At 41.3% G+C, this 69751-nt stretch overlaps 1 protein-coding gene and 2 long non-coding RNA genes across 3 annotated transcripts in view; 2 read left to right on the top strand and 1 right to left on the bottom strand.

Annotated features, from left to right (window-relative positions):
* The first annotated feature begins 33172 nt into the window (after positions 1-33172).
* LOC307022718 lies at positions 33173-33883 on the top strand. The gene is made up of 2 exons (XR_013803483.1): positions 33173-33312; positions 33750-33883. It is a non-coding gene; the product is annotated as an uncharacterized lncRNA (long non-coding RNA).
* A 963-nt stretch (positions 33884-34846) lies between these two features.
* Positions 34847-37991, top strand: LOC307022719. The gene is made up of 2 exons (XR_013803484.1): positions 34847-34971; positions 35458-37991. It is a non-coding gene; the product is annotated as an uncharacterized lncRNA (long non-coding RNA).
* A 5054-nt stretch (positions 37992-43045) lies between these two features.
* Positions 43046-69751, bottom strand: part of LOC307022715 (carbonic anhydrase-related protein 10) — a 365049-nt gene continuing 338343 nt past the window's right edge. The window contains exons 5-10 of the mRNA XM_079655602.1: positions 64977-65072; positions 51645-51717; positions 46481-46635; positions 45697-45871; positions 43307-43997; positions 43046-43261 (exon numbers count right to left, since the gene is read on the bottom strand). Coding sequence (XP_079511728.1) covers positions 43975-43997; positions 45697-45871; positions 46481-46635; positions 51645-51717; positions 64977-65072 — 522 coding nt within the window. The 3' untranslated portion in view covers positions 43046-43261; positions 43307-43974. The remainder of the gene's footprint in view (positions 43262-43306; positions 43998-45696; positions 45872-46480; positions 46636-51644; positions 51718-64976; positions 65073-69751) is intronic.

Raw genomic sequence — 69751 nt, 5'->3', positions numbered from 1 at the left:
GAGAGAGAGAGAGAGAGAAAGTGATGGAAGTCAGGGAGGAACTGCAGGTACAGTCACACAAAAGAATGTAGGCTTAATAACCCCATCTATTTATCTATCTATCCATCTATCTATCCATCTATCCATCCATCCATCTATCTATCCATCTATCTCTCCATCTATCTATCTATCTATCCATCCATATATCTATAACAATAGTCTTCATTTACAATAAGCATAATTGTAAAACAACATACATCTATTGCAGTTATGATGTCATAATAACATACAATTGTATAAAACACAATTTGCTTACATCTTTTTTCTCTTTTGATAATCAAACAAAACAGATTTAAATAAAACATAAAATGCAAACAAACAAGTGAAATGAACTAAATTGCTAAATTGCTTTTAATTCACTGGCAGGAGCGATAAGTGAGAAGGAGCAAAAAGTAAAAAACGAAGGAGAGATTGAACAAAGAGAAAGAGTAGAGGATAGAGAGAGTAATGAACAGGAAGAAGACAGAGAGACTAAAGAAGATGGAAGAGAGGGTGCAGGTTATGGAAAGGAGAGAGACGTGGACAATGAATGTTGACAATGTTTTCTGTTCATTTTAGCCTCTTCTGCATGTCCTGATCATTAATAGTAACAATCAACTGATTCTTATGCATTACATTTTCAAAAATAATTGATGCTGACATTGTCAGCCCACTGACATGGTTTGAAATCAATATATTATCCAATGTTTGACCCCCCACAGGACTTACAGATGTAGCACTGAATTTCGGACTCCAGCTTACAGCTTCCTGCCTACTACCTGCCAAATACCAGTATAGAGGAATGTTAAGCCTCCCACTATTTTCCAAGAGGGCGTTGCCAGATTTTCAATTTCAGGTTTTAACCAGGAGATGGCGCTTCATTCACAAATACAGAAAGACAAGTTTCATGGACTTTCAGTTGTGTTTTGAAGAGCATTTGAACACATCAATATTTTAGATCAACTAAAGTATATCTAATCTTGTAATTCAATAATATATAGTCTTTATATATTAAATAATCATAATGTAAATGTTTACATTACACTTCTTTATTTGTTATGCTCATACTTTAACCTTTACAATCGTTTGCTTTAATATGCAGTATATTTTTGTGTTTAATTCCTCCTGCTCCCTTTCGGACACATACTGTATGATTTATTATTAATATGAAGATATTATTAAGATAAGATAAGATGTTACTTTATTGATTGAACATTTTAGTTTAGAATTCGCTGTCCCACGGTAATTCAGAAGGCTCACAGGTCACATTCCGACCATTATTTAAAACAATAGGTGCTTTCACACCGTCTACAGTTTGATTTGTATAGAGGGAGCTCTGTCAGTTTTCGAATTATCCATTTGCTTTCGGGGAGCCCTATTTTTCAGAGCACATCCTGCTACTAAATATGTCACACGCACGCTCTGTTGACTGGCGCAGCAGCGCGGATGCGATCAATTGCTATAAAAACACTCTTCTACTAATACAGATGGTGTCACTATGCCGGCGGATGTGGCCGTTGTTGAAGCCTCTTCAGGCTCCGCATCGGCAGGCCTCTCCCTCGGTTTGGAGCTGTCAAGCTCGACCCTAACGCCGCTTACAGCCGGCCAACTAAAAGTTGTTTTCCGTTCACGTTGTCATTTTTAGACTCCTTCGCTTCTTTGCTTGTGAATCCAAAAGCTGTGACGCTTGGCTGTTTTCGTTTTGCCATATTTTTTTATTACACAGCCAGAGTTAAAAAAATATCAATATGAACATTTCAAATATCGCGCCGGCATCACCGCCATAACCATAGCAACGTAAGTAAGAATGCAGCGCCGCCACGTACAGATGGCAACACCCAGACATATTCACAAATATAAAAAAAATATTCAGAAACTGTAATGAACAATAACTATTATTTATTTCAAGAACTGTTATTTACAGAAACTCAACATTTCTAATCTGTGTGACACAAATATGCACGATTGTTTTGGGCTCCCCCTATTTATCTCAAAGTCAACCTTTAGGAGCTCCCTCCCTCTTCGGGGGAGCCAAGCTCCCCTAGCTCCCCCCCATTTCGAACAGTGTCTGTGGCTGAATGGGCAGCGATTAGGTGCGGCGCATTTATCATAGGTGATCAGAGCTAACTGCCTGCCGTCAGATTTCATTTAAAAAACAGATCTGATTTTAAGACTATTTCTGCGCTCATAAAGAATGATAAGAATAAGAATAATGCGTATTGAACTGGTTTCATTAATTAGTGAGTTTATTTAACACTAGAACCGCCAATCGGGTCAATTTGTGCGATGTGTGTTGTGTGTGTGCAATGTAACTTTTTGTCAATCAAATATTAAAGTCTCCCAGTCCGTGACTTTTCCTGAAAGTGTGTAATGTAGCACCCTATGTTGTTAAAAATTGCATTCTAATAGCGGGATTTGACGGGTTTAGGTAGGCCTATACAAAAACCTCTGGCGGTTCTAGTGTTAAGGTAATTAAGTACAGTAGAAGCCCTTTTTTATCAGTAACGAATTTAGCAGTTGAACATAAAAGTCAACTAACTGAGGGTCACTTGCAATTACAGTGTTGTGTCTAACTGTAAGCTTGTCACTCAGAGTAACCTACCGTTAATTTAGCTGCTGGAGAAGAAAGATCAAGGGGGGAGGGGGGGAGAGAGCTGTGGTTGATGGGCCATTAGTTGTGTAAATACACAGCTGAGAGCTGCCGTTTCATTCAGACTGTTTAAAAAACTGTAACAACGGACTATTTTTCTTAGCGGATGCATGTCAATTTAAATCAATACATACAACTATTTTTTAAATCAATACATACAACTATTTTTTAAATCAATAAAAACATTTTCTAAATTCATAAAAGCATTTCAATTAATATTGGGAGTCATGTCGTTACTTTGTTGAGAATGTGGCCGTGTAATAAGCGGGATAATTTGCAGCGACTTGTTCCTTATGGGGAAAATAACACCCGTCATGTGTGTGTAGAGGTGTGTGTGGTTAAAACACTTTCATGAAGTGAAGGAATTTCCTTCTATAAAAAAGCTGTGGGCAGCAGTGAGTGTCACGGACATGAATTCATAGATCAAGGCAGACTGGTGCACACACTCTCCTGTCCTGCCAGGCGACACGCCCGTTCTAAGCCGTGTCCCTCACTCACATCCCAAGCATCCCCGAAAAGTGTAATATGTTGTTACATCTCAGATGTTATGTTTCAGTTGTGCTCTGTCTATGTTCAGTGATGCAAACTTAAAATAAAATAAGTTGTTTGTGTGATTCATGTAGATCTGCAATACAAATATTTTTGGGGTATGGGGGGGGCTGGGACGCGGAGTAATCTGCGGCCGTGAGCTGTTATGTGCCATCATGACACGCATGGTGTTCTTTTTTTATATATTATAATGAAGTACGAGCTGTGTGCTCGAGTCTTCCTGCCTGTCGGCTCTGCTCATGGATGTATAATAAGGCTCTGCTGCTCCGAGATGATGGTCTAGCTTCAGCAGCTATATTACCTACGGGTGCGTTCGTTAATATTAACTGTGCGTCAGTGCTTAATTTGTAAATCATAAGGTGCCGGAACGCAAAGTACATATGACAGCTCAGGGATGACGAGACGCGTACAGGTCCCGGAACGTATACAGAAAAGGTGCTGAAAACAACATGAAAATGTCCACTTGCAACGCTGTGGGACTTACAAGCCTCAATTTCAAATAGTATCCATGGTATAAATGTTATGACGATCATTTATAATTTGTTAGGCTAGTACGCACAACATAGGCCCACATCACCACAGGTGGGACTTCAGTATACAGCCAGCAATTAATTTCTCAACAGGTTTAACGTGTAAAAAATATATTTATTAGGCCTATTCAAAGATTGGCACGGCGGCCTATTAATAGACAGTATGTTTGCTCACCATATTTAGTTGTTTAAAACACCCCACATCACGAGCATGTCCGGATTGTCCTCTATCTCTTTTTTTCTGCTTTTACTGCGTGTGTCTGTGGCAGTTCTGTGTCCTTTGGCCACCCAGGACCTCACGTACGGGACTGGATTGAATTTAGCCAGGGGGGGTGAAACAAGATTTAGGAAGAGTAAATATGACATGGTAGATGTGAGCAAAGAGCTACGGTTGGGAGTGCAAATCAAGTTCATTTGAGAAAATCCGCGCTCACATTCAGCACTTGCAATGGGAATGCTGTTGACAGCAACAAGTAACTCCATCAGCTCATCGGGGGTGTCTTTACTATCTGAGTCTCTGTACGTTCTGTAGGCCCGTATGACTGCGCGCGGGTTGGCAATATTGAAGCGCTGACACAGTGACTCGACCTCAGTCTCTCCATACAGCGCACCTGCGTCCTCGGGCCAGTATTGTGCGAAAAGCACCTTCAACTCCTCAATGAACTTGTTATATCCAGTTTTATCTGGCATCCGGCCTCCTTGAGATAACATACGGTCCTCCAAGTTCTTGGCCACAGTTAGAAAAAACTGACCTGTCGCTGGACGTCCCACACTCTTCTACGCTCAATGCGCTCTCCTCTCCTACTGAATCTTCCTGCTGTAAGCCAGCTGATGTCGCGGTTCCGCTCGACTCTTGCTCCGGCTGTTGTACCGGGCTAGTTGATGCCAGGGTACCCACCCTTTGCTGTTGGTGGTCCACCTGGCTGACGGTAGCTGGCTCCTGTTCCGGCTGGCGGTGAACCTGACCCGCTGCCCGGGCTTGGCTAGCTGTCAGTTAGCTAGCTGGCTAGCTGTTGCGGCGCTAACCTCTTCCTGGTTTTGACCATCAACATGACCGCTGCAGCTGCCCTCGTCGCTGCTTGTGGAGGCTTTTCTGACTCGTTTTGAAGTGTCTATTACCTCTTCCTTCTTTTTGAAGAAAGACAGTAAATGTAACTGTCTTTTTGACATGCTTGCATTGAATCACCGTTTCTTCCTCTCTGCGACGTGCTCCTCATGTGGCGAATTTCAAAAGTGAAAGACGTTTGTCCGTTGGTCCAGCTTTTCAGTGCGTCAACACAGATCTCCGACTCTTTCAAATCTTAATCTTAATAAACGACATGAAATTCTTGGGATTTTTTCTGTAAATTAATATCTGCATATTTTATTTCATTTTAACCATTTTTATTTTTTATTTTTTGTGAGAGGTACCGGATCAGCCCAAATAGGTGCCGGAACACAGGGTGGCCAAAATGAAGAGGTGCCGGATCCTGTTCCGGCAGGATCCGGCTCAAATTAACCACTGCTGTGCGTCCGGAGTCACTGTGGCATAGACTGGACCGCTGGCGAACAGCTTTTAGAACGGGCCGTTCAGGTGTTCAGAGCAGAGCTCCCTGTCGGAGCGGCAGAGCGTGATGTGAACTGAAAAGTTTTTCTGTGGCAATATTATTTAAGGAATCGTTGATATTTTACTTGAGTAAAAGTAGAAGTACTCAGATCTTGTACTTGAGTAAAAGTAGAAGTACTCAGGTCTTGTACTTGAGTAAAAGTAGAAGTACGGCTCACTGTCTGTTTCTACACGGACCACTATTGAGGTAAGCATGTTGTAACTTCCGGTTGTTGTTGTCATCTCCGGGTATCCCGTGTGCCTGTTCTGTTGCTGATAGCTTATTATCTTAACTTAATCGATCGTTTTAAAACTCTTGATCACGGCAACTGCCTGACGTTGTAATCACACGTTACTACAGCTTAAGCACTCACAAACTCTCCTTCTCTTAGCGAATGTAACTCCACAGTTGCCTACACTCTTTTCGGGTTTGCTAACGGTAGCTACTTTAGCTTGATAGCTAGCCATGGCTCTTTCCCCACCCTCGGGTGCTATTTCCTGCTCTAACTGTCTCATGTTTGGTTACTCCCCTACCTCCTTTACTGGTACCGATACATGTGTTAAATGTAGTATAGTTGTTAGGTTGGAGGCGGGAATCATAGCCATAGAAGCCCGGCTCCGCATCTTAGAAAATAACTCAGCTACAGTAAAGCCCATGTTAGCTGGTGCGGACCGGCAAAAGGTAGCTCCTCTTAGCCGTCCCCCGGCAACTCCCGAGCAGCAGGGAGAATGGGTGACTGTTCAGAAGGGGCATAACGCGAAACCCGCAGGTCCCCACCAACCCGTTCACGTATCTAACAGATATTCCCCACTCAGCGAGACACCCGCTGAGAAGCCAACTCTGGTTATTGGTAGCTCTATTATGAGACACGTGAATTTAGAGACCGAAGCGTCCACAGTCACATGCATTCCGGGGGCCAGAGCGGGCGACGTTGAGGCGCATCTTAGACTGCTGGCTAAAAATAAACGTAAATACAGTAGGATTGTTATTCACGTCGGTGGTAATGATGTTCGTTTACGCCAATCAGAATGCACCAAACTTAATGTGGCGTCGGTGTGTAGTTATGCTAAAACAATGTCGGACACCGTAATCTTCTCTGGTCCCCTCCCCAATCTGATCAATGATGACATGTATAGCCGCATGTCATCATTTCAGCGCTGGTTGTCTTGGTGGTGCCCAGCAAACAATGTGGGCTTCGTGAATAATTGGACAGCCTTCTGGGGAAAACCTGGTCTGATTAAGAGAGACGGCATTCATCCTACTTTGGAAGATGCAAATCTCATTTCGGCAAACATTTCAGGGCTCTGTGGACTTAATCCATGACAAACTGGAGTTGAGACCAGGAGGCAGAGTCGCAGTCTTACACGCTTCTCTGCGCTCTCTCCTAGGCAGTCATCCATAGGAATCCCGACCCCAATAAAATACCCAATATTAACGGTGTGTGTGTCTGGCCAAGGACAATTTAAGGTAAAACCTAATAGAGGTGTCATACATAATAACCTTATAAAAGTAAATGTAACAACTACTACAGTGCAACAAAACAGGAAGATTAAATGTGGTCTCTTAAACATAAGATCTCTAGCATCTAAATCAATACTGGTAAATGATTTAATATCAGATTATAATATTGATATATGCTGTCTCACTGAAACTTGGTTGAGACATGAAGAATATGTCAGCATAAATGAGGCCACTCCACCCAGCCATATCAATACTCATATTGCCCGAGGCACGGGCCGAGGAGGTGGAGTTGCAGCAATCTTTGACTCAAGTTTACTTATCAATACTAAACAAAAATTAAATTATACCTCCTTTGAAAGCCTCATTTTCAGTCTTACGCATCCGACCTGGAAAACTTTGCAGCCAATCTTATTTGTTACAGTGTACTGTGCACCAGGTCCTTATTCAGAATTCTTATCAGAATTCTCTGAGTTGTTATCAGCTTTGGTACTTAAAACAGATAAAGTAATTATCGTAGGTGACTTTAATATTCATGTTGACGATGATAAAAATAGCCTTACTGTTGCATTTAACTCTATATTAGATTCTGTTGGTTTCTGTCAGAGTGTAAATAAACCAACCCACTGCTATAATCACACTCTTGACCTTGTTCTGACTTATGGTATTGAAATAGAGCAACTATTAGTCGAACCGCATAGTCCTGCTTTATCCGACCATTTCTTAGTAACTTTTGAAGTACTGGTACTAGACTACAAAGCATTAGCCAAAAGCTCCTGCAGCAGAAACTTATCTGTTAGTGCTATAGCCAAATTTAAGGAAGAGATTCCACCAATACTTAACTCGATAGCATGTCTGCATGTAGGGGAGGAAACTTATACAAAATGTACACCACCCCAAATTGATCATGTTGTTGATAGTGCTACAGATGCGCTGCGAATAAAATTAGACTCTGTTGCTCCTTTGAAAAAGAAGAAAATAAAACAACATAGATTAGCTCCATGGCATAATGCCGAAACCCGCAAAATAAAGCAAAAGTCGAGACAATTTGAAAGGATATGGCGTTCCACTAAACTTGAAGAATCTCGTCTAATTTGGCATATTACTCTCAATGAATATAAGAAAGCACTGCGTAAAGCGAGAGCAGCATACTACTCTTCATTAATAGATGAGAATAAGAATGATGCAAGATTTATTTTCAGTACTGTAGCCAGGCTGACAGAGAGCCACAGCTCGACTGAGCCTTCTATTCCCATAGCACTCAGCAGTAATGATTTTATGTGCTTTTTTAACGATAAAATTGTTACTCTTAGAAACAAAATCAATGACCTCTTGCCTTTGACCAGTATAGTATTATCAAAAGCTCCCGGAAACGTAAGTTCTAATATTACACTAGATAGTAAACTAGAATGCTTTTCAGCCATAAACCTTGAACAATTAAATTCAATGATTCTCTCTTCTAAACCATCAACGTGTATCTTAGACCCTATTCCAACTAAGCTGTTAAAAGAAGTTTTCCCATTAATTAGCACTTCTTTATTAAATATTATGAATATGTCTTTATTATCAGGCTATGTTCCACAATCATTCAAAGTAGTAGTGATAAAACCGCTTCTTAAAAAGCACAACCTCGATCCAGAGGTTTTAGCCAACTATAGACCTATTTCTAATCTTCCGTTCCTCTCAAAAATTCTTGAGAAAGCAGTCGCAAAACAGCTGTGTGATTGCTTAAAAAACTATGATTTATTTGAAGATTTTCAGTCTGGCTTTAGAACACAACATAGCACAGAGACAGCTCTGGTTAAAGTCACAAATGACATTCTAATAGCCTCTGACAAGGGACTTGTCTCTATTCTTGTCTTGCTCGATCTTAGTGCTGCATTTGATACTATCGACCATGATATCCTATTGCAAAGACTAGAGCACTTAGTTGGCATACAGGGAACTGCTTTAGGCTGGTTTAGGTCCTATCTATCTGAACGCTCTCAGTTTGTACGTGTCAACGATGAATCTTCCATGCAAACCAAAGTTAGCCATGGAGTGCCACAGGGCTCAGTGCTTGGACCTATTTTGTTCACCCTATATATGCTTCCGTTAGGCAATATTATAAGGAATCATTCTGTAAACTTTCATTGTTATGCGGATGATACTCAACTATATTTATCAATCAAGCCTGATGAAATTAATCATCTAAATAAAATTCAAGACTGCCTCAAGGACTTAAAAACTTGGATGACCTTACATTTTTTGATGTTAAACATGACCAAAACTGAAGTTATTGTACTTGGCCCGAAGAATCTACGAAACAAATTATCTAAAGATATATTAACTATGGATGGCATTAATTTGGCCTCCAGTGAGACTGTAAGGAATCTTGGTGTTATATTTGATCAGGATTTATCCTTTAACACCCACATAAAATCAATTTCAAGGACCGCCTACTTCCATCTACGTAACATTGCAAAAATCAGGCATATCTTGCCTCAAAACGATGCAGAGAAACTAGTCCATGCATTTGTTACTTCAAGGCTGGATTATTGTAACTCCTTATTATCAGGGTGTACCAAGAAGTCAGTCAAGTTGCTTCAGCTGATTCAAAATGCTGCAGCTCGTGTACTAACCAGAGTTAGGAAAAGGGACCACATTACTCCTGTTCTGGCTGCCTTACACTGGCTCCCTATAGAACACAGGATAGAATTTAAAATTCTTCTTCTCGCCTACAAAGCCCTTAATGGGCAGGCGCCATCTTACCTTAAAGAACTCATTATACCCTATTGTCCTACTAGGGCATTGCGTTCCAAGAATGCAGGGTTGTTGGTTGTTCCTAGAGTCTCTAAAAGTACAATGGGAGCCAGAGCCTTTTCTTATCAAGCTCCACTTTTGTGGAATCAGCTTCCAGTTTGTGTTCGGACGGCAGACACCCTATCCGTTTTTAAGAGTGCGCTTAAGACCTTCCTTTTTGATAAAGCTTATAGTTAGGGCTGATTAGATTCAGCCCCTAGTTTTGCTGATATAGGCTTAGTTTGTCGGGGGACATCTTACTTCTTCCTTCTCTCTGTCTATACCTGTGTACTCTCATGTTCCGATTAACCCAGCTTCCCCAAATGTCTTTCTTTTTGGTGTCTATATACGCCGGGATCCGGAGTCATGGATGATCCTGCGGTCCTGTGTCATGGATTGCGAGTCCTGGATCTTGAGTCGTGGCTGTGGTCCTGGATCATAAGTCCTGGATGGATATCCTCGTGGATTCATCTTCTTATTATACACACATGCATTTCCAAACATTTGGACTACCTATGTTGCAAATGTATTATCTTTTCAATTTATACACGGCATCTATTGCACGTCTGTCCGTCCTGGGAGAGGGATCCCTCCTCTGTTGCTCTCCCTGAGGTTTCTCCCATTTTTCCCTTTAAACTGTGGGGTTTTCTCTGGAGGTTTTTCCTTGTACGATGTGAGGGTCTAAGGACAGAGGGTGTCATATTGTCATACTGATATTCTGTACAAACTGTGAAGTCCACTGAGACAAATGTAACATTTGTGATATTGGGCTATATAAATAAACATTGATTGATTGATTGATTGATACTCAGATCTTGTACTTGAGTAAAAGTAGAAGCACACAGATCTTGTACTAGAGTAAAAGTAGAAGTACTCAAATCTTGTACTTGAGTAAAAGTAGAAGCACACAGATCTTGTACTAGAGTAAAAGTAGAAGTACTCAAATCTTGTACTTGAGTAAAAGTAGAAGCACACAGATCTTGTAGAGTAAAAGTAGAAGTACTCAGGTCTTGTACTTGAGTAATAGTAGAAGTACTCAGATCTTGTAATTGAGTAAAAGTAATAGTCCCAGAGTGTAGGAATACTCTGTTACAGTAAAAGTCCTGCATTCAAAATGTTCCTCAAGTAAAACTAGAAAAGTATTATCATCAAAATATAGTGAAAGTAGCGACAGTAAAAGTAGTTATTGTGCAGATTGGTCCATTTCAGAATAATATATATGATATGTTTTATAATGATTGATCATGAAAGTGTTCTCAAAGCTGGTAAAGGTGCAGCTAGTTTGAATGACTTTGTATACTGCAGGGTAGCTTGTGGATTTACTCCAGGTGGAACTAAAGTCTGATTTAACACTTGATTATATTTCACTTAATTAATCCAGATCTGTGAAGTAACTAAAGGTATTAAATACATGTAGTGGAGTCAAAGTACACCATGTACCTCTGAACTGTAGTGGAGTAGAAGAACAAAGTAGCAAAACATTGAAATACTTAAATAAAGTACAAGTATCTCAAAATTGTGCCCAAGTATAGTACTTGTTGAGTTTATGAACTTAGTTACTTTACACCATGTGGCTATAAAGATACAAATACTCAAGCCTTGCACAGAGGCACGAAAATACATTTTCAAAATGCTCAACAGTGCTGCCAAAATTATAAACTGACTGCTACACAATTTAAAATAAATGCTTTTATATATTTCTATTAGATGTGACTCTTTGGCGTTTCTGTTATTATTAACACTGCTGCTTTAGTTGTTCTGACTGCTAAAATCCTCTGTCATTCCGTGGGGTGGGGGAGCCGGGGGCTCGGATCCTTGTCACCTTTTTCATACCTGATGAGTTTGCATCCCTGTATGTTAAAAAGCCTCAGTCACCTTAATTCATGTAATAAAAACATCTCAGGTCAGTAACACTCAAAGCTAAATGTGCAATACCATGTTCAGCTATGTTACTATTTATAATGTTATTGTTGTTACATCAGAAGATGTACATATTGGAATGATTTCTTAACTTACAGTAGGCTATTTTTTACAATGTGTGTTGGAAGGATTTATTAAATTACAATGAATATTGTCATTGTTGAAGGCTTTTAGAGAAGGGTGAACTATAAGCCTGAATTACATAACATTTTATACCTAAAAACATAAAAGCCACAATAAATAAATCACAATTATTCTAGTTATTTTTACCTCCCGTATTGCTTTCAACCCACCAGCTTTTATGGTGTTGTTACGTCACTAACTGTAAACTTGTCACATACAGTCTATGGTCACTCAGAGTAACCTACTGTTAATTTAGCTGCTGGAGAAGAAAGATCAGGGGGGGAGGGGGGGAGAGAGCTGTGGTTGATGGGCCATTTGTTGTGTAAATACACAGCTGAGAGCTGCCATCTCATTCAGACTGTTTAAAAAACGGTAACAACGGACTATTTTTCTTAGCGGATGCATGTCAATTTAAATCAATACATACAACTATTTTTTAAATCAATAAAAACATTTTCTAAATCCATAAAAGCATTTAAATTAATATTGGGAGTCATGTCGTTATTTTGTTGAGAATGTGGCCATGTAATAAGCGGGATAATTTACAGCGACTTGTTCCTTATGGGGAAAATAACACCCTTCATCCAGATGAGGATCCCTCCGCTACACTTTGGGATCCTGATCGACCGACGAAGCTCCATTAAAATATACATATTTTTGGTGAATTACTGAGTTTAGGCACGTTAATAACGTTTTAATGAAGTTGAATACAGTATATTCATATGTGTCAGTGATTTCATGTCAATTCGGCGAACATAAACATAAATGATCGTGGTGAAGATGATGATTAGGATTAAAAATCGAGAGCCGGGCTGCATTTCTTCCCGTGCGTGTTTTTCGAATAACAAAATTATTTTGTTAAATAACAACATTGTGATGTTTTGTAAATGATTACATGTCTCTTATTTAGCACAGTAGTATGATATCCGTGACATATGGATCTTAACAAAGTTCCGCTGTACATCCAGCATACTGTATCTCACTTTATTTCACATGAGCTCCAGTGTGGAACCCCACTGCACCCCCTGGTGGATCAATGATCCATTGCAGCTGGCTTCATTATAATTACATTTATCTATCACGGGGGCGGTCTCAAGTCAAGCTGGAGGTTTTCCCTTGAGCGAGGGCAGATCACGTACCAATCATGGCCCTCGCGTTTCAAACTGTCTGAAATGAATCGCTACATCTGTAAAAAGCACCTAACTAGATGAAAATCCCCAAAATCTCGGGGGGTATCCCCCGAACCCCCCTAGCATGTTTGGACCTTGGTATTTAGGAAATCCTGGATACGGCCCTGCTCTCAACACCCAGATGAAACAGAACTGTAAACAGATTTACTTTTTCTTTATGGATATTTTACAAATCACCCTTTTAAACTTTGTTATTTTTGTACTGTCATATAGTATTTCCTACCTGTTTTTCATTTATTCTCTTATTTTTAACTATAATGATCATATAAACGTGTGCCTCGGAAATAATTGTTTACATTAATCGTGACCAAAACGTTTGAGACCCGGCCACTGAGATAACTTAGACTAAAGTTAACTATCTAAAAGCTCCTTATATCCATTAGCGTAGCTCGCTAGCACCAGAAGCTAACAACAACGATCTACGGTACCGGTGCGCTCTCTCTCTCTCTCTCTCTCTCTCGCTCGCGCACACAAAATGGCTTGTTCCACACACACAGAGCCGAGCTTTAATGAAACACAGAGACCCAGGCGTACTTGTACTGTACTGTATCATATTATTTTCGAATCAATAATCTTTCAAATTATGAATTTTTTTAAAACAAATGTTCTCCACTTCTAATAACAGAACCAATAATGAACATATAATATCCAGTCGCCTTATATGACTAATCAAGCAGACTGTCTGAGTTTACAGCTGCAAGCAAAGGTGTGTGTGTGTGGTGGGGGTGAATCCCTGAGAGGTCTGTCCGATGAGAGCCATGTAACACATCTGGTCTGTCTGCTGCTCCACCGTCTTTAATATTCACAGGAACTCCGTAAAAAACCTGCAATGAATAATTGATGTACTGTATGTGGTGTCACGTGGCTCCTTCCTTATGTTAATGCATATCAAGAAATCAAGAACAAAATTAAACTGAGAAAAAGCATATTAAAGGATTTCAAGAGATCATTTCCATTTTACTCGCAGGGTTGTTAGAGTACTATCAGTATGGGCTAATTAATATTAAATCACATTTTTCATCTCCTTAAAGTGCTGCTGTCCACCGGCTGGACTCTAGAGTCTCCCTCACATCACTGCTGGATGTTCTGAGGCCTTCTCCGTCAACACACACACACACACACTTTGTTGTCATGAGATCACTTTGCAGAATTGTCCATTAAAATCATGGGTTCACCAGAATTGGCTCCTTCTTATAACAAAAGAGAAAGTTCACACAAAAGCAGAAATTAGATTTAGTCAAGTTCTGTACTGAAGTACACTTTTGAAGAATTTGTACTTTTCTTGAGTACTCCTATGTTTTGCTACTTTGTACAACTACTATTCAGTGTAATAGTACTCAGCTGCATTTATTTATTACCTTTAGTTACTTTACAGATGTGGAATTATGTGAAATATAACCAAGTGTTAAATCAGACTTTAGTTCCACCTGGAGTAAATTCACAAGCTACCCTGCAGTATACAAAGTCATTCAAACTAGCTGCACCTTTACCAGCTTTGAGAACACTTTCATGATCAATCATTATAAAACACATCATATATATTATTCTGAAATGGACCAACCTGCACAATGACTACTTTTACTGTTGGTATACTTTAAGTACATTTTGATGATAATACTTTTCTACTTTTAATTTAGTAACATTTTGAATGCAGGACTTTTAGAGTATTCCTACACTTCTACTTTTACTCAAGTACAAGATCTGAGTACTTCTGCCACCTTTGCTTACAATAAGTGTATTCAAACATGAAAAAACAAATTAAAAGATGAGAATCCTGCAGGTTAGCTTTCTATGTACGTACAGACGTTAAAGGTCCAGCACAAGTCAAACAAACAGACTCAGAAACCGTTTTTACTCCAGAGCAATAAGAGATCTGAGTCTAAGCTGTCACCACAACGCATTACAGACCCATTGCAACTGCCCTACACTGACTACTTTTACTTTTGGTACTTTAAAGGCTGCCCCTGGCAAAGGCGTTTTGTAACTTATGTGTCGCAAGCGTTGACGTTCTGATGATAATACCTTTCTGCTTTTACTCGAGCAACATTATGAAAGCGGGTCTTTTACTTGTAACAGAGTATTCCTACACTCTGGTACTTCTGCTTTTACTTAAGTAGCCTACAATATCTGAGTACTTTTTCAACCTCTGTACGACAGTCACCGTAATATTATTCAAATGGCCAAACTGAAGACTCCACATAAACCTAAAAAACTACTGTACAATTGGCAAGCTGCAGTTTCCCTGGAGTGTGGCATGGGAGCAAAGGGTCTGTAGCCCTGTTGAATGCAGGTGATACAGGTGATATAGGTGATACACATGATACAAGTGATACAGGTGATACAGGAGATCAGAATCAGAATACCTTTATTAGTCCCACAGAGGGGAAATGTAACATAGTTACAGCAGAAAAAGAGCCACAGACAGCTTAATGTTACATTACATGCATTAAGTTAATCACAAATATAATACAAAAATTAAAAAGTTACATAATTTTCAAAATACACATCCTGTAACAGTTGTTAGGATTTAGTAGCCAGGTGTATATTACACAGTTATTAACGTCATATATATATATATATATATATATATATATATATTGCACATATAGCACATATTGCACATAGTTTGATGAGTATTTAACAGCAGCAAGTTACACAATTTACAAAATACACATCTTGTAACAGTTCTAAGGATTTTAGCAGCCAGGTATATATTACACACTTATTAACGGCATATATATATATATATATATATATATATATATATATATATATATATATATTGCACATGTAGCACATATTGCACGTAGTCGGTTGGTATTTAACAGCAAGGGGTGTTATAGTCTGTGTTGTTGTGTGTGTGTGTGTGTGTGTGTGTGTGTGTGTGTGTGTGTGTGTGTGTGTGTGGGGGGTCTACTAAGGGCTGTGCTGGTTGTATAGTCTGACTGCTGCAGGTGATACAGGTGATACAGGTGATACAGGTGGTACAGGAGATAAAGCTGATACAGGTGATACAGGAGGTACAGGAGATACAGGTGATACAGGTGATACAGGAGGTACAGGAGATAAAGCTGATACAGGTGATACAGGAGGTACAGGAGATACAGGTGATACAGGTGATACAGGTCATACAGGTGATACAGGAGATAAAGCTGATACAGGTGATAAAGATCATACAGGAGATACAGGTGATACAGGTGATACAGGAGATACAGGTGATACAGGAGATACAGGTGATACAGGTGATACAGGAGATACAGGAGATACAGGTCATACAGGAGATACAGGTGATACAGGTCATACAGGTGATACAGATCATACAGGAGATACAGGTGATACAGGAGATACAGGTCATACAGGTGATACAGGAGATACAGGTCATACAGGAGATACAGGTCATACAGGAGATACAAGTGATACAGGTCATACAGGTGATACAGGTCATACAGGAGATACAGGTGATACAGGTGATACAGGTCATACAGGTGATACAGGTGATACAGGTCATACAGGTGATACAGGTCATACAGGAGATACAGGTCATACAGGAGATACAGGTGATACAGGTGATACAGGTCATACAGGTGATACAGGTCATACAGGTGATACAGGTGATTTGACAGAATGCAAACACTGGGGTACCTGAGGATCCTTCTAACATCACGTGTCACAAAAACGTAATTGGTGAACCCATACACATGATCTTCCAAATTCTGTTCAATCTGATGCTCAACTGCACTCCCAAACCAATGAGAGCAGTAAACACTTATAGAGCCAAACCACCTTCATGTTAGCAGCCACACTTTGACACCAGCCTGAGTCCTGCAGGCGTCATGAACCCTTCAACTCTCAGCTGAGCTGTTACAGCAAACACCACACAGGAGAGGAGCGTTTCCTGGGTACAGTAGCTGCAGGCTCCAGCCATTCAAATAGAAAAGAGAAGGCAGCATCTGCTGATGAAAACAGGTTACAGGGAGGGAGAGAGAGAGAGGTCATAATGTAGGCAGCCCTCCTTCATGTTTCACTGCCCCACTGCAGCCTTTATGCCTCTGGTTAGCAGCAGCAACGACACTCGCTAAGCTGTTAAAACTGCTACTCACATTGGAGGAAATGTATGGCATGCAACAAAAGACCAGGCTTGTTCTGGAGATCTAAAGGCTTTTATCTGTGTGTGTGAGAGGCACAGAGGCAGAGTGATCAGGCTATCAGTGTGTAATCAGTGACAACGTTTAGTAAACCATTAATTGTGTTTCATATAGATTTGAAGAATAAATCACATATCATTAGTTTGGGCTGTTTTTTCCACTATAGGCTGATCTGCTGTGGTGCAACGCGGAACATGCCAGTACCATCTGTGGAGGCAAGAGAAGATGACATAAAACAATAAGCTCAAATATCTCAATGGGCTGAATTAACTTCTACCCAAATGACATGTATGTTTATGTGGCTGTAATGTATGGAGAGTGTTTGGCTGCCTATAAATCCTTCATGTCAGCTCCTCATATGAATCAGATATGGTGTGTATGTGCTATCTATTACATATTAAGCTCTGAAGTGAGCTGTTATCAGCGGGCCCATGTGGTGTGTTTACTGCCAGACTTCAATCTGAATTCACTCACACAAGTTCATTTTGAGGAAAAAATGCTTTTTATATTACAAACTGTAAATATAATTGGAAATTCATCCATATTCACATCATGTGGCAACAATAATTGCTTGTAGTAAAACAGTGATTTGGAGTTCATTTTGTGATATTTGCTTTGACCTACTTAACTTATTTCAGATAGTAAGATGAGGAGATGGTTCTAATTTCTGTGTGTTATGCTGTGTTCATATCTTATATTGTACACCCTTTTACAAGAAGTCAACGAAAGGTGGGGTAAAAGGTGGATTGGCAAATAGTATGTCTCTGGTGTATTAATACATACTGAATATAGCACATCGTAGTCTGGATTAGTAATTGTACATACAGTACAACAACAAGACAATCCTCCCAGCAAATCTTTTTTGTCTTTTCAATCTCATTCTTTTTTTAAGAGAGGGAGATGTAAATGCATTTTTTTTTAAAGAATATTTTGATTGCAGACATTTCTTGTACAAACCACATTAGTATACAAAGCAATCCTATTTTCCATTTTCAATAACAACAAAACAGCGGATTCAGAACATACTAGTACAATTAGACTATTGGCGGTTTTAAAACATATCCATGGGCGAGATAATACAAAATGCAATATTCATGCTAGAAAGAAGAGGGCAATCCAACAGAGCACATCAGGAAAAAGAAAAAATGTATATAGCAAATTGAAAAAAAATAAAATAAAAAATGGTTACAGGTTTAACATTATTGATCATTCATCCCAAACCTTCATCCTCACCCAGACCTCTTAAGTGTCTCAACACTGGAGCCCAGGCCTTATCAAACACTCTCCCCCTTCCTGCATTCTTGAATCTAAGTTTATCCAGGTAGAGGATCTAACCCAACTCTCTCAGCCACATCTCAAATGTAGGCACAGCATCAGACTTCCATAATCTCAAAATAAGTTTTTTATCAGTGTCACTGGATGGCCACAAGGGGATCAGGCTTCAATTGCTTGTCAAATGCTTTTGAATAAAAATCTAATACAGAAGTCCAGAATGAGTGGAGGTTGGGGCATGTCCAGAATTGGTGTGTAAGGGTGCCAGGTTGATTCTTACATTTGCTACAATTCTGTCTCCCACTCAGTTCTATACTTTTCTGTGCTGATTACTTCCTGACTAAGAAGTGTCTGGTTGGCACTGCTACTCTACATCCTGGTCTAACATTAATTATCTCTTCAAGTGCCCGATGCTGTGGTATATCTGCAAATGTAGCTATATGAGACCTCATAAAGCTCTGGATCTGTAGATATCGAAAAAAGTGTGAGGCCTGGAGATCGTGTTCCTCAAATGTTCGAAGGACATCAAGTGGCCCCCCTGGTACAAGTTCTTCAAGCACTCCACTCCCTTCTCCTTCCAGCGAGCAAACGTGGAATCCACGCTGGCCGGTTTAAAGGCGTGGTTGCCACTGATTGGGCTGTCTATGTACACATTTGGGGCTTTAAAGTATGTTTTAATTTGTTTCCATATTTTAAGAGAATTGTGTACCAGAAAGTTCCCTGCATTTAGCAATGTATTAGTCTTCAGAAGGGCTGGGAGAGAAGTTCAGAGACAGGCCGCCCATTCCATAGAAAGCCAGGCCGGAGTGTCCTCCTCAGTGCCCTCAGTGAGGATACCACTTCTCCAGAAAGCCAGAATGTTTATGTGCTGCCCAGTAGTAACATCTAACATTTGGTAGAGCAAACGCTCTCTCATATTTAGCTTTACAAAGGTGTTTCTTGTCGATACGCATCGCTTTATATTGCCAGATGAAGGCGGTTAGTGTGGAGTCTATTTTTATACAACATTACTAGAGGGATTCTTATTATTACATTATATGCATTATTGTGCTCATGAGATGTTGTTATGACTATAAAGGGTTGGATACGAAACGATGAGTTACTGAGGCTCTGACCTTGGCCGTGTGGGTGAGCTTCGCTCCCAAGCATCGCTGGGAATCAGTATAACCAGGATTTCACTTTTTCTGTAGAAACTTTAGCAAAAACAAATGACTAGGATAGCGACAGAGTAGGGAGGAACTTTCACAGGCCGGTCGAATGCTGATTGGAAGATCGTGTTGCCAAGAGACTTTTGTCTAAGTCTGCGCACCAACCAGGGAAGCCAAAGTCTAAACCACGGCCCTCCCCAACTAGTCTCAACCAATCATAAATGTATGGGCAACGCCCTGTGTAATAAAATGTATTGACGCACGAGGTTCGAGGCTTTTTTATGGAAATAGTGGTTACAGATTAAAGCTTTGCTGCCTGGTATTTCTATGACCTGATGGAGTCCTTGGCCAAATAATATATATTTTGCTCTCTTATAATAAATAGTTAAACTTTAGAAGTTGTTTGTCTTTCCTGGAATTTGTTAACACAACATTAGAATAGAGTCTAATTTCTTAAAATAGCTTTGTGGTATACATGATGAGATTGGCTGGAAGAGATATGTAAATAATGGGAGAACCACCATCTTAACTGTGTTTACTCTCCCAACCAGTGATAGAGGGAGGGTTTTCCAGAAATCTATATGTTCTGCTACAGCTGGGTTATTCTCAGTTTCCAGTTCTCCTCAAGTAACCGTTCGGGTTTTCTGATTACTGTCACCCCTAGGTAAGTGAACCTGTCCTTGGCTATCTTAAAGGGCACAGATTTCAGTGTGGAGCTGTTCTGGTCAAGTGCACTGGCATTAATTCACTCTTATCCCAGTTTATTTGAAACCCTGAGAAGGACCCCTTTTTCAAGATCAATGAAATATTTGCATTATAGAGTGTTTGAGGCAGTCTGCCTTTTGACGCTGCATGTTTAAACATACGAAGCAGCAGTAGGGATAGTTCCTTAGAGAAGCACTTGTACAATTCTATAGTGAATCCGTAAGGGCCAGGTGCCTTATTATTTGGAGATTTACTAATTGCTTTTATTATCTCTTCCATAGAGATGTCTTTGTCTAGATCCGCTATTGCTTCACCGTGGAGATCAGGCAAGTTCAGCTCAGAGAGAAATGACTTAATTTCATCTGTATCCTGATTACCATTGGACTTATACAGATTTGAATAGATTTCCAGGAAACGTGCATTTATGTCTTTAGAGTCAGTGCCCATGTCCGATTTTATTCTCAGAATTGCCCGGGAGGCTTGTGCCTGTCGGGCTGTCGTGCCAGCAATCTCTGAAGTTTGTCTCCTAATTCCTAATTGCGTCTGCTTAATTCTGTTCATCTGCTTACTAACCTGAGCGGATACAATTGTGTTATATTCATCTCTTTGGGAAACTATAGAGTTCAATGTGTCGGGGTATCCGGAGGAAGTACATGGAATAAAGACCTTTTTCTCTGTGCTGAGGGTGCACACAGACACCGCCTGTTTTTGCACCAGAGCCTGAATCTCTGCTGAGAGGAAACCCATCTCCTCCTGGGATGACAGATTTACCTCTTGCATGCCTTTGAATGGAGATGGGATGCTGCAAAACTGGAGTGAATAACCTTGTTTCAGCGTCCTGTCCATCCACTTTGTTAACACACAGCTGAGTTTCCATTCCCCATAACATTGTGTTAGGGGCAATGGTGTAGTGAGCGTTGGACGCGGGGGTACGCCGTACCCCAACTTATTTGGAGCATGACCTTTTTTTCAATAGTCTAATAAATATAAAATCATTGCCAGTGTTATCAGTTGCAAGTGTGTATTTGTTGTAATAATGACAAAAACATAATACATTTCACAGTAATTATAATAAAAAATAAAAACGATTTCCTTAAAAAATTATGATTCGTCATCACGCTCGCCGCCCGCCGATTTTGTGGGAGCTCTTTCCCTCAAGAACGAAAAAGCTCTATAATGGCAGGCAAATATTTTTTACTTGACTTCTTTTCTAAAAAAAATATCATTCACAAGAAGAAAAAGGCTAGCAGCACCGAAGCTACAAGTGAAGCTGCTACTAGTACTACATCATCAGATATGCACTTTCAAGGAGCGCGCTGTCCTTCCCTTGCTTCTCCAGCTCAGAGGCAATGTTTTGGAAGTTGGCCAAATCTTTGCACTGCAGCTTTGAACACAGCAGATGAGCAAATAACCTTTACATCACAAAAAAATATTCTTCCTCCCATTCTGGGTGGAAGTGGTATGTTTTTTGCTTTTTGCTCGGTCCCGCAGTCATTTTGTTGTTGGTCTCTTGTTTGTCTGTTTACATTAATTTGAGTTTTCCCGGCACTTGACTGATTTTGTATCGCTTTGCATTCTGGGTTAACAGACTGGAAAGCGATAGGTCGCTTTTTCTGTCAATCAAGTAAACTCCTGAATTAAGTGGCAGAGAGGCCAAGGGAGGAGGGATCAAAACCTCTGCTGGACCCTCCTGGCCGCCGGACCATACTTGCCAACCCTCCCGATTTTCGTGGGAGACTCCCGATTTCACTGCCCTCTCCCGGTTTCCTTCCAGGGTCATATTTCTCCCGCATTTCTCCTGATTTCTGACAAATCAGATTTACTCAGGACTATTTCCACTCGGACTTTAATACAGCTACACCATTGTTTGGTTTCCATGGTAGCGCGTCTCTTTAGTTACGCGCGCAACTGAAAGTCTGAGAGGGTGAGGCAGATAGTCACAGAAAACTGAACAAGAATCGACAACTCTACCCTCTGCTCACTCCTTTCCTGTAAAATACAGGTCCAGCCCACAAATACAGTATGCTCCATCAAGGATGGTGCTACAGGCCGCAAGGCAGTGCACTTACAACTACAATAAGCATGTTAATGTTAATCTAATAAAGCTCCGGCGATCCACTAGCACCCACCCCCCCCACCCCCCCCGGTTTTGAAGTGCACCCGATTTCTGGGGTCTCAAGGTTGGCAAGTATGCGCCGGACCCGAGAGTACCAGAAAACGAGGTGTCCTCGTCGTCTTCCTCCTCCGTGACCGTGGCCACCCGGCCCCTCGGGATGTCGAACACGAATGGCACCTCGTCATCCTGTTCTCCCATCTCCACCACCTTGAGGTCCTGATCCTCCGCCTCCTCCGACGGGCCGAACTTCACCCGGAAAAGATCCCCACGATGTCAGCGGTTTAGCCGAGGGATCATCCGGCAGGCGTTGCAGGCGTTGCAGGCCATAGACTAAGGCCGTCTTTGGCGTGGTCCGGCCCCAGGCACTGGAAGAACAGGTGGTGCAGATCAGCCCCCGCGATCAGGCCAGGGCATGTCGGGCAGGTCCGGGGCTCAAGGAGTGGTGAGTCTACTTTTCCTCCCTTTCTCTATTCACGTCTTTGCTTGGTGTTCACTTCCGCTTGCTGAAGAGAAAGGAATGACAGTCAGGAGGCGAGGCCTCCTTTTATACGGTGAGATGCGCGCGCATTCAGCTAGGCCCGCCCCGGGGCCGGCTACGTCTATAGAAGTCTCAGTAGGTGAATGCTTGCATGATACGGTAGTACCCGTAGAGTCCAGTAGAGGGCGGAGCCTGTGAGGTTCACTTGTAAATATATAAAGAGAGACTCTGCGTCTATAATCAGGAAATAAAAAAGGCACGACAATCGTTCCTCATAGTGAAGTCTGAGTACGAAATATATCTCAAATAATGTATGCATTGTCATTTCCCCCCGTAAACATAACAGTCTGCAATGAAATGGTTGTCTCCTGTGCGCTCCACTTCGTCCTTGGCGCACCGGTAACTTTCTAAGAAAAATTTTAAAAAGTTAGGATAACGGGTTAGTATCTCGTGCCCACGAGAAAGTTTCTGGGGCTCACGAGAAAGTATCTTGTGTGCACAAGTTAGTATCTCGTGCGCTCGAGATACTAACCCGTTATCCTGACTTTTTTTTTCTCTCCTTCGTTTTTTTTCCATTTTTTTCATGTCCCTTTAGGGGCTCCGTAGAATGCTGTAAACAGCATTCGCACTAATATTATAATTCAGTGTTTCCCTAAGGCATGTCTAAGTCAGGAATTTTGCCATGAGGGTCTCAAGGAGGCTTATGCACTCTCTGTTTATGATTTATGTTTCTATTGGAAAATAGCAAAAAAACTCAATTGATTGGCTGAGATACTTGTGGCTATTACTGGTTGTTGTGTTTTGGTGCAGCACTGTCCAAATGCTGCCACAGGGATTAATACAAAGACAGGCGGAGCATGTCCCCTGCTGGCTTTGTATCTTGCTTTGTGTGTTTTTCAAAAGAACCCACTGCCATTACTCTATACTCTTATTGTTGCAATCTACAGACAAAGGGAAAACCAAGCTGAAGGATCAGTCAATAGGAGAGAGCACTGCAACCTCCAAACAGCTGTTTCTCCCCTTCCCAGGATGATTTGGCAGTGAATTTTTAATTAAATTCAAAATATATTAAGTACTTATGTGATATAAAAATATTGTCTTGGAGGATAAATAGAGGGAATAGCAATGAGCTACAGAGGGAGTGAGAATAAATGAAAAGTGAAATGAGCGAGCCTCCTCTGAGACGTGATCTTAGTCCAGGTGAGGGGTCCAGCTGTAACGGTACGTCCACACAGCGGCTTTGGAAAAAGCTTGCCGGCGGGCATGTCTGAAGCTCGACCAACAACCAATCACATGAATCTCCCGCCCCTGACACACAACCATCGGTTTGATTGGCTAAAGCTTGTACTGGCATATGATTTGATTGGCTGACGCTTCCACCGAAAGCTTCAGAAGATTCAAAAGTTGAACATTGCTCAACTTTTGAATCCTGAGATGCCTGGAAATCTCCGCTTTGCTTCCCACAATGCAGTTCGGCGAAAAGTGAGGCAAAGTGACGTCACCCCATTCAAAGTGAATGGGCATAAGCGTTGGAAGATTTTTTTTAATGCTGCTGCGTGGACGTATCGTCAGAGGTCTGGAGGCTTCAGAAGACGCTGGTGATTATGAGATACAGATCATATACTGCTTATCTGCACTCATCAATTTCTCAATAGAGAAAATGCATGCATCATAACGGTGGGTTATTGTAACCCTAGTTATATAAGCACAGGCGGAGCCCTCTACTGGATTTTATGGGTACTACCTCTCAACCATACTATGCGAGCATTCATCAACTGAGATATCTATAACCATAGCTGGCCCCCCGGGGCGGGCCTACCTGAATGCGCGCACAAGCCCACCGTATACAAGGCGGCCTCGCCTCCTGGCTGTCATCCTACACTTTTCTTCAGCGAGTAGCATAGGACAGACAGGGCCCCGAGTAGAGGGCTCCGCGTGTGCTTATATAACTAGGGTTACAATACGTAAGGGTTATATCTCACACTCCACCCTCTACTGGACTCTATGAGTTATTCATCTGGCCCACGCAGCGGTCCGAATAATCACCCCCGTCCGGAGGCGGGGATGTCCTGCTGAGGGGTGATCAGCGAGACACCCAACACGCCAAGATTATTGGCCGCTGCTGCCATCTGCGCCCCGAGCCTGAACATCTTATCCAGATGTTCCAGGATTTCACGGTCACACGGCAGCGGGGGCAAAGGCTAATTCCCCTCTGCCCACCTGGCTGCCTGCGGAAGCAGATGGGCCGCCAGGCTCTCATCAAGGGGGGGCACACTGAGACACTCCGTGTCCCAGCGGCCCTGCACCCTGAGAATACCAGCCCACGTTGCCACTGGAGCCTTCGTTCTAAGTGGCTGTCGCCACGTCGCCTCCACACACTGCCAGATGTCTGGCAAGGGGGGCGAAACGAAGGCCGGCGAAACGAAGGCCGGCGAAACGAAGGCTGGCGGCGGCGGACGAGCCGGGCCGTAGAAGCTCTGACGGAGACGGCTCACCGGCCTCGGTGGCAGCGTGGGGGGAGCGGTAAGCTTACACGCTCCGCCGCCATAGTCATCACCACCGAGAAGTCCTGCCGCGCAGACCTGTGCTGTGGACCCTCCTGGAGGCCGGGCCCAGAAGCATCAGACAACTAGGTGTCCACTGGCATGGCGAACACGAAGGGCACCCCGATATCCTGTTCCTCCATCTCCACCACCTCCAGGTCCCGGTCCTCCGCCTCTTCCGGCGAGACATACTGCGCCTGGAAGTGCTCCAGACGCCGGCGGCGGCGCAGGACCTGGGGCCTGACCATGCGGCGGCCGGCCTGATCCAGTCCCCAGCCTGCAACGTCTGCCGCCATGTGGTCAGGCCCCAGGCACTCGAAGCAGTGGCGGTGGAGATTGGCACCTGCAATTAAGCCCGGGCACGAATGGCAGGGTCGTTGCTCCAACAGTGGTGAGTCTATGATCTCAAACTTCTTCTTTCTGTCTTTTCTCATCTTAGCTCAGTTGTTTCCTTGCTCGCTGAAGAGAAAAGGATGACAGCCAGGAGGCGAGGCCGCCTTATATACGGTGGGCTTGCGCACGCATTCAGGTAGGCCCGCCCCAGGGGGCTGGCTATGGTTATAGATATCTCAGTTGATGAATGCTCGCATAGTATGGTTGAGAGGTAATACCCATAAAGTCCAGTAGAGGGCGGAGCCTGTGTGAGATATAACTGGAATATCATCTTCTCGTTTACTGTTTCTAAACAACAGTGCCGTTTCAACAAGCCTGATAGAAATGTGGTTCTACCAGCACAGAGTATATCACCTTGCTCTTATTAAGTGTTGCTCTTTCATAGCACTCATGCATTTTGTAAAAGGACTAAAACATTTGCTTTTAAATTATGTTTACACTGAACCCAATCAATGTATCCATTTGTATTCTTTATCTGTTAATCCTGTTACTATGGTTAGGCTCCTTTGTTTCCACCCAGAATAGATGATGCTGATCAGTTATTGACATTTTTATGAAGTATGAGGACTGAGAGCCTTTGGTTGTACTGGTGAATGAGGGTTAGACAAAATTCAGTGTAATGGATATAAGCCCCAACACAACACTTCCAGGTATGGACTCCAGCATTCTCATGATTAAATCCAAGAGGAAGTTTGACTCTGCAGCAGGGCGACTGAGAGCTCTGCTGAGACACATCTGGACAGGTGTCTCCAGAGTCCACACACACACACAAATTTGCACATTTTCGATTTGGCTCAGCAGCTGTTCAGCTCTACTCAACTCCCAGCGTACCATTGGTGTATCACGCCTTTTATGAGTATAATATCATTAAGTGTGCTGAACATCTGAGAGCAGCGTTTCATCCACACCTCATAACAACCATTCCCTTTGGCAGGGCCAGGGAGGGACCGAGCCCGGAGGGATCTACAGCAGAGTCACAGTGGCCAAACTGATTATTTGTCGGGGTGAGATGATCAGTGGAGTAGGTGGTTGGGGAGGGAGCATTGAATCATTTGTCGTTTATTTGTTCATCCACTAGCTACGGCACAATCCTGCCTCTCCTACTTCAGGTAGATTAATGGCCTCCATAACCTTGGGCGCTGTAAACCCTCCCTTCAGCTCAACCTCTTTGCTATCTTTTCAATACAGATTGGTAGAAAAAAAGGGCACAGATCAAATAGTAAACTGAAAACTTGAATGTGAACTCCCCCATGCTTTCATGCCGTATTTTTCTCAAAAGCAAAGCGAAGAGGCGTCCTGAATTCATTGGGAGATGAAGGAGTGCAGGAAGCGAGGGGTCGATCTGCCGAGCCAACACACAAGGCCAGACTGTGTACAAATCCATCAAGGTCTGGATGAATAGAGAGTTTGGTTAGGCTTAACCGATGTAGTGAGCATTTTAATACAAGAAAGGCCACAAAGTCCAATAACTACTTCAGTATTTTCTCCTCTTACTGGGTCCATCCTATCAAAAATACATTTACTGTACCATCTTGTAATGATAAACTTTTCCAATCAAAAACAGAACGTGAAGGGGCATTAAGCAGACCCTTATTATATGGAGGTTATTTGGCAGGTTAATTAGCTCCCAGCCATTTACAAATATTTTATACTTTATATTTTATTCCTGTAATACAAAATATTGCAATAGTAAAGTCACAACCAATGCATTTCTAGGCAATACAAAAACACCTCTAGATACATCAGCTCCTTTGCACTATAACATTTAAGTATACTACTTATAGTTTTAGTGTTAGCCAGGGTAACTTATCTTAAATCAAAAACGCCCACATTCATTTTTGGATGACTGTAACATTGAAATGGACCTCCAAACGTCACACCATCATCACCACAGTGCAGTGGCGAGCCGTGAATTTTATCCCTAAGCCTTCTGACCCCAAGTGTCAGAAAAAACAACCCTCTCTATTTTCCTCCATACCCAAATCTCTTAAAAGGGGCTGCAACGGACCTGATACAGACTGATCCAGATTTGAACACTTCTCTGACGTCACAGAAGTGGCGCTACGGCTATTGGGCCAACTCCACCAATCAGGAGGAGACAGCCACGGACATTGCCGTTCGAAAGCGCTGGAGACGCTGTAGTACATATGCCAGGCCTGTAGATGGTGCTGTTCTCACAGAATCAGCCCATGCAAAGACACTGTTAAATTTAGCGAAATGAGGAATGGCTAAAATGAATGATTTGTTTGGTATTTTGAAAAATAAAAAGTGTAAATATGCCTTATTTGGTATGGTCCTACACTATATTATTCAAATATAGCATGATAGGTCCACTTTAATTTAACCCTTCACATTCAAACAGAAACTGAACAGGCATATTCGAAGGATTTATTTCTTTGGAAATGTTATTTTAAATACAATTAAATCAAGTTATTTTTGGTAAAACTAATGAAAAATATAACTAAAAATATATATTTAAATATTATTTTGTAGAATATCTTAGGCCCTGCCACAGTGTGTTTTGGAATTTCCCTGCAAGGATTTGCTCCCATTCAGTTGTAAGATGGTTATTGAGGCCAGTGATGCTGGGCGAATAAGTATTCAGTATGTTTAAAAGGAAGTGTCTGAACAACTTTCTGAAAGTCAGACCAACGTGATGCAGCAATTTGCCACGTGTGCAGAGGGCCGAAAGTGTGGAGCTACTACTTTATCACTACGGACGTTGAGGGAGGCAGAAAGTTTGATATAGTGTATTTCTGGTATATTCATTTTAATGTCACCTCATATATTCGTGTGTGTTAAATTTGAAGGGACAAAGTACATTTTTCCTCTTTTAAATATAGCGCAATAGTCTTTTCTTCCACTTTTATGTGTAATCAAAATGGTAGTTTTTTGGCTATCTGTGGTTAGGCATAATACAAATGACCTTTGACATCTGCTTTGCAGTTCCCAGACCTCTGAAGAGGCCCTGAGTCTCTGGCTTCCTCTGTTAATTGCTAAAACTATTATTGATTAAGCCAAAGGGGGTTTTCCTCAAATATAATGCAGTTAAAGTCTTGTTAAATAAATGATTTATCTCCTACAGACCCCAACAGAGGCCTTGAGAATTGAGTCACACAGTTAAACGAGACCATAGTCCTTTGTTCTCATTTTTAAATGTATTAATTCCAGAGAGCTGACTTGAGGTGAAAGGAAGTTCACAGAAGCCATTAAGCCACAAGAACAATTAATTTAAGTTGGTTGACTGATTCTGTGGCCGTCATGGGACGATGGCGTTTGGATATTTACAAATATGGCTTTCATAAAGAAAAACAGGTGACTGTTGTGTGATAAGATACATGATAGGATGTGTGTGTGTTGAAGATGTTTAGGGGGAGTATGTGTCCTGTCAAAGAGTCCTCTGTCATGACTCCAAATCATTGATTTGGGGACTGCCTGAGGGCAGAGGGACAGAAACACACACACACACACACACACACACACACACACACACACACACACACACACACACACACACACACACACACACACACACACACACACACACACACACACACACACACACACACACACACACACACACACACACACACACACACACACACACACACACACACAGGAGCGAAACAGATGGAATCAACAAACTGCTGACTCACTACCTGGGGTCCCGCCCAGAAGTGAAACCGACCAATGGAACACTGCCAACTCACTGGCTAGCTCGCTCAGAAGTGAACCCGCCAATAAACAAATAGCTAGGGAGGAGCAAGCGATACAACTCCTCCCCACCTGTGTATAAATGTTGTGATCATTTTGAAGATTGACGCTCTTGTTTCTGACTGGCTGTCGTGGTACGTATATCACACGGTGGTAGAACCTGAGCCCGGAGTACTCTGCTGAGTGCTTCGTGATTAGGTGATTAGGTGATTAGGTGATGTATTGTATGTTCCACCATTAAAACAGATTATTGTTTAACCCTTATCCTGGCTGCTTTGAATTTTTCCTTCTTTTGAGAACCCGCTCATATAGGAACGGCGCGGAGCAGAGGTTCTGCCCCAACAACGTGTAATTAGCAAAAGTTTTATTGTTTATTGATATCAGACAATGATAGTACAGATTATTCAATTATTAATTAAATATTTCGTTTTGTTATTGCATTCATTTGTATAGTACTGTATCATGTCTTTATCATCTTTTGTTTCATTTGTATTTTCTTTGGTTTTACGAGCTCGACAAAAATAAATAAACTAAACTAAACTAAACTATTTCTGAGTTAATAATGGAAATAATAATGGTTCTTATAAAAAGCATTCAACCACCAAAACATGGGGTGGCCATGATGCTATATTATGAAGCAGTTACAGTGAATGCAATATATTTATCACAACTGACATGTTCTTTCTTAGGTGTTTACCGCTCGAACAGTGCCATTATATGTATTATATATATATATATATATATATATAAGTTGTTATATATATATATATATATATATATATAACAACTTTACTCTAAGCCTCCAGCAGACATCCTGCTGAATAGAGAGGCAAAGTCCCTCCCTTTCCAATGGAACTCCATGGGACCTTATTTCGTAAAAATTATGTATGAAGTTAATGGCGAGACAAAAGTTATCATTCGATCCCATTTGAATTGTGCCATGAATTACACATATGATGTTTGTCAATCTTAAAAAATAATTTCCAAGCAAAAAAAGACACAGTTTGTCGTAAAAATGTAAAGTTAGACTTATTTGTGTGTGAAATCGCTCAATTAACTACGTATCTGGTCTCGCACAATACAAGTCAGTATTAACAGTATTAAATGAGGTGGAAATCATTACAGTCTGGGCATGTTGAGAACTGCTATTACACAAAAGGGGAGTTAGTCGGTTCCGTAAGAGCCAGCATGCGGGACCGGCTGTACAAGGTTTTCTGTGAGTTATTAGCTAACACGGTACACTCCTGTGTTTTGTTTTAGCAATTCGTTTTCTATTTACCTTATCCTTGCCAACACTACTGTTATCCACAGCATACACAGCGATCACGCAGTTCTTAACGAGAAAACTAGTTGCTAAAACAAAACACGAGAGTGTACCTTGTTAGCTAATGTTAGCTAGCTGACATTAACGTTACACATTACACTAATTTAACACTCACCTCGGCTGTTACTCCCCTTTTGTATATATACAGCTCTCAACACTCCCAGACTTGTAGTGATTTTCTCCTCGTTTAATACTTTTCGCCTCATTGTGAAAGAAAGAGGTGAAACGGGCTAACGTGACGGCCGTCTTGGTCTTGGTGACGTGTATTTTGCGAGATCAGATATGTAGTTCATTGAGCTGCGGTTTCACACACAAAAATTGTGTTACGACACATTTGGAATTTTTTGACTTGCAAAATTATCTTTTAAATTGACAAACATCATATGTGTAATTCATGGCACAATTCAAACGGGATCGAAAGATAATTTTTCTCTCGCCATTGACTTCAATAAATAAAGTAAAAAAGAAATGTTTGTCGTAAAACTGCGAAGTAACACTTTCTTTTGTGTGAAACCGCTCAATGAACTACATCTCTGGTCTCAACCATAGACTGTATATATAAATGGACGTAGGGTCCGTGACGTCACCCATAGGATTCTGCAGAGTTGCCGAGAAGCCCTTAGTAGGCGGAGTCGGCCACTAACGGCTCGACAGTGACGTCAGAGTTCAACTCCCGCCTTCTCCAGCCTGCTCCAAATAAGGGCAAAGAGGCGGAGCCGAGGTGGAGCCGAGGCGGGACCTGCTGCCACCCAGCGCCGTATAGACTGAGAGTTACGTCATCTCCGTTCACTCCAATGGACCACTTTTTTACAGCAATGGCGGATCGTGGAGCCTCTCAATCGTTCCCCGGAAGTTAGCGCCAAGGCTAGCAGAGCTGTAGAGTTGCAGAATAATAGACCGTTCGTGACGGACTTTTAAAGGTAAGAAGAAGTTTAAAGATTTATATTGCGGATCTTATCAGTACATCTGATTCAAATCAACATGTGTATTAAAGGATGTCAGTGGATTATCCCTAAATTAGTAGATTTAGGGAACGTTTACAGATAACAGATAAAGCTAGGATACCGGATCAAGTTAGCAACACACGTTGAACAGCCTTTTAATTGTAAATTCCGTTCTCTTAATGTCATTTCGTCCAACGTTGTTGAATTAGAGAAGAGGGGCTTCTAAACGGGATTGTATGCGGGGGTGGAGGGAGTTAAATATTAGATCAATATAACTTTGGTGCGTGTAAGAGTGAGTGTTTTTAGCAGAGCCATATTGTGTCCTTATTATGTTGATTATTACCTGTCTGTATAATGTTGCAGCTCAGCTGATTTTGGATTGATGGCAAAGGGAGAGGGACTTAAGTGAGAGTGAAAACACAAGGTAAGTTTAATACTACTGTTTTATATAAGTAAGCATACTAAACATGTATTCTATCACTGTATTATATAAGTAATCTTGTTAGTAACCTACTGTATGGCAGGTGGAGGGGCAGTGATGTTACAGGTGGAGGAGCAAAACTGCAAGACTGCAAACTCACAAGACAGAGAAATCAAAGTTTGTTCTCCAGAGAAGAGGTTGATTTCACTTCATTTATTTCATATTTTCTAAAGATGTGGAAATGGCAAAAAAAACAACTTGAGAGCTGTAACCAAGACAACTGTAACAACATGAGTAGAGAGCCACCAAGGTTTTTCAAGTCCTTCTCTTACTCCATTTTGCCAACCCAAACTTCCAGGTACATGACGGGACACCTTGCTTGTTTTTGTTGTTTGCGCTCCTCTGGCAGGTGGAGGGCAGTGATGTTGGCAGGTGGAGGGGCAGTGATGTTACGGGTGGAGGGGCAGTGATGTTAGCTGTTACACACCAGGCTCAAACTTAACACATTGCATCCTTCTTTGCAGTGTCCTTATTCCTGGAAGGGGAATCTGCAATTCCTGCAGAGTTTTGTAACCCGTTGGTCCGCACGCAAAGCGAATTTTTAAAGCCTTCTTAATTGTCTCATTGCTCCATTTCATCCCCTTTGTGGTGAGTCTGCCTAATGCCTTAAGTTGGTCTTTTGAAAACGTTTTCTTATATTTGTTGTCCCTAATTTTCATTGTTTTCTTGAGAGCTGCATTTTCCTTCCTGATTTTTCTTAGTGCAGACTTTGCTTTTTTGGTGATTCCTTCTTGGCTCTTTAATTTTCTCTTACATTTTTTTAATAGATCTTTTTGACTGGCTGCTGGTTCCCTCGTATGCTGACTGGCTGCTGGTTCCCTCGTATGCTGACTGGCTGCTGGTTCCCTCGTATGCTGACTGGCTGCTGGTTCCCTCGTATGCTGACTGGCTGCTGGCTGAGTGGGTGGTGTCCACCCTCCCTGTCTCTCCTCACTAGCCATGTCCTCTCTTTATTCACCCTCACTTTCCTTTCTCTCAGTCTCCTCATCCCTTCTTCCCTCAATCTTTGAGACTAATGTAAGTAGAAGACATGGCACTGTAGATTTTCGAACATTTAAAATATTATACCACTTAAAAATAAGAAATATGACTTTTGTTACTAAGAGTTCATACTTATTATACCTGTGTCACCTTTCACACTATAGCTGTGATCATGAGCTATGGGCTTTGTAGATACAGGTCCCGGGGTGAATCGTGGTGCAGGGGCCCTTCTCTTTTTGACCACAGGGCGATGCACAAAGATGGTGGGTATAGCCTCTGCTCTCAGCCTAGTCTTGCCCTTTTTTGTCTTGACAAACTGGTCTGCATCAAAATGTGCCTGCGGAGTGACTTGAGGTTACTTCACACACAGAACAACTCCGTTTTGTCTGCCCACATACATATTCCATAGTGGTTGAATACACGGTATTAGGAAACACTTTATACTTACTGGACATGTTATACTCATTACATACTGTATATAAAATATGACCAAGAATGTGCGACAACTTTATAGAAATTCATATCACATCTGTTACTGATGCCATTTGTCATACTTTCTTAAACTCACAAATAATAAAGTTCAATAACTTCAGTTGGGCACAAAGACCACACCTTATCTCCCCAAGGCAATTTCCCATCCAATAGGTGTGCTATATAGGTGTGTATAACCCTTTCTCCTGTCTGTTACTCCCTCTTTCAGCACAAGAACCAGAGGGGGATTCAATGGAGCCTGAATACCTGCATTGAGACCCTCACCCTGCACCCTGAGTCTCAACTCTCAGTGTTTTTCAAGCCTTTCCCTGTTTTTTTGTATTAAACAAAACATTAAGCTTTCCCAATGGTGTGGAATCGTTTTGTGAAAAAGTGCAAATGCAGTGTTTGTATATAATAACCTCACATATTTTTTTGCTGTTGGTCGGGAAATTGCTCCTGCTGACTTGAGCCAGCCATTTTTTCCTCCGCTCTGTGTCAGTGGGGAAGCCGTACATTCGTACTCCTTTCTCGGAGCGATTTGAGCATCCCCAGGCAGAACAGCAAACCATGGTGGCGACTAGGAGGCAGCACAGCAAACCAGGACAACACGGAGGAAAAGGCACAGACAAACTGCATTATATGCTATTCAATGTTTATTGAATTCCATGTATTTGCAATGGATGTTCCTAAAACAACACATTTAACATCATCATCATCATGCTGCTGCTGCTGCTGCTAGTCCTTTGATAGTCACCTGTCGGTCTCCTGTCCTTTCTGAAAGCCATAAAGATGACATTAGTCATTTAGATAACTTGTGTCCTTAATTACCATGGAATTACTGAAACTACCATGAATTTAAGAAAATGGTAGAAATTAATCTAATCTGAATTTTGAAGCATTCCTTTAGATCCCCTCCCTCTAAATATATCAATAAACATTAGAAAGTGATGCTCCTGACTACCATACAAGTTTAAGAAGATAATATTGGTTTTAAAGAATACAAAGCTATAAACAGCAACAGGCTCTTTAACCAAGGCACTGTTAGCCTAACATGTAAACTAGTTGTTCACACTAATCCTAATATTATCACTTAATATTAGCAAATTCTATTTTATTTTTTAAAACATATTGATGTAAATACATACACATATCGATTTGTTGTATAAATATTGCAAATCAAAACCTTTATTCACTAATAATTACCAACAATCGTAGTTCTATCTCCTGTTATCAATGCATTCACATTGCCCGCCATGAACTTCCGGGGAACAATCCTCGTCTGCATGAACCACGTGACGATAACCGTTTTTAGACTTCCGCTGTCGTAACTCTTCTATCTATATGGCGCTGCTGCCACCGAGCTGAAAGTTCCAGAGATAGCTGAAGCTACCAAGCTAAGCTAACATGCTCCCCATCTGCACACTGCCATGGCATTTTACGTTTCTAAGGTAAGCGGACATGAAACTATTCAGCAAAACTATGAATAATAATCGAAGTTATTGAGTTTTTAGCATAATACTTCAGAATCTTAAAATCCCTTAACGTTTGTATGCAATTTAGCTAAATTCAACACTGGAATCAAGCAAATATTAATATGTTTGCATGACATTAGTTATTTATATTTTGATATCACTTAATTATACGTTTAATACATTTAAGTCAAGCTAAGGTACATGTGATGGTAGCTAGTTAGTGCTCTTACCTGTGAGGCCTCCTCCAAACAGCATAATAACCAGACTGTATCATTAAAACTAAGTACCAGTTCTAGATCCTTGACTTTAGACAAACAATTCAAAAGACAACATGTATTTAAAGACCAATCTTTATTTGAATGTGCCTCTTAACCTGATATATTAGTTATACAGTAATAGTATTGACAATCTAAAAAAATTGAGCAACTCAACAGTCAACTTTATGTTTCTTATTGTCTAAAGCAGTGACCAACAACTGGCGGCCCGCGGGCCACATCCGGCCCGCCAGACATTCTCATCCGGCCCGCACGACGGGGGTGACTGTTGCGTTGGCGGAGTGGTTAGTGCGTTCGCCCCCCACCCATTTTTTACGTCTCATGAGTAAGGTGCAGTACCGGAGTCCAACAGAGAGGCAGCAGCCGCGGGACAGTAGACTGCGTACTGCGAAACCTTCCCTGCCTTGAAGAAGAAGTGATCCTTCGTTGTGAAGAGTCTGCTTTGTGCGCTCGGCACCACAGCAGCAGCCCCGCTGCGACAGAGTCCAACAGAGAGGCTGGAGCTGCGGGAAAGTAGCCTAGAAGCAGGGTTGGGTTGTAGTTGTAACGGAATACATGTAACGGTGTAATTGGCATTACATTTGAAAAACGAGTAATCTGATTACAGTTACTTTCGTAAACCTGAAGTGAATACATTTTGGAATACTTATTGGAATTATTGGTGGAAAAGTTTCCTCACAAAATGTAATATTCATTACCGGCAGAACTGTGTGCACACTGCATAGCGCTTTAGCATGTCTGTGAGCGAGAGAGAGATGCAGCGTGTCTGTCAGGCCCCGCCCCCGCAAACAGATGAGAGGGAGAGAGATCTCTTTTAAAATATATTGAAAGTTAGAAACGGAGATGGTTAGATAAAATGTGTAAGATAACTTTTATGTAGCATTTATTTATTGTCGAAATGGTGACATTTCATAACGTGATCAAATCAAAGTTAATGGCCTGCTGCTGCTGAATGCATGGGGCAAGTGACTGGAAAACGTTATTACATCGTTTCAGATAATAAATAATAATGATAATTCATTCTATTTAGGGGCGCCTTTCAAAGTGCCAAGGACACCTTACAATTCATAACATATTCTAAGGAAAGGTTTTAAGACAGTACAAAGAATGCAGTCCGGGTGATGTTTTTTATGTGGGGTGCAGATGAGAAGGAGCTATCCAGAATGACACCAAGATGTTGTGTTTGAGTTCTTGATAAGCCATTAAAACAGTAAAATAAGTGTCTCCTGTTCACCAAAACATACCCATCTGTTATGGAAAAATGAAGTATGCCAAAAGTATTCTAAAAGTAATCTGAATATGTTACTTTTTTAAGACACGTAACTGTAACTGTATTCTGATTACTTTCAGAGCATGTATTCAGTATTCAGTAACTGATTACATTTACAAAATGTAATCCCTCCCCGGTCAACAACTTCAAAATTCTGGGCTATATAAAAATTGCTGGCCCGCGATAGTGTCTATTGGATAAATGTTGGCCCTTGGACAAATGTAGTTGGTGATCCCTGGTCTAAAGCATTTGTTATTTTCATTTTCCCCCTCTCATATTCAGTGTGGACGGATTGAGACAGCGTGGTGTCCATAGAGCTGCAGAGACTTCAGGGAGAAACCTCTGTGTGATCGACGTCCTGTCTGTTGGTTTGGAGAGGACTGAGGGTCTTTCCTCTGCGAGGAGGTCCAGGCCTGATGTAGGAGCCCATGCTGGGCAAAGCTGATACCAACTGCACAGGCCTAGTCTGTCACATTATTTGACTAAATGTGTTTACTTTAATAGTTGTACACCTTCTGTCCATATGTGCTTTTTATTTAAAACATGTTTGATTAAGTTTTGGTTCACATTTCAATAAATTGTATTTGTATTTGCACTCCTTTTGTCCATTATTCTTACTGAAAATAGATTACACATTCACATCTGACTGAAGATTGACCCCATTTATTTGTGACGTTGCAAACTCTGCGGTACAAGGCACAAGTGATGTGAAGCTCATAAAGCGAGGCAAATAGAAATAATCAGCTGATGGAGTGTAGATGTGGAAATAGGTGCATTCGATCACTGACTGTTTTTACAATAAAAGTAGTTTCTTAGTGTACTGGTCTTAAAATCTCATAGCATTAGCTTTTAATTTTCCTCTGGGATGTTCTTCTTGACCCTCAGAGAAGGAGAAAATGTCGTGTCTTTCAGGCATGTCCTTTCCTAACAAAAATTAAAGGAAACATAAAACATATTATTGCAGAACAAGTGTGTTATTTATGAAAGCGGTGTGTTTGTGTGTTTAGGGGCTGTAGATATAATTATTTTGTAATTGTAATGTTTTTCTTTTTATTTCAACAGTGAGCTACAAAGACAATCAGATTATGAATGAACAGTATGAAGTTCATCAACATTGAAATGTATGTTATTATCAAAATAATATTTAACTGTTATCAAAATGTAGTGCAACTGTAGAAGCTTGCTCTGTTGTCTCACTGAAAGAATAACTTTTACCACGTTTTTTACAGACAATATTGAGAGATAAATAGTAGCAGTTCTCACTATGTGTTAAATATCTTTGCCTTTAATACATTAAATTAGAAAGCTGACAAAATCATATTGCTTGTTAACATCTAAATGTATTTTTTTTGCACAGAAAAAACCCTCAACTTCACTGGTGTGTAGGTGATCTAGTATTGTTTAATGGAATGTATATCAGTGTATTAAAGTCAATACTTCATTTATTTAAACCAATATCTTTCTTGATTCTTTGTACAGTATGAACAAAATAGTCTTTGTTCCTGAGCTGAAGTTCACTGCTGTGAGGAGTCCAGTTCTGTCTCTCACTCTCTGGTCCAGCCTGTCTGCATCACCTGGACACCTTAAACAAACAGATATATGTAAAGTACCATGTGTACAAACAATATAACTGATTCTCTTCTGTTGAACATGTTGGATTGTGTATTGTCAGAGTCAGGGTCCTTTTTATTTTACTGTAACTTTGGAAGTTGTGTTACCAATGCTTGGTTGATTTCACATACACTACTTCGACATTAGCTTGTCTACATACTTGAGCATAGCCAATTTAAATTAACCTTAGTTACAAGGATGACCTTATTTTATCAACCTCAAACAGAAGCCGTTTGTTGTACAGTATTATCCCACTTAACGCTTAACACTTGTCTATTTCGTTTTAACCTTTATAAATATAGTCTATCATTTTAACTTGGAGGTTACTATTAGCATCGTTAGCACTGATGTAGCTACCACTCGCTTACACGCTAACCGAAGCCTTAACATTAATTACGTAGCTGATTAAAATCATTAACACATAAATAAGTACTCGAATTTCACTTCCCGCAAAATCGCATTCATGCACCGTCTGTTTCAACCGCAGAGCGAGTCACAATAGTCCGATATATAAGCATGAAGAACAAACAAACACGGCCGGGGGCAAGTTGTGTTCCCTGGATGAGCTGAACAGGCAGAGTGCCTGTAGCTTCACGGAGCAGCTAGCAGAGAGACAAGAAGCTAACAGCAGCAGTCACTTCACAGAGCCGTCACTCAATGTGACCACGCCCTAATTTATGCAAAAACTTTAAGACCTAATATAAATAAAAGGGTCGTGTTAGAAAACAATTCACTCACAGATCTATAATCATGAAGGTGGAATCTAACTATATTCATAATAATATTTATTGCATCCATGGGTAGAAACATGTTTTTTTTCTGCTGTAAAGTTTGGCATTTTAACATGGGGGTCTATGGAAATTGCTCCTTTCTGCAGTCAGTCCCTATCGGCCAATATATGAACTGCAGTGTGTGCCACTTCCGTATTGGCGTCCCGGCTCTTCCACAGAGTTTGCCGCTTGGTCTCAACACACGTCACCAACATCAAGATGGCCGTCACTACTACTACTACTGTCTTGCCAAAAAGGGATTGACTCACCCTCACTATAACCAAAATGAAACACGTCCAGAATAATGTCATGCAAAGCTGCCTGCCTTCCTTCGATTCTCCCTGAACTGCTTGATCTTTTTAATGTTCAATGTTAACCATTTGTGCAGATAGCATGAAGTAGAAAAGATTGCCTATGCTAATGTAGCATTAGCGTTAGCATGTGTGCCCCGGGGACTGGGGCAACCGGGCTTAAACGGTGTATTATAGAATGATCACACCGGTGTGACAGTACTCTTCAAAGAGTTCAAAAAATATTTACCATCATGACTACTATTACTGTTTAACATTTTGGGTTACTTAGTGTTACTTCTTGTTAAGGCTAACAAAAATGAAAAGGCTATGGCTGTAATGCTAACTAATGGGCTTGCTACTAGCTAGGTAGCTAACTTGATCCAGCTCCTGGTCCTTTCATCAGACGGGAAGCGAAAGAACGAGCAAGACCCATTGCTGGTATGATAACAACCTGGTTCAAAGCACACAGGCATCTTGTTAAAGTTATCTATCTCTTATATTTAGTGGAGCGAATAAATGATGATATCACTTACGCGACTCTTGGATTTGTAGTCTTTCTAGTTGCGTATTTTTCATAGTCTTATATTTCAACAGTTTTACGACAAACTGTGACTTTTTTTACTTGGAAGTTATTTTTTAAGATTGACAAACATCATAGTGTAATTCTTAGCACAATTCAAACGGGATCGAAAGAGAATTTTTCTCTCGCCATTGACTTCAATACATAATTTTTCCCAAATAAGGTCCCATGGAGTTCCACCGGAAAGGGAGGGACTTCGGCTCTCTATAAGTTGGGACGTGTCACGTGTGCCGGAGACGATAGTGTCACGTCGGCCGGATGTCACAAATTCTGGATCTGCTTGTTAGACCCCCCCTTTTTCTTTTCTTTTTAGAGATGTGAGTACGGAGGAAAAGAGAAAGGGTTTTGTTTTCTGACACTTTGTGAGTTCCCTGACACACCGGGGACACATATTTAAGTATAAAAGACATCAAAAAGTGCATTTTGCATAATAGGTCCTCTTTAAGATATTGTGAGGAGTAATTGAAATAAATGTAGCTACAGTCAACTACAACTCTTAGTACCGTGCTGTTTCATGTACAATTACAATCATTTCAGGATCAAATCAGATTGCAAGAGGTCCAAATGTTTGGCTCATAGACTACAGTGACCAGACGTCCCCGTTTTCCGGGGACAGTCCCCCCCCCCCCCCCCCCCCCCCATCTCACAACACTCCTAAAATAACATTACTTTCTGAAGCACAATTTAAAATGTATGCTGTTTAAAATCTCAAATTAGATCTATTGTCCATCTATTTAAGATTATTATTTAATGGAAACAGTCCATAATCAAAGAGTCATTCGAAGTCAATCAAATACTTCCGGGTGATAGTAGGAGACCCCATCTAGTCAATCAGAGAAAATCAGGACAATCTGATGTAGAATTTCAAAATAAAATACTTTTCAAATCTCATATATGGGCTATTGTCCTTCTGTTTTTATACAAGAATAAATAAAAAACTGTCAAATTATCAAAGACTTATTTCACTCCAGGGTGTTAGCAGGACACCCCATCTAGTCACTCAGAGAGAATCTGGACAATCTGATGTACAGTTTCAAAATAAAAGACCTTTGAAGTCCCTTATATAAGCTATCTTCTTTCTGTTTGTATCCAACAGTTCAAATGTTCGAATTACATTAATCCGGAATTGTCCCCCTTTTTTCCTAAACAGTGAAGAAAATTGGATATGTTAATGATATATTGATCGCAAAACTCAAAATGTCCCAGGTTTTCATTTTGAAAATCTGGTCACCTTATCATAGAATGTGTATTATTCTATCAAATATATTTATTCATATACCGGACATAGTCACCAATTGGTTTGTGGAATACAGTTTAGAAGCCATGAGTTTGGTTTTTGGCCATCACCATCTTCGGTGCCAGAAGAAACCATATTTTGAGAGAGGATGGAGCTGGACAAAAGCAAAGTTAGCAGCCAATGCTAATGCTACCAAGCCCGCTTAGTTAACAAGGTGCATCTTAATTCACTTTTACTGTGAGAGTATTTGGGAGGTTAATTGTGGCTAGTGAAAATGACTTGCTTTTTTTTATACGTACTTTCGAGTAAAACTGAATAAAAGACACCTGTATTACTATGGTGAGTGCACACAAGGATACCTGTGACTGGAAAGCATAGACTCTTGTGGCTTTAATGAGCTCAATTATGGTCTCCATAGTCGCCATCTTATTGTAGTGACACCATATTTAAATACTTGACCTCATAATTGGAGAGACACAGCGGTAAGGGTGAGACAGAGGGGATCACATGCGTAAATGGTCCCCAGGTCGAAACAAACCCATGTGCTCCCAGCGGGGTCTGATCCAGTGATCGCTCCTCCAGCTCTACCAAAGTGAGCTACACAGCAGCCCACGTCCAGATACAAAATACGAAATTGAAACATCATTTTTTGTATGATGTTCCTCAAAGTCTTGATGTCCTAGTGTTGTATGGTCCATCATTTTCGTAATGTCTATCTGCATTTTATGACATAACCTCATATATTGGAATCATCTTTGTTTATATACAGTATGTTAACATTTCTTTACAATCAACTGCTTTGTAAGAGTGCATAGGTTTCTGATTGTAATATCCTTCTGTAAATCTTTTTAACCTGGAAAGCCCTTATTATTTTATTATTTATTCCTTATTATAATTCAAACAGATGAGTAAAACAAAAAAACATCCGGTTCACATAAACTACTCAAGATGAGCCTTTAAACCTGGGTGTATTGGTGGGCATTGGAGGAAGTGCAGCTCTGTCATTGACCTGCTGAGAAAGTGAAAGATGTGTCTGGGGTTAACAATCCACATTCTACACAATCATTGATTTAATTTGATCTTTGATAACCACCTATCAAATCAGTAGTAGACTCCTGCCTGACTTCCTCTTCTTGTTGACAGTCAACATGGTACCTGTATTATAAAGCCTGCACCCTCATGAGCACAGCAACGGAGGTTCCTCTCTTTTTGTCCCCTGACGCCCGCTAATGTGATTTGACAGATCTTCCTGTGCAGGCTGATAAGCTTCACCCGCGTCAGACCAACAATGGAATTAAAGGTGGACTGAGCTGCAGCAGTATGATCAGGACACTCATGTCATTCACAAAGAGCTTCAGTGAGAAGATGCTGCCCTAATATAGTCTATTTACCAGCTCATAGAGTCCTGTTGTGAACCCGGAAATGTTGAGTATACCCCAGAGTTTTATGATAGAAATGTTTAGTACGGGTCCCCAGCACATAGAAACTGCCGGATGCTAACTTGCATATGTTGGGAAATGTGCACAGTTAGCGGTAAGTTGGGTTAGTTAGCATCAATTAGCATTGTAGCGCGGACAATAGTTAAAAAAAAACATATTTTTTGATAATTTCTTTGTGGTTTTGAGGGTTATTAAGGATGCTGAATCTATATACAGTTTTAACCAGAAAGTGGCCGTAGGTGGACTGATTTTGATTAATGTCTTGATCATTTGAAATATACAGAATGCTTATTTGAAAAAGATATGTAGAGGTAATAATGTCCATGTTGTGCTCTCTATCCAATGGTAGCAACACTGCTCGTGGTAATACTCAACATTTCTGGGTTCACAGTGCTGACAACAGACTGATTTGGACCCCTCTTTAACCTTAGCGACGCTGGCTTGATGAAGACAGTGTTATTGAGCATGCCTCTGAGGGAAACATTGACATATCAACACATTTAATATGGAACAGTACAAAACAGGTACAGGTACAATAAGTCAGATCCTCATATAGTGAAGCATTTTCCAAAGTAAACTGTCCAGACACATTTATTGGGCGGATAACATTACTCAAACACAGTGTATGACCATTGTAAACAATAAAACAGAAAAAGGCATCGGCTCGGGCTGAGAACTTCAGGAGGACTGCGCCAAGCTTTTTAAAATTCACAACTTTTTGTCTTTTTTTAAATCCTCTTTATATATCTTTTGAATGTTAATTCATTACTTTTCTTTAGATATTCATTTTTCTGAAGTATTGATAATAATAATATGTACAAACGAGGCAAAGAAACCGGAAGTATTGATAATAATAATATGTACAAACGAGGCAAAGAAACCGGTTGTTCTGAGGCCGTAAGGAAGCCTGTAAATATTCGCTCGTCTCCATGACATGACTCTGGTTTTGGAAAATGGCAAGGTAAGGCTTGGTTCCCTCTGTTGGTTTTGCTGATTGCATGCCTGGGTTGTGACTGTGATGGAGCCGTGTGAGGCAGACCACTTCGGGGGAGGGGGGGGGGGGGGGGGGGGGGGGGGGCAGTGACTTAGTCCTTGGATGTTCCCACTGATAGCAAAATGTTTATGTACAAAGGCTTTAAGTCCCATCATTCTCATATTAGTTGGGATGCTATCAATATTCTTTTTTGTTTCTTTCCAAGTGTCTTTTTTTTGTTTTGTCCCAAAAAAGTATTGGTATCAAAATGTCTGTATCGATATAGTTGTACAGTGGGGACAGGGCTTGGTAACATGTGTTAGAGGGTTTAAACTGTTCAATGTGTGAGTCTTTTTGCTCGCAATACAAAGTTCCTTATAATGTCCTGTGCTGTTTGTCTTTATACAATGCCATGAAATAATCTTAGATGAGATGCAGCACGGGCTCTTCCCCTCCTCCATCCTTCATCCAATTCCTCTCCTCTTCCTCTTTCCACATCTGACACCCGTCTCCATGCTCAGCCAAGGGAGGCTACTTTAGCAACCACTCGTTCACTGGAATAGAGGAGAAAGACAGGAGTGAGAATACTGATTTATATTTGCGAGTTCTCCACAGTTCAACTGTTCTCCGGCATTATTCTCCCTACACCATTCATCTTTAGCAATAGCACACAGTTAAAAAGGAATGGCCCTGCAGTGGATGCCCTGGTGTGTGGGTGGAGCTGCAGCGTTTAGTGAAATTCAACAAGGAAATTTGATTGAAAAAGTGATTTATCTGAAACAAAGGAATTACAGAAGTGTTGTCATAATCTAAATTCCCTAAATCAGGTTTTAAACACACACACACGTGCACACACACACACACACACACACACACACACACACACACACACACACACACACACACACACACACACACACACACACACACACACACACACACACACACACACACATTAAACACAACCATTAAAGAAGCAGGTCTACTTTTGCATTGTTTTGGTTCCTCTCTGGTGTGTGCATTTGTTCCAAAACCACAGCGATTTGAGGTGAATGGGGGGGGGGGGGGGTTGTCTCACCATAGTTGCTGCACAAAATAAAAATGTCATTTATGGGGGTGCAGTGGGTCGAGTAGAGCATAACATTGAAAGAGAGAGAGATACGGACAGACAGAAAGAAAATCATGACAATCACGATGTGTGTGTATGTGTGTGCATGTGTGTGTGTGTCAGCCACAGTACAGTAAATGTTGAACTTCAATGAAAAGACAATAATAAATAACACAGTGAATAGCAGGGACAGGGGCTACCTTTGGCCTTACTGTAAGTGCATTTATACTTCAGCAGTGAAATTCAACATGTGTTCAGCATTGCACAGTTGCACAGATATATCGGCTGAAACAGAGGGGGGGGATTGTCAAATAAGGTGCCATGGGACCTTATTTCGGAAAAAGTATGTATTGAAGTCAATGCAGAGATAAAGATTATCTTTCGATCCCGTTTGAATTGTCCCACGAATTACACATATGATGTTTGTCAATCTTAAAAAATCATTTCCATGTCAAGAAAGTCACAGTTTGTTGTGAAACTGTTGAAATATAAGACTATGAAAAATACGCAACTACTGTAGAAAGACTACAAACCTCAGAATCCCGGTCCTGCATGCTGGCTCTTACGGAACCGACTAACTCCCCTTTTTCGTATGTACAGCTCTCAACATGCCCAGACTTGTAGTGATTTTCACCTCTTTTAATACTTTTTTGCCTTATTCTGAAAGAAAGAAGTGAAATGTGCCAACGTGACGGCCATCTTGTTGTTGGTGACATGTGTGAGACCAGAGATGTAGTTAATTGAGCGTTTCACAAAAAAAATGTTGTTACTTCACAGTTTTACGACACATTTAAAATGTTTTGACTTGCAAAATTATCTTTTAAATCGACAAACACCATATGTGTAATTCGTGGCACAATTCAAACGGGATCGAAAGATAATCTTTCTTTATTTAACAGAAGATGAGGAAGTTAATATTTGATGTTAGCTGCCAGTATAGTAGATTTTCTTCATTTACACGTCTAAAAGAATAGAAGTGAGCTTCTTCATAATCGCTTTTTGTTCTGAAAAAGTGTAGGTGTGCTAATGCTATGAACAGAGTGCACAGATGGGCCTGCATAATCAGCTGAGCGAGATAAATAATGAAGACAAAAGGAATAGAGATGATGCTGCATAGTGACAGAGGGACCTGATTGTTTTTGTACCTCGGTATTGGAGCTTCTGGGCCCGGTTGTTGGGGCAGTCTTTGCCTTGCATGCTGAAGTTGATGTTGGTGCGGATGCAGCGGTTGTTCAGCTCCTGGACCGGGCGCACATTGTCGCTCATGCTCAGGAAGATCTGAGACGGCTGGTTCTGGCTCAGCAGTCGCAAGGAGTGCATCTAACAGGAGGGAAACGCACGTTAGAGAAAAAGGACAAGGCATCATTTTGGGGGAAGTGTCTCAGCGACACAGTGAAAGTGCTGATTGCAGTGGGGATGGAACCAGAGCTCTCCTGATCCTAAGTTAACCACGGCCCCTGGTAGAGCCCCCCACACACAACAACACAGACTATAACACCCCTTGTTGTTTAATACCAACTATGTGCAATATGTGCAATATATATATATGCCGTTAATAACTGTGCAATATATACCTGTCTGCTAAATCCTCACAGCTGTTACAGGATGTGTATTTTGTAAATTGTGTAATTTTTATCATAATTTTTGTATCTTTAATATTTTGTATGCATGCTTGTTAGGTAACATTAAGCTGTCTGTGGCTCTTTTCTGCTGTGACAATGTACATTTCTCCTCTGTGGGACTAATAAAGGTATTCTGATTCTGAAGTTCAGCACACTAACCCACTGAGCCACAGCCTCATGTAAAATACTCCAAGTATGAAGGATTTGACAAAAGAAGCGTGTTGGAGTAAAAGCCTCACAGCGGTTAGCAGACAGAGAGAGATGTGTGTTTGCGGGGGGGGGGGGGGGGGGGGGGTGGAGGGGTCACCTGCATGCGTGTGAGGTACACCGGCTTGTTCATCAACAGCCATGTGACGGTCTCAAAGCACGGAGGGGTGGTCATGGATCCATCGTAGGTGATGAAACTACTAGTTTCCGGGTAGATCTCCTCTATGTTCAGGCTGGTCAGTAGATACGCATCATCTTTGGGAAGAAAAGCTTTTAACGATTCATCACAGGATACAGTGCTGTGGCTTTTACATTTTATGTGTATGTTCAAATAGAGCAACACAAAAAGAATCAAAATGCTGCCACCAGAGGACTCAAATCATTTCCCTCAACCAAAGACTTATTTTCTATTTCCAAAGATTTCACAGGAATAATAAAACTGGTGAAAGTCAGAAAAGTGTTCTTGTTCTTCCTCTAATCATCTGCACCACTGCAGTAGAGGAGTGGTCCTGATCCATGATGGTCTGTTGTATCTAACGCAGATGGGGGGCTCCCTATGGGAACTGGATGGCAAAATCACTCATGTTCACAACTTTAGTTACAGGAAAATAAAAATATTAAATTAGCAAATGAACAGATACACATTTAAGCTATTTCTACTCTACTTATTATGTTATATTTTTATATTCAAACGTTTATGTTGATTGTGGTGGCTGTAACTTCAAGCCTCCCAACCAACCACACATCCTAAAAGTTTTGTTTATTTTTTGTTAAACATCATACATACACAGACACATTTTTAACCACCCTTTTTTTACTATATTGAGTGCACGCAATCTTGTTGAATGTAGTGATTGTTAATGTTTGTTGTGTTAACCCCAGAGTCTTGCAGCCTGCATTTTTGTGTTTATGAATGTATGCTCTCGAGCAGGGGTTCCCAAACTTTGCCATGCCAAGGACCCCCATATAGCATTATCCTCTGGCGGGGACCCCCCTGTTGCAATTTCTTTTTTTAATGATGTGTACAAGTGCCTTGCGATGGAGCATGCATGCTTTGCCACTACATTTGGGGCCTTCTGCCTGATCAAAGCTGTCACTCTGCTTTTTTTGCCTGTCATAGCCCCACTGCCCCATCTGAACACACACCCACACAACGAGACCAGTCAAGTCCATTTGAGATGATGTACTCATCTAAAATTTGGAAAATGTCTCTTCCTGTGGTCCTACCTTCCAGTGCTTTGCAAAATAATATTTCCTCAACAAAGTTGTCTTTTTAAATAAATCTGATGTATGCAAACAATTCTGCGACATTTGCTACATCAGTGCTCTCATCCAGCTGCAGAGCGAAATATTCACGAGCTCTCACTTGCTCCAAAAGCTGAGCACTCTCAGTAGTGGCAGATCGATTCTGATTGGCTTGAAGGGCGGTCGTGTGATTTAAAAAATATTAAAAGATTGGCACATAGATTGATAGATATGCAGTTATTGATAACATCTAAAAAAAAAAAAAGAATGCAACTTTAAAAAAATAATAATTCGCTTTTCCCCTCAAACTTTGCGTGACCCCCATGGCGCCCCCGGGCGGCCCCCCGGGGGGTTGGGGCCCCCACTTTGAAAAACACTGCTCTAGAGTTTAGATTGTATCTAAAATAATGCTGTCGCTATGCATAAAACAAAAATGCTACAGTCTTCCCGACATTTCTCTGTAAAAAAAAAGTATGAATGGCTGAGTGATATGTTTTGATTCTGAAGGACACACAGTGTGTCTGTGTCTTCACTCACTTCCTGTTCCCTACACAATAAACTAGAAATACTAATTGCCTACAACTTGCGTAAAAAGTAGCAGAAAATGTAAGTACCGTATTTGAGTAAATGTACTTAGTCACTTTGTTACTATCCACCTCAGACAATAAGTCGTTTGGACATTATTCTCACAACGTCACTGAAACATTGTTTGTGCTATTGTTGGAAATATATTAATACCATAGTTTTGCACACTCAACAGAACAGTGGAGTAAAGTGCACTGTGTGTGGAACAGGGGGTGGGGGCTCTTGTTTTATGACAGTTCACCTCATACCTCCTGCTCTGATGTGCGGGCTGTAGAGCCCTCCCCACTCATCAAACACTGAGCTCATCTTTCATTTCTCCTGCTTCTTCTTCCACCATCACTCAGTGTGCTGTGAATGACAGGCTGTTGGTGTTGCAGCACAGCCTCTTTTATCCAAACTGTCTCCTATGTCAGGACGCTAATTAGACAAACTGCAACTCTCTCCCACTTCCTCTTCACACTCCAGTAACACGCTCTCCATAACGTGTCATCTGCTGGGCCGCTGTTGACAAATGGACTGCCGGTTGTAATGAGGTTACTGCGGTACACCGCTGCAGCTTTAATGCTGATTTAACTTTGCTTCGCATGACTATTAAATACTGGGTCTTGTAAACAGAGCCCTGTGGTTAAAAATAAATGAATAACACATAATAAGCACGATAGGGTTAATGTGAGAAAATCCTGATGAAAATATGTTCTGATCCTCTCTGAAGGTTAAGAGGAGTGGGATTTTATTTCACTATGCAGCATTTCATTTTACATTCTAGTCTGACTATGTTATTCCTACTCTGTTTCTTCTTGCACTTTGTTTTTTGTTTTTGTATGTGGTTTATGTGTTATATATTATAAATGTGCACTGTTGGAGGAGCCTGTGACTTCAGAGTTTCATTGAATCACCACACTGTAACGCCTTTGAACTTTGAACTCTGTTGCTGATCTTCCATCATGTGGCTGAAATAAATCAGTCTCTCTGGAGTCACACACACACACACACACACACACACACACACACACACACACACACACACACACACACACACACACACACACACACACACACACACACACACACACACACACACACACACACACACACACACACACACACACACACACACACACACACACACACACACACACACGCCGCAAAGCCTCAGAGACAGAGGTGATAATGTGGCGGAGGTGGGTGCATATACATGCATACGTATGTAGAGCACAGATGTAAACACTGTTTTATTTAAAGAAGGGAGAAAAACACATTCCCTCTGCACATGGGTGAGCATCAGCAGGATCTGGTAGACTGGAACGTGAATCCGTTGAATGTGTTCAGGTTTTAAGATTTGATGGCAAAGTGGCAAAAGAACCTTCTGCTTATGGCACATCACTGTGTGTGTGTGTGTGTGTGTGTGTGTGTGTGTGTGTGTGTGTGTGTGTGTGTGTGTGTGTGTGTGTGTGTGTGTGTGTGTGTGTGTGTGTGTGTGTGTGTGTGTGTGTGTGTGTGTGTGTGTGTGCTTGAAGCTGGCACCCTCACTGGCGGAGGGATATGCCTGAGGAGTCATAAGCGTGAGGGGGCAGTGTTGGACTGTATGTGTGTGTGAGACAGTGTATCTGAGGGAGTTTTGACAGCTGTCAGAGCTCCCCCCGCCACAGCCTTCTGTCCCGCGTGGTGCCTCAGAGACTCCTCCCAGCCACCAGGGGTCAGTGTGTTTATCCCTCCTCTCTCTGCTCTCCCCATTAATCCAATTATTTGTCTCTTTTTTTTAAAGCTAGCCCCGGGCCTACTCCGTGCAGTGCTGCAGAGAGAAACCTCTGGAGAGCAGCTGTCGTCTTCTGCCTTACATGCTGCCTCGCCCACAGTACACCCCCACCCCCCAGCATCTAGAGGTCCCATGCATCCCTATCCTGCAGCATCCTTCAACTGGCACTTTGACATTTCTGAGAGATCAGAAAGAAAAGCATTTCTTAAGAAACATTCGATTGTACTGATTAAAAAGTTGACCGTTTGCTAACCCTTGTCCTCGGAAACACAGATGTATCATAAGGAGTGGACAAACACCGCTCCTCTGCAAAGATTACTGTGGCTGCAGTTGCAAAGAAAATGAGTCTATTGTTCACAGTGTAAAAACTCAACCATTGACTTTAAAGAGTTCACATAACTGTATTAGGTTAGTTGAAAGCAATAATATTAAGTTTGACCTAATAAGCTTGATATTATTGCTTTTTACTAATCTAATACATTTACATACAATACATTCATAAATCTGTTGACATAATACATTTAATTAGAGTCAACGTTTCAGTTTGTTCAGTGCAGCAGAGAAACACTGCAGAACGTTTTCTACGCACCAGGCGAGGAATACTGAACTGACTAGGCGCCATCTTGCTCTGGTTTCCAGTTCTTATAATATATAAATTAGTGGTTCAAAGTAATTAAGTACATTTACTCAAGTATAGTACTTTGTTGAGGTTTTTGTACTTTACTTGAGTTGCTTCTTTATACTTCTACTTCTACACATAAATACTTGTACTTTTACAAAGTAGAATTTGGAAATCAGGACATTTACTTGTAGTGGCGTATTTATTTCTTCCATCAGTGATACATTATAGATCAGCAACCATGACCAGTCAAGGTTTCCACATGTTGAAGCAGATTGCCTGGCGTTTCAGTTAGAAATATACAAAGCCTATGAATAAAGAAAAGATATACCAGGGTGTCCGTGGGTTCTTAAAAAGTATTAAAGGTTGATAAATCAATTTAGCGAAAATGAAGGCTATTAAAAAGTATTAAACGGCATTTTCCAAGGTATTACATTTTGTAGCTTGTTTTCAATAAGTATATAAATTGTCCAAAGAGGTTGTATTCTACAGTCTGCCTGAATGTAATCATTGCGTAGGTGTGTAGTGTGATTCTGTGTAGTTTATTTATGGCATCCCGTTGGGTTTGACGTCATCTGAACAGGACATCGCACGCTCACTGCTTGATAGCGCGCAAAGCTCCGTTTACGCCGGTTGCTAAACAACATCGTTATGGGGAAATGCAAGTCTGCGTCCAAATGGTTGGAAGATAAGGAGGAAGGACAATCAATATAGTAAATGTGAGGTAAAGTGTGTCGCCAATGTAACCGGTTAAAACTTGAAGTGGCGATGAGGTCTTAAAATGTATGGAAAGGGTCTTAAAAAAGGTCTTAAAAGGTATTACATGTGACTTCAGGATTCCTGCATATACCCTGTATTTGTATATGTGTATAAATAACCAGTACACTTGTAAAGAGTTCTGGTCGCAATATTTGATAAAACTGATTATTATTTTGTCCTAACGTAATCTACAATCTTTAGCATGTCTGTTTCACTAGCTCACCATCTACAATAGTTAGCTAATTGGCTTTTATTAAAAACAAATCTTAGGCATTGTAATTACTGCACATGGACACTTACTTTTATATGTTATTCTTGTGATGGTGTCTCTGTTCAGCATTCGATTTAGGAATGAGTTTGATGTCTCAGCAATCTGCAATAAAGGACAGACACAGGAAGAAGGGTGAGGTTACATTTTGTAGCTACATGTCATATCTATTCAGTAGTACAAACTATATAATAGTTGATTATACAAGTATATTTTCTTTTATCTATCACCTTTAATGCCCATGAAATGTCGAAACCCACTGATGTATTTTGCACAGTCAGACTCATACACTGCTGCTTTGCCTTCTGGAGAAAAGGCTCCCACTGTGTTCAAGAAACCATTAAAAGGTTTTACAGACACACACTGCTGCAGAACACGCACAAACAAGTCCTCATTTTTTCTTCTATCAGAGCTGTATGTTATAAGACCATTGCATGTACCTTGCATATCAGGTATACAGGCTTGGGGAGGGTACAAAGAAAAGGTTAACTGTATTCCTTGGCAGTCAACATTAAGTAAAGATGTAATCAGATAATTCAATTAAAAAAAATGGTGGATGTTTTGACACGCCTACTGCCCGAACCTGCTTTCTTTGCTTCATTTGTTCTGTTTTTTGTTCAGCAGGTGAACCTATATGTTCATAAAATAGTGTGTGTGAGCTTAACTGTGTATTAAACTAAAATTGACCATTTCCTGTCAGCTCAGATTGTATTTCTACTTGTTTAAACTGTAGGATGTGCTTATGTGTTTCAGTGTTGGTGTACAGGCTGCTTATTCCACTAATATAAACATCTTCCATGTGTTGGAGACATCTGACCTGCCTCCTTTTCTCCACTAGTCCACGCCTGTCCTGTGTTCCAGCCCACAGACACCAGCTGCTCTCTCTCCTACAAGATTGTTGCTGTTGTCACACTGTCATTGTGCTTCAGCTGTTCCCTGTCTGTCCTCTGCTCTCTGTCCTGTATGCACACTGTTTTAGCCCACTCCTCCTCTGCAGACTCTACAATGCTCAGTTGTGCACTTGATTCTGACCCTAGGTAACAGGAAGTGAATGATCATCCCTCTGATTCCTTTCTTTCCTTTACCTCTGTCTCCTTGGAATGACATTTACATACTAAGTTCCTTCCCATCTTCTTCCGGCCTCATTAAGGCCCAGTGGGCCTTACAGGGCTAAGGCCCGGGTCCCCTGCTGACAGTGACGATTATCCACCCCATTAATGAACATCATGTGAACAATCTCTTGTTCTTTTGAATACTGTAAATCCTGAACAACCCTTTGAACACTTGTTACACATTTCTGCTCCACACCTCTAAATCTGCACAGCTCTCCAATTTGAATATAGCATTTGTCTTATTTTATTTTACTGTACTCTGTGTAAATGTTTTCTTTCTATATTATTTAAATGTCTTTAAAATAGTTTCTGAACTAGCTTTGATAATAGTGCTATTTTTTGCTCATTTAAGAAAAGCATATTCTTCTTTTTGTGTCTTTGTATGCACCATGTATACCAGAGCAAATTCCTCGTGTGTGAAAACGTACTTCGATAAAAATGATACTGAATTTGATTATACTTATTTAAATATAGGGAGGTGGATGGTGGGCCAAATGAATGGCTGGATTTCATTTGTTTTATAGGAGTTTTGTTTGATGTAAATCCCAAGAAGAAATACATTGAAAGCTGCATATATTTTTAATAACATTGTAAAACATATGGCAAAATCCTACACATACTGTAAGTGTTGATTTTACTTGATTTGGGAGTACACATATAAACTACATTCATGTTCCACACAGAACATCAGTTTACACTGAGATAACATTTCTTTCCTCAGCAGGGCTGCAGTCGGCCACAGAGCACACAGACAGGAAGTCTGCAGCGGAGACAATGGAAGGACCCTAACAGCACGATAGAATACTTAATGCTCCATCATGATATTGGTTAGAGACGTTTATTGCTTGGAGGTTTAATTAGTTGCCCTTGAAACACATGCTGCTAATTACAAACAACATACACACATCCTTTAATGAAATAAATCACTTTGCAGTCTGGTGTCACCCAAAACATTATAATAAGTATTTCTTGGATATAAGTTCCTACATTTTGACACACAGATACTCGCCACCCTAACTTGCAGAGCTTACTACAGAAAGAACAAACTACTTCCTGTATTGGCCCTGAATGTGAATCATGAGCTGCATCCCAAGTATCTTATGGCACTTTTCCACTGCAGGACCTAGCGCGGCTTAGTACGGTATGGTTTGGCCTTGGTAGGCCAGGCTCACTTTATGCTGCATTTTCATTACAGTTTAGTAACAGGGGTAGTAACTATAGTAACGCAGTGTAGGCGGTGCGATCGGCTGTTCGGCGGGCGGAGCGACGCTGCATAAAACTGCCGTGACGTCATCTTCGATGCGAACCACAAAACCAAAACACCAGCCGTTAGCTGTTAGCACTCAGAGCTCACAGCTCCTCATATCTGTTCAGAAACTAGGCAAAAGTTAAACAAGTACAAACCACAGACTGTCTGTGTCATGGTGAATACAGTCGCTGGTTTATTTATGTCTGTAGACCGTTGTGGTGAGATTGGTCGGAGCATATACAACGTTAGCTTAGCCTGGTCGATCCGATCTCCATTTAGAAAACACGCATTTTAAAAGCTTTTTCGCCTGCCGTCTTGTCTGCAGACCGGTATAAGTATGTTGTTACTTCGGCATCATTTTGAAATGTGTATTACAATTAAATCACGGTCAAATATGTTCATTTTGTTGTAGCTGTAGCCCCCTTGCCAGCGATTCTCTCTGACCATTCAGCAGTCGAGAGTGCTTACGTCACTAGTTTAGCATATTCAGCCCGGTTGTTGGCCCGGTAAGAACCTCGATTTTGGAGGGCCAGAAAAAAGGTGAAAAAGTAGCCCTGAGCCGGAACTACCCCTAGTGGAAAAGCAAAAAAAACCGGGCCTGGTTTGGCCCAGCACGCTTAAAGCGTGCTACAAGCTGCAGTGGAAAAAGCGCCATTAGCGCCTCACTTGCTTCTTAGTTGTATGTTGTCAGTTTTGTATAGTGACCACATAGTTAGGAGTTATTCACCGGAGTGTAATCTGATGCATTGCACTGATGTTAAGTAGCATTAGTGACAGATACACATTAAGGGGTGTGTCGGCCGGCTGAGGTTTTCCCCTAAGGATGGTCTGTTTTTTTCCTTGGTTATCAATCGAATCAAGATAGGAGCCAGGAAATGACAAATAAGAGACTTGGGATGCAGCTGCTGTGTCTTCCAATATGGCCATAATTCCTAGGAGATCGGGTTAGAAGAAATACAGCAGACATTTCACCACGAGATTTTGTTGAAATGTCTGAAAAATCACAGACTTTAGTGACAATGCTGGAAACGGATCACATTAACTTCCCCCATTAGCCGTTAGATCCTCACTCTCACTCTGCCTCACTGGCTCCTGTGTTCAGTACTTCTCTCACTCGATTCTGAGACAAGCTTGCTAATAGGTGAGGGAAGCACCTCACCCTTGATGTCCTCCCCCGCGCTCCTCTCGGACTCCTCTTGGACTCCTCTCTGATTTCCTCTCCAGTCCGTCTATCCCTCACTCATGCACGGTGGACTCTACAGCACTAATTGTTGAGCGAAGTGATTAAAAAGAGATGTGCTTGTCCTCCCCCTTTTCTCACTGCAGCTGAAGTGACTTAGTGTCTGACCTGTTCCCTGTGCTTCTCATGCATGCATTATGCTTTTACCAGACACTCATGCTGCACACTATACTGTAACTCTCTTTCATTTCAACCATTTTCCTTGAAAAGCTCCTCAGGGAATTATTCATCTACAGCAGGGGTGCCCACACTTTTTTGGCTGGTGAGCTACTTTTGAAATGACCAGCTAACCGAGGTCTACCAACCAAAAATAAAATCCCAAATTGCAAGGGTTGCTGAATAACACGTTTTATTTTTACATGGGATAACTACAATAGGGCTGCAACAAACGACTAATTTGATTATCGATTAATCTATAGATTAATGAAACGATTAATCGACTATTCGGACTACTACTGTGTGCCTTGCGCAATTTCTCAAACGCTCTTATTTAGCCATCAACTTTTAGATTTAGTTTGAGGTTGTTTTAGGCATGTGGAAACTAACAATGAAGACAATAAAGATGAATACTTGATTCAAAAATACATATATTATTAAATTAACTTAACAAATTGTGAACAAAATTAACATTGCTTTTTATTTGAATTAAATAAATAATATTTCACATCAAAAGAAACAACAATGTTTTAACAAATCTTATTAAATAATCTGATGACAGAACTGGAAACAGAATAGCTGAAACTTTAACAAAATAAATAACTCAGTTACTAAGTCTAATCATTAACCCATGTTTGTATAATGTAGTTAACTCCGTGTGTTGCTGCTAGCATACATAACACCTGACGTGGAAACGTTACTCGTGGATGGGGCTACAGAGCTACTAGAAAGACAGTCGAACCCGGTGCATTCCTCCGTCTGAATGTGGTGCACTTTTGCTAAATGTTTAGACAAATTGCTCGTGTTACCGCCCTTACATGCTAAACACTTTTGGTGACGAGCATTGTCCACCTCAAGACGGGTAACATGTAACCACACCTTGGAGCGCTTCTCTCCACCATCTCCTCCGTGTGTTGCTGCATGTAGCAGATGCGTGTGTGTAAACTGCCCCGCCCCCTTGCAAACAGACGGGGGAGAGAGAGATCTCTTCTGGATTGGAAAGATAGAAAATACACCGACCATAGACACATTTGTTTGTCTTTTTGCATGTTAGAAACGAGTTGGCGACACTAAGACTAAGAGATAATGTTTGTGTAGCAATAATACATGACCTTTCTCAACTCGCTACTCGGAGGGAAGTCGCTGTCATATGCCTTGTGTACACTCCGATAATGCCTCTCCACGTTACCTTTCTTTGGCAGAGCGACGCTTGCTTTACAAATAAGGCAAATAACCTTTGAATGTGACATCACAAAAAAAGATTCTCCCTCCCATTCTGTGTGGAAGTGGTATGTCTTTAGCTTTTTGCTCGTTCCCGCACTCATTTTGTTGTTTGTCTCTCCCGGCACTTGACTGATTTTGTATCGCTTTGCATTCTGGGTTAACAGACTGTAAAGCAATAGGTCCCTTTTTCTGTCAATCAAGTCAACTCCTAAATTAAGTGGCAGGGAGGCCAAGGGAGGAGGGATCAAAACCTGTTTTGTCTATTTTAACGGAGCTGGATTTTTTTTTATTTATGAATGACTCGCGATCTACCAGGTCGACCGCGGTCGACGTACTGGGCACCTCTGATCTACAGTATATCTTCTTTTCCAGGAATATAAATACAGTAGATGTAAGAAAAGTACAGGTTTAACACGAATACAGTTGATCGGAAACATGATAACCTCAATCAGAGGTGGGAAGTAACTAAGTACATTTACTCAAGTACTGTACTTAAGTAACATTTTTAGATATTTGTACTTTACTTGAGTATTTCCATTTTCTGCTACTTTTTACTTCTACTCCATTACAATACAGAGGTAAATGGTATACTTTTACTCCACCAGTGGCACGCCTCTCTGAGGGCCTAAGATATTCTACAAAATAATATTTTAAAACATTAAAAAATATATAATATTTTTAAAATATTTCTTTAGTTATATTTGTCATTAGTTTTACCAAAATAACTTGATTTAATTGTATTTAAAATAACATTTCCAAAAAGAAAATCCTTCAAATCTGCCTGTTCAGTTTCTGTTTGAATGTGAAGGGTTAAATGAAAGAAGCTCGTCTCTGCGAGTTACTGTGAAGAGAGGAGCTGATTGGTGGTCCAGCTATAAGTTCAAAGAGGGCCCAGCTATAGTAACTCAATTACCTCATTCACACCAACGCATCTCCGGTTCAAGCTCCGTGCTAGAGATTTTCAGGTTCAGAACTGGTTCTTCGGTTTAGCTCCGGCTCTTTTCACACCGCCCAGAGTCCAACTGGTGCTGCGTCATTGCGTCATTGTTTGCGTCATGACGTAACCGTTTGCGTGCCTGCTTCATAAAGCCAAACCGTGCGGACACCCCTCACAGCTGACACCAACAACAACAACAATGGCCGATTGTGCTCCAGCTTCCTCTGTACCTCTTCAGAGGACCAGATTCCCAGTAGGTAGCTGGTCTCTTCAGTGGACCACTGCTGCTTGTTAAGTTTCTCCATCGTTGTGGATAAAACACGGGCTTTTTGTTGTTGTTCAGGAGTTGATCCCGCCCCTGCCCCCACCTCGACGTAAGCCTGACGTATGCGGCGCTTTTGCTCTAGCCGGACAATTTTTTGGTGCTTGAAACGAACCGGATTCCGGAGCTAAGAGGCTGCTCCGCTGCAGTGTGAACAGGAAAACCCGGTGCTTTTCAAGCTCCAGCTCCGAACCGTCCTGAAACACTGTTGGTGTGTGTAACGGAAGTGATCTCTGGGGCCATAGATCTCGGCCTCCGTTACGGATTGTGTAGCTTCGTTGGTGGCGAAGTGTATGTAGTTTGTGCATCTGTCTGTGTTTTAGTTTGTCTGTCTCTGTTTGCTGGTTTTATTCTGAAAAGTGTTCCCCTTCCCCCATTGTGTGTTTCCTGATTATGTTCACCTGGTACCCTGTGTTGCCTCCTCCCCCATCAACTCTGTCCTGTTGGGTTGATTGGGTTGCATATAGGCTCTGGGGTTTTTCTGTTATGGGAAGTGTGTGTGAGATCCTGGTGGCTGCAGGCTCAATTTTCAGCATCACAATTGGTGTCAGAAGTGGGATTGACCAAGTGAGTGATGGAGGAATTAAGGGAGATGATGAGATCAGCCGGTGAGCAGCAGTTCGCACGGGTACAGGAACGGGAATCAAGAATAAGATAGGAACAGAGACTCCGGAGGCAAGACGGCCGATTGGCTAAAGGCTCGACGGGCACTTACTCTGCCGCTGAGGAATCAAAGATCCTGGCGGAGAACCGGAAATTGATGCGAGAGCAGAAGGAGGAGATGCGCTTAGTGGAGGAGGCTCGTCTGATATGCCTGGAGGAGGAGAAGAAACTGGAGGAGGGGCTGGAGAGACAGAGACAGCGACAGGCAGAGCTCACGGCCCAGAAGGCCAGAAAGGAGGAAGAAAAATCGAAGCGGGAGGAGCTGGTAAAAATCCTGGAGGAGAATAACCGTCAGATGAAGACCGAACTTGAGCGAGCGGCAGCTAAGAAGCTTGAGAAGGTCAACAGCAGCCTACAGCGTCACCTGCTGCGCCAGAGGGAGCTCACCAGCATGAAGGGGCAGATAGCCACTCTGATGCAGCAGCAGCAGTTCCAGGCGGACCCCGCTCAGCTGGAGAGGAAGAATCAGATCCCGAAGAGAAAGAAAGGGAAGCTTCCTTCTGACTTCACGCCCCCCCCTGAGGAAACCATGTTGCACAAGGGGAAGCAGAAACCTTGCAGGGAAGCCAAGGTTTTTAAGACACTGTGCTTCCGGGGGAGAGGGGTAAGGAAATGTAACGGAGGTGATCTCTGGGGCCATAGATCTCGGCCTCCGTTACGGATTGTGTAGCTTCGTTGGTGGTGAAGTGTATGTAGTTTGTGCATCTGTCTGTGTTTTAGTTTGTCTGTCTCTGTTTGCTGATTTTATTCTGAAAAGTGTTCCCCTTTCCTCATGTGTGTTTCCTGATTATGTTCACCTGGTGCCCTGTGTTGTCTCCTCCCCCCTCACCTGTGTCCTGTTGGGTTGATTGGGTTGCATATAGGCTCTGGGGTTTTTCTGTTATGGGAAGTGTGTGTGAGATCCTGGTGGCTGCAGGCTCAATTTTCAGCATCACAATTGGTGTCAGAAGTGGGATTGACCAAGTGAGTGATGGAGGAATTAAGGGAGATGATGAGATCAGCCGGTGAGCAGCAGTTCGCACGGGTACAGGAACGGGAATCAAGAATAAGATAGGAACAGAGACTCCGGAGGCAAGACGGCCGATTGGCTAAAGGCTCGACGGGCACTTACTCTGCCGCTGAGGAATCAAAGATCCTGGCGGAGAACCGGAAATTGATGCGAGAGCAGAAGGAGGAGATGCGCTTAGTGGAGGAGGCTCGTCTGATATGCCTGGAGGAGGAGAAGAAACTGGAGGAGGGGCTGGAGAGACAGAGACAGCGACAGGCAGAGCTCACGGCCCAGAAGGCCAGAAAGGAGGAAGAAAAATCGAAGCGGGAGGAGCTGGTAAAAATCCTGGAGGAGAATAACCGTCAGATGAAGACCGAACTTGAGCGAGCGGCAGCTAAGAAGCTTGAGAAGGTCAACAGCAGCCTACAGCGTCACCTGCTGCGCCAGAGGGAGCTCACCAGCATGAAGGGGCAGATAGCCACTCTGATGCAGCAGCAGCAGTTCCGGGCGGACCCCGCTCAGCTGGAGAGGAAGAATCAGATCCCGAAGAGAAAGAAAGGGAAGCTTCCTTCTGACTTCACGCCCCCCCCTGAGGAAACCATGCTGCACAAGGGGAAGCAGAAATCTTGCAGGGAAGCCAAGGTTTTTAAGACACTGTGCTTCCGGGGGAGAGGGGTAAGGAAATGTAACGGAGGTGATCTCTGGGGCCATAGATCTCGGCCTCCGTTACGGATTGTGTAGCTTCGTTGGTGGTGAAGTGTATGTAGTTTGTGCATCTGTCTGTGTTTTAGTTTGTCTGTCTCTGTTTGCTGATTTTATTCTGAAAAGTGTTCCCCTTTCCTCATGTGTGTTTCCTGATTATGTTCACCTGGTGCCCTGTGTTGTCTCCTCCCCCCTCACCTGTGTCCTGTTGGGTTGATTGGGTTGTGCATTTAGGCTCTGGGGTTTTTCTGTTATGGGAAGTGTGTGTGAGATCCTGGTGGCCGCAGGCTGTGCTCAGGGAAACAACAGCAGGATTGAGGCTGTGTGTCATTATATTGATCATTTAATAAATGCCCACACCGGGTTATATGTGGGATGTTCTGCCTCTGCCTCCTTGCTTGGTCGGGCTGCTCAATTGTCAGCATCACAGTGTGAATGAGAGAGTAATTTCAAATGACAGTACAAGAATTGACCAATCATCTCATCCCTCTAAATGGGTGGGCTTTATTATCTCAGACTTTATGACAAGTTCCGCCCGCTGTGATCACGCATTTGTTATAACAACGGGTCAAGCTAGGCGGAAGTAGCTAATTAGCATACGTTCATTCACGATGGCTCGCGTCAGTGATAGTGATGACATTGTTGTGAAATTATTAACCGAGTCATTTTCAAGATTGAGTTCCAATGATAAACTGGAGTGGCAAAGGATCAGCTGCATGACCCGCCATCAAGTGCTTCATCCAAAAGGACAGGAGGATGGACTTTGTGTTTCAGTGATTTGATCATCAAAGGTAGACCTAAGTAGGTCAAAGTCACTGTACTCCACTACATGTATTGAATACCTTTACTTACTTCACAGATGTGGATGAATGATATGAAATATAATCAAGTGTTAAATCAGACTTTAGTTCCACCTGGAGTAAATCCACAAGCTACCCTGCAGTATACAAAGTCATTCAAACTAGCTGCACCTTTACCAGCTTTGAGAACACTTTCATGATCAATCATTAGAAAACATATCATATTATTCTGAAATGGACCAATCTGCACAATGACTACTTTTACTGTCGCTACTTTCAGTATATTTTGAGGATAATATTTTTCGACTTTTATTTGAGTAACATTTTGAATGCAAGATGTTTTACTTGTAACAGAGTATTCCTACACTCTAGTACTTCTACTTTTATTAAATTAAACTTCTCCCACCTCTGACCACTCCTCTAGAAGATTCACATTTTCTTACTTTAAATGAATGCACTTTCTAATGAGTCAGTGAGTGGATTTGTCTTGAAAATTAAAAAAGCCTCCCTGGTGGTCCCCACGTAGCTGCACCACCCACTGCTGTCCTTAACGGTGTCTCACGACTCCACGCCCAGAACGGGCCCTTCCTGCACGGCTCTGAGTCAAAGCAGCGGCATCGGAAATCTGACAAGGCCTAAGAAAGCATGAGTCACTGAAAAGGGTGTGTGTGTGTGTGTGTGTGTGTGTGTGTGTGTGTGTGTGTGTGTGTGTGTGTGTGTGTGTGTGTGTGTGTGTGTGTGTGTGTGTGTGTGTGTGTGTGTGTGTGTGTGTGTGTGTGTGTGTGTGTGTGTGTGTGTGTGTGTGTGTGTGTGTGTGTGTGTGTGTAAGCGTAATTGTGAAACAATATGTTTTAACACGCTGGTTTTAACAAAAGTTTTCTTGCACTTCACTGCTTCTGGATGTGTTTAGCGAAAAGTAACAAAAAGGATGTATATTCAGTAGAAATGGTTTCAAACCCTTTTTAGTATAATGGAGAACCCTTACAAGGGTTTAATCTTAAAGCTGTGTCAGGTTCCTTTGCATGTCAGTGATCACATCTCATTAGAACTGCTTAAACACAACTGTAGATCACACAGCATGATATGGGCTCTAAAACTGAGACGTATGTAATATTATACTTTGTATTAAGTAACTTGAGCTAATGTTGACAGGTAAATGTAGTGGCGTCAAAGTATACAGTTGCATTAAAATAGAAATAAAGTAAAGTATCTCAAATGAGTCAATACTTCTGACTGTTGATACTACACTACATTTACATTTGTAAAAACAAGAAATATTTAGCCTATATCCAGGGGCGCCGCCAGGGATTTTGGGCCCCATGAAAAGATATCACATTGGTTACTTAAACATTTTTTTCTAAATGGTCTTAAATGGTTTGGGCCCCTGTCAGTGACGGGCCCTTAGAATCGTCCTAACTTTTCACCCCCTTACCCCCCTGCCTGTATCGGACATACGTTTATAAATAATATTTTGGATTTAGAAAATGTTGAGGATTAAAGCTTAGTAGAACTTTAAAAACAGCATTCCTGTAAGATATTATGAATGTGACTGTTGTATGGATCCCCTGCTCTGGGCACCCCTCCTTTAGGACAGCGGTAGCAGCTTTTTGAGTCTCTCTGGTTCTGGAAGTACATTACATTCTGAATAGACAATGTAGGGTGGAGCTCTCTCTATACTCAACACCACATACTGTATAAACAGTAAGATACAAGTGTCCACGAACACACCAGTTAAGGACTTAACTATGGCTCGTGAGGTGCATGTTGCTACAGAACATCCAAATACTGAGCTCAACATGTACAGCTTCCCACTAAATGGATCCATCAATCTGACTTCCTTTATTTGGCAGCAAAGTCTTTATAGTCATCTGCATAACCGAAAAAAAATCATACTTTCTCCAAAATAAATCTGTAATCAGAACTGTTATGTATTATTTTTAATACAATTTAATAATGTAAAGTTTCTGGACATAGAGGCTATCAGCAAAAGGAATTTTTGGTCAAGGACAGGAAGTTATTTACAGGGGAAATGCTTTAGGATTCTACAACACGCTGCTCGTTCCTCACATTATTTTCACAACATAATATTTTCTTTTAGGCAGAACCTCAATGTTCCAACATGGAACACTGGAATCTCTAAATGCTTTCAGATAGTTCAAATGATTTCGACAGCAGTTGTTGGGAGTTGTAATTCAATTCTCTCCATGAAGGCTTTTCACTGGCTTCTACCTTTGGATTTTTATCAAACAACCAGAAAAGTTTGGTTTCTAATTGTCTGTTGTGATGATTCAGGATGAGTTCAACCTGTTAAGCCCTGAGCCTGTTTTTCAGGCCTCAGGCTCAAAAATGACATTCCCAGAACAAATGACCATATCTTCCCTTCTAAAAGCGTTAAATTAATCATATTTTTTCTCAAAGTAATGATAAACCTATGAGTTGAATGTAGAAAAGTCAGAATCAATATAGATGTTTTTTTATTTTAAAGTAAATTCAGATTGAACATAGTAACAGGTAAATTATAGTGTCCGTCCAAAAAAAAAACATTACTTATAGTGAAAACAACCCTTGAATGATGGGATAGTAGACTACAATCTTTAGGAATCCAAACTATAACATATAATAATTACCCTATTAACACAAGTTAAATTTGACCTTTTTAGAGAGATTTGGGTGGATTTTCCATATCTCTGGAACCCATTGGTTGATTTTGATGATTGACGTCTCTTTTTAACCGTTAGAGCCGATAGAATCGTGCAAAAGTTCCTAAAATCCATCTAAACAATAACCATTGGTGAATAGAGTGATGCGCAGCCAGAATGCCCAAAATCGGAAGCTGTAGCACTCTAGTAGCAATCATAATAGCTTTATATGAAAACTCAGTTTTTGCCATAAATATGACGGTGGATTATCCGTAATAATTTCAAAGTGACAGACACATTGGATTAACCTATGGATTAACCTTCAGCAGCGTTTTTATCGTTTTAATGCCATTGAACACAACTTTTGATCAGAACAACAGCTAAGGTAAGACAATGTCCCGTTTTTGCTCCGTAAAACTACGTTGTGTGATGTCTGTGTTTGCTTGTGTTTGTCTGTGCTTGCCTGTTGCGAGTTTTGATCGCACAGTGATAATACCCCTAGAATCTGTGGAATCTCAGTTTGCAAGCTGATATCTTGTTTGTGCAGGTCCGATAAGTAATAAAGTTTCTACCGTGAGTTCTGTGCTGAGTGCGTTAGCATTTTTCTGCTCAGGACTCATTTAGACGCTTCTTGTGAGACTTGTGTTTTATTTCGGTAAAACTGGTTCATATCGTCAGTTAGCTGAGTTTCTTCCCGTTAAGTGGGTATGACACAATAATAGGTTTTTAAATGTTAAGAAGCCCTGAGACACAGTTTCGTGAAAAAAACAGGCGGGGGCTGCCGGGCTTAACAGGTTAATGTCTGGTAAAGACTTCCAACTGTCCAAAAAGGAATGACTTTCTCCAACAACAGACACTGACATTCACTGACTTCACTTCTCCATTGTGCTCATTGATGGAAATACTTGGTTTGTGTTATACTATTAAAATTATGTCTTTGCAAGCAGAGTAACTACTTCTTCAGGCTGTTAATTCCACAACCACACCTACAGCTCTTCACTTCATACACCTCCCACACACTCCTGCTGCTGGGGGGGGGGTTGACCCAGGTCAGCCTTTTCTGTCTCTACGATATGATGGTCCCATTGACATTGGGGAGCTAATTAGCAGTTAGCAGCTGAACTTGGCGCTCTGAGTGCTGAGGATGTCGGCCGCTTCTCTGATCCCTGAGCCTCTCACTGAAGATGGAGACCTCTCACACACTGCCACTGCTACCGCTTACAAGGAGCCAAGCACATTGTTTGGCTCTGCAGGATAATTGGAATATTAATTGTTTGGGATTCGTGGGTTCTTGAGTTTAACATTTAGCAGCTGTAAACACATGAGACTTACCTTCATGAATATTGACACGATGACCAGGCCATTGGGGCTTTTAGCAGCTTCGGTGTAATTTGTGTACAGCTCATGGTTGTAGTGGATCAGTTGAACCTGGAACATGAGGAAAGTAAAATCATCAACAACATTTTGATGGTGGGCACCAGTTGACCCCACAGTGAGTAAAGAATAGTGGAAGCCTTGGAGTTGAGTAGCCTTGTAGGGAATCTATATTATCTCATTCTCATAATCTTTCCCCTCTGCTACATCATGTCAGATGATTTAAAAGGGAAAATCAATACAGGATCAGAAGTCTCCTGTGGATTCACGGAGACACTAATGGAAGGAGGAGGTGAGCGGAACATTTGTGTACTCGGAGCAGATGTGGACAGAAATAATAAGAGGGACATAAAGAAGCGAGGATACTTTCATCGGTGGATCTAAGGCCAGCCTGCTCTCATAGCATGAGCAACATGTCTCACTGAGGCAGATTCATCCTCCGCTGTGACACTCTGCCTTTCATGATGCTGGACGCAACATTTAACTGGAAACTGCTGAAAGAGGAAGCTCGCTTTTAAAGGCTGTTTTGACAAAGAGTAAATGTAGCTGAAAGCCAGCAAGAGGAATCTGTACATATGTATTTTTGAAGTATTTTATATTTTTGTGGACATTTGACACCTGGAACAGTAGATCAACAGGAAAGGGAGGAAGATTTAACACATTTAACGGGACACAACATTCACAACCGATCGTGACCGAGGAATGCATATCATGAAAGTTACGGTGCTTATTAAGCATTTTGGAACTTATGTGGTAACTTGCCAAAGTGCTTTGCTTTGTACGTTCATCAGTATAATAATCAAAAGGAGAAATATGAACGTTAGTTATAAAATAAAGTCTCACAGTGTTTACTGAGCTGTGTGGGGTTTGTTAAACTTTTAAAAACTGTTTGAATGGTGATATACACATGAAAGGTTAAGGCCTCACAAGTTTATAATGAAGACATTTGTATTGCTTTTAAAATCTTTTCATACAGTCATACGGATCATGTGGATTAATTTGTGCGGACCGGTGGGGGGGGGGGGGCCTTTTATTTAAATTTTGAAGAATATATGTGTTCCCTCCAAAGGAAGGTTCTTTAAAATAAACATGGTTATAGTTTAAGGTTATTGTCATATAACATGTTTTTATAACCCATTCTATAACCCATGCTGATCGACACTGCCAGACTTTGAATATGAAGGCAGTAAATACTGTACTTCAAGCACAACGGGCTGGTAATGATTTCGGATGTTTCTCTCACGCGTTCTCCCCCTGCATCCATAAGTGCCTCATCTTCACTCATCGGCAAAGGGCTTGGCATGCACTGTACTGAAGGATATACATAAACAAATGTAAGAGGAGAGTAATTATGAAATGCTCGATTGGGGAAGCACAGAGCGACAGAACATCTATAAATGCAATCAAGGCGAGAGAGGAGGTGATTAGAGCCCCGCGCTGATCTGATTAGATTTTTAGGTGAGAGCGTCAGAGGCAGCCAATGTAAATCATCCACACTCCCTCTATGACAAATTGCACAAAGTTTGCTGCTAGTGGGCAATAAAAGGTTAGAGTGGGCCATAATAAAATGAGAGTGTGCCAAACGGAGAAGAAAGAAGGACGAGATGCAGAACAGAAGATGGAGAAAATAGAGGTGGTAATTAGCTCCAGGAAGAGATGAAATAGAGGCCTGCTGCAGCACATCGTTCATCACACACACACACACACACACACACACACACACACACACACACACACACACACACACACACACACACACACACACACACACACACACACACACACACACACACACACACACACACACACACACACACACACACACACACACACACACACACACACACACACACACACACACACACACACACACACACACACACACACACACACACCTCCACCCATCTGAGGCTACACTAACACTCTGTTCCTGTTCCCACTGAGCAGACTGTATGAAGGCAGAGATACAAACAGGTTATATAATAGGGTGTGACAGTTACTACAAATTAGGGTCTGGGTCCAATCACACTTCATCTAATCAGAATGCTCTGTAGAATCTACTTATCACATCCAATGGCAGGCTGTGGTAGTAACTGGATAAGCAGTGCATAACTGGGATAGAACATATATATACAGTTAAAGGGACTCACTGACAAAACTAAATAACATTTGCAATAACTAGGCTAAACTTACTGCTCTTAAGATTAATTTGATAAAAACCATGTAAAAGCTTCCATCTGTTTATTCAAGAGAACATTTCATACTTATTTATAAGTATCCTAAAAAGACTTGAGTAATATATCGCTCAGAGCTCCACGACTCATTGTGAGACCTGCCTTTATCTATATGTAGTGTCTGATGCTCCTTGAATGACTTTGGTTAAATAAATGTACTGATGTGTAAAACACCTGCATTTTGTGACATTTTCACAAATATTTTGACATGTTACAGTAGGAAAAAATCCTTTATGTATACAATAACATAATGATGTCTGAACTCTGCTCCAGTAGATAGACCAGGGGTCGGCAACCCGCGGCCCACGGGCCGCATGCGGCCCTTTAAGCCCTCTGCTCTGGCTCCCTTGAGCTTAGACAAAAATAAGAAGGAAATCAAATAAAGGTATTTGTAGGACTATTTAAATGTTGTTGCATGGTTGAAAATGTTCCGTATCTTGTATTTTGAGGTGATACTGTGACACATAAATAAAAAACAAAACGGTTTTAATTAGGTCAACTAAAATATGCGTCACATCCTGCTACGGTCCCGCGCGAGCGCCTTTTCTTGGAGGCGAATAACCTGACCCCCGGCTCGATGAGCGAACTATGGATAAATCAAAGAAAAGTACCGGAAGAACACAGGATTTAATTCTGTGTGGACAGAGTTATATGCTTTCACAGCAAACGATGCTGGTTTACCGGTATGTTTGATATGTAGAGAGAAGTTGTCAACGGTAATGCAGCCTTTACGTATCGAGGAACAACAAGGGAGAGGAAGACAGCTGACAATCTTCAGTCATAATTCAATGGGGTATGTAATTTATTTCAGAAAACACTTTTTGTTATATTCCATGGAATGCTCTTAATGTCCCGATAGCAATGAATATATTAAATGATTTGACAATAAATACATACAAAAATGTAATCTGTGGAAGCCGTAGCACTGTAAAAAGCATAACCAATCATTTTAGCCGGCCCGGCTAAAATAACTGGATGGCCTAACTGCCTGTCAGCCTTCCATCTGTGCACAAACTTATCTAGTGGACTGGCCTCATTGATGATGCGCGTTCGTGTGTGTTGGAGGAGGCATATTTTTTCCGGTTGTGTATTTTCAAATTCTGGTTTCTCCATTCTTACCTACCCTACCTTTAACTCTTTTTAGGGTGCAGCTATATGTTTTATTTATTTCAAAGTGGGCCCATTTTAATAAGATTTTTTTTCCTTCAAATGTGCAGAGGACTCCTCAAGTGCTGTGTTTAATTTATTTTAAAGTAGGCCTGTGTATTATTTGTAATTCTCCTTATAGGAGTTCTTTGTTTCTTATTAGAGGTTAATAGTTTTATATAATGTAATAAATAGCCTAATAAATGCAAAAAAAATGTAGTTTTTGTCTGATATAGCAATAAATACAACTTTATTAGCTATCAAGCTATGAAATACGTTTTGCGGCTCCAGACAAAAAAATGTTTGGGAAAAAGGAGCAAAATGGCTCTTTTGATCAAAAAGGTTGCAGACCCCTGAGATAGGCAGAGCCATACATTTGATTATTAATGTTACCAAATGTATTTGTTCCTACTTGCTATTGGAATGAATATGATCTGTGATTTGCTGCATACCAATCGTACTTTGGGTCATGTTAGCACGGGCTAATCATCTTTGTCAACCTTTCTTGTGTTCTTTCTTTAACACGTAATGAAGGTTATTAAGCGTTTTAGCTCCTGTGTTGTTAATATTGACAGCCATTTCCTCTATGAAGTAAACCAGCCTCCCTGTCTGTATTCTCGTGCTATCCTCCCCGGACTGTGAGACAGACTCGGAGGAGCACAGGGAAGTCAGTATTATTTATGAAGCAGGGTATAGAAAGTACATTTTTTAAATGAAAATACTATTTATTTACTTTTACAAATAGTGAGCAGCTGGGCAGCTGTAGCATGTGTATTGCACATTGGACGTTGGTTGGACTCTGTCTCACAGGCAGGTTGCAGTGTAACATCAGTCATTTCAAATGGCGTGCTCAAAGAGAGAAAGGTAGACAGCGAAAACAGAGCATTTAATGACATTTTCTCTTAATGGACCTCTTTGAAATGCAATTGAATGCCCCTGCATTATAGCAACAACAACAATAATGATAATAATAGCAATAATAATTGGGAGGGGGGGCACGGCTGTTCTTATGTTCTCTGAGGGGAGGCTCACCTTCCCACACTTTGAAAACCCCTAGTGTATAGGCTGCTGCTGGATATACTAAGTGTCAGGTAGCTTTTCCTATCAATACAATATCTTCTGATTCTAAATATCTTGGATTCTTCTTTTCTAACGTTACATTGCTCTTGTAACTTATAAAGGCCTGTACTAAGACTTATTTATATTTAAGTCTAATGGCTCTTCACTGTGATGCTGATCTTTGGGCAGCACCAAGTTTCTCACACTGGCTTTAGGACAACACTGCATGGGATAAGAAAGGGTCACTGTTCTCACTCTGGACTGTGTATGTGTGGGAGGGGGGGGGGGGGGGGT

The sequence above is a fragment of the Notothenia rossii genome (assembly GCF_949606895.1).
Source record: "Notothenia rossii genome assembly, chromosome: 10".
In the NCBI taxonomy this organism is placed as follows: domain Eukaryota; kingdom Metazoa; phylum Chordata; class Actinopteri; order Perciformes; family Nototheniidae; genus Notothenia; species Notothenia rossii.
This window is presented reverse-complemented; position numbering and strand designations above follow the sequence as displayed.